Source organism: Episyrphus balteatus, chromosome 3 (assembly GCF_945859705.1).
Source record: "Episyrphus balteatus chromosome 3, idEpiBalt1.1, whole genome shotgun sequence".
NCBI lineage: Eukaryota > Metazoa > Arthropoda > Insecta > Diptera > Syrphidae > Episyrphus > Episyrphus balteatus.
Genome location: NC_079136.1, coordinates 32,885,118 through 32,957,206, shown reverse-complemented (window position 1 = coordinate 32,957,206; position 72,089 = coordinate 32,885,118). Strand labels below are relative to the sequence as shown.

The 72,089-nt window shown below is 29.5% G+C and overlaps 3 protein-coding genes and 1 pseudogene across 3 annotated transcripts; all 4 read left to right on the top strand.

Annotated features, from left to right (window-relative positions):
* Nucleotides 1–6,620: 6,620 nt before the first annotated feature.
* LOC129915245 (serine protease easter-like) lies at nucleotides 6,621–7,805 on the top strand. The gene is made up of 2 exons (XM_055994727.1): nucleotides 6,621–7,002; nucleotides 7,065–7,805. Exons 1-2 carry the CDS (start codon nucleotides 6,846–6,848, stop codon nucleotides 7,790–7,792), a joined length of 885 nt encoding a protein of 294 aa, XP_055850702.1. The 5' UTR covers nucleotides 6,621–6,845; the 3' UTR covers nucleotides 7,793–7,805.
* Nucleotides 7,806–34,065: 26,260 nt separating this feature from the next.
* Nucleotides 34,066–40,010, top strand: LOC129914916 (serine protease easter-like). The gene is made up of 3 exons (XM_055994366.1): nucleotides 34,066–34,144; nucleotides 38,887–39,162; nucleotides 39,283–40,010. The coding sequence occupies exons 1-3, from the start codon at nucleotides 34,066–34,068 to the stop codon at nucleotides 39,957–39,959; spliced, it is 1,032 nt and encodes a 343-aa protein (XP_055850341.1). The 3' UTR covers nucleotides 39,960–40,010.
* A 5,446-nt stretch (nucleotides 40,011–45,456) lies between these two features.
* On the top strand, nucleotides 45,457–52,295 carry LOC129914915 (serine protease easter-like; annotated as a pseudogene).
* Nucleotides 52,296–55,333: 3,038 nt separating this feature from the next.
* LOC129914914 (serine protease easter-like) lies at nucleotides 55,334–56,141 on the top strand. The gene is made up of 2 exons (XM_055994364.1): nucleotides 55,334–55,358; nucleotides 55,414–56,141. The coding sequence occupies exons 1-2, from the start codon at nucleotides 55,334–55,336 to the stop codon at nucleotides 56,139–56,141; spliced, it is 753 nt and encodes a 250-aa protein (XP_055850339.1).
* The last annotated feature ends 15,948 nt before the right edge of the window (nucleotides 56,142–72,089 follow it).

The following is a 72,089-nucleotide window of genomic DNA, read 5'->3' as shown; positions in this document are numbered from 1 at the left end:
TAGTCCATTTCAACCTTGAGAAATAATTTTTGTGGTTGTTTCACATCCGGATTCTAAGCTCGTTATTAATTTTTTTTGCTCAGATCGTCAACATTTGGATCATCCACATTCAAGGCTTGTAGACGGTTCATTTAATAACCGTAAACAAGCTTGGAGTCCTAAAATAACATCAAGGATGTACATCAGTTTAACGTCTTCTTATTAACCAGGGCTTTGAATAGGTCGGAATAGATATTAGGGTGTGTCACTTTTGTATGGCGGAAAAAAAATACTCTAATTTTGCAATGTAATAGTGGTCAAAAGTTGTATTAGGGTCTAAGGTTTAAGAATATGTAAAAAATAATTATAATGTCGTTCGTCTTTGGCTCGCTTAAATCGGTTGAAGTTGTTAAGAAAAAAAAAAAAAAACGATTTTATATGAAAAAATTATTTTTTTTTTCTTCACTCATTATTTCGCACTTTCCTTACTAAGCGTCAGTTTGTTCATAGTCGATTATCTTTTAATCAAGGATTATTCCATAGAAATTTCCTTGATTAAAATATAATCGAGTGTGAACAAACCGGCCCTAAGTTTTCAATTCCAACAAATATAAACTTAAAAGTTTTTTCTTGGAATTATCTTTCACGTGAAAGCCTAAAAATATTTAATATTTTTTCTTTTGTATCCAAACGGCACAATCAAAATAAAAACATATGTTTTAAAAATCTCTAAAAATCCAAATTTTTTCGATTTCTTCCTATATATTGAGCGAGCCAAAGATATTAATAAAAGCCATGTTTTATAAAACAATTTAACAAACATTGTATAAAAATAGTTTTCCGAATAGTTAAAGAGTTTAAGTGACTTATAAAAACGAATTTTTGGACGCCATACCTACATTTTTATTATTGTTTTTTTTTTTTTTTTTTTTTTTTGAAAATTAAAAAAAAAACTGTTTAATTGTTTATTAAAAAGAAATTTTATTCTTTTTCTATTTTTCTAGTTTTTTTACTTGTTGTGTTATTATTATTAGTTTTTTTTTTTCATACGTCATGTGTTTAGCTACAGCAAACTCAACAGCTATCGTCTACCTTCTTTATTTTTATAGTATCGAAAGAATAGGAAAACTTTTCAAACCATCCTTACATACGTTGAAATCTTTTTTAAAGGGGATCATACTCACCCATTGAAATAATTGTAAGCAAATCGTGCCGAACGTATTTTATCCTCAAATATCCTATTTTTAACCATTTTGTTATGAACAAGAAATTTCTATAAATTAAAGAAATAAAAATTATAACACTCAACGTGGCAACCATTTTGTTCTACCCTAATTTCCTTTCAATCCAATGCCTTTTGGTGTGAATATACCAACAAGAAAAACAAAAAAAATAAAGCAAATTGAAACTTTTTTAGCTTGTTTTTCTTCGAACTGTTTGATACAATTTAGACACGTGCCAAAATACCACCTACAGAGCTAGAAAAGAGGGCAAATTAATATGGAAACCTAAGACCAGACGTCTCAATCAACCCAAGCACAGGTGGTTGGTTGGCTAGGTTATACAAGAAGAAACAAAAATAAATAAAGTTTTTTTTTTTTCTTTCCTGCTAAATCAATTAAATCAACCACTGGATTGTAGGTCAATGTACTAGATTAAAAAAAAAACAAAAATAAAGCATTTCTTTGATCTTATAAGAATGTTTTCTTCTTGTTTTTGTACTTGTGTTTTGTTATTTTTGTTTTTCTTGTTTTTCAAATTGAACTTTGACACATTCCAACTTAAGACGTGATTTTGTTTGATAAACACTCTTAACCAAAAGATTGTGGCGCGGCTTTTCTTTTCTTTTCAAAAGGATTCTTTTCTATTATTTGTTAAAGTTGAGTTGAAATGTTGTTTTAATCGAAGTGGACTCAACTCTGTAAAGTATTTTTATCCAAAAGCTAAATGGTTTGACATAGTTAGACAAAAAGTGTGAATAGGTTGTGTTTAATTTGTTGATGTTGATTGTCGTCATCGTCATCATCAATGTGCTTACATGATGTTGAAGGAAACGTATGCATGGGCACTTTGCCATAAGGAACACCATTATTTGTTTCCGATAAGACACGACAAAACTGTGAACAAATATTGTTCATACAATCAACACCACACACGGACATCACGAACAAGAAAATTAAAGCAAAACAAAAAATTCTTTCAGGAAGTTGTTGTTTGAGCAAATACAATATAACGTGTCTGGAAATTTTGTATAGACCACCGACAGGGTCTTCGCTACGGGAGGAAATTTTGAGGTTAGAATAAAAATGAAATGTCGGCGCCAGTATTTGGCTATTTAAAATTTGTAACTTTTATGTTAATGAAGAGCTTTTCCTCTTCTTTCTTTAAAATTGATTTTCGTTTTTTTTAGACTGATGAGAACCGTTGTTAACGGTACCTGCCATAGAACGGTTTTTTTATGTATGAATTTCTGGTAGGTAAATGACTCAGCTGATTTTAACCAAAATTTTAATACAAAAACGTTAAGATGATCGTTATATAAAAATTCTATAAAATTTTCAAAAAACATATTTTTTGTATTTAAAAAAAATAGATATTTAAAAATTTGTTTGAAGAATCATTTTTTTTTTTACGGGTGCATGAATTTTACTGAAATTTCGTTTTTATGTGTTGAATAATATTTAATTTGAAATGGCAAAGGTATTAAATTTTTATTTTTTTGAAAAATGTTCTTTTTATATCCATATACGATTTTTGATACTAGAGGATTTTTCTGAATCTGATTCAAAATTTCACAAGTAGGAACATAACATTTTTGAAAAACTTGAAAATTGACAGATCCAAAACGCATTTTTTGGGTAAGAACTTTTAGCGAAAAATTACATCACCGTTAATTTTTTTTTTTTTTTTTTGAGAACTTATGCAAAATCAAAAAGACATATTTTATTGCCTTATATAACTGTTTTTTTTTTTATTAGTTTTTCTCAAAGATATTGGTTATAGAAATTTATGATATCTCAAATACTTAGGTAAGACTTAATATTCTAACGTCTAAGCTATTGAAATAACACTGCATTTTTAGTTTTTCTAAACAAATTCAGATAGCGTAAGGGGTAAAATGGTTGGCACCCCCGATTTTTGTACCAATTATTGGCACCCTTCATGCAATAAAGCATTTCACAAAAACTACTATGCCAAGAAACAAAAATCATGTTTCCTACATAAATTGTATTAATTCTCTACAATTCTGCATTTTTATTTATGTCTATTTCATTCTCAGTTCCTTTTAATTAGTAAAAAAGTAAAGCCGTTCTAAGTTAATGAAAAAAAGTGCAAAACACACATTGTTCCCGCTAAGGACACTGAATTTGGTAACTGTCCGTTTTTGATTATTTTTTTAAGTTTTTTGATGAAGATTTATTTTTTTAGCTTAACAATATAATAAATTAAATGTTTTTAGCTATTTTTTATATAAAAAATATGTTCAAACTAATTAAAAAGGGGTGTCAATAATTTTTCCCATATAAAGTAGTGGTTTTATTATTGGCAACGGGGTGCCAATAATGCGTGCTTTCGGACATCAATCGTTGGCACTGCCAATAATTGTACCTTTAAGACTGCCAATAATTATACCGTGTATCCGTTATAAGTTTATGTTTGAAAAATGGGCTCAAAAGGATTGAAAGATTTGCCAAAAACTCGTTACAGACGATTTGTAGGTGATTTCCAAGACCCGTTTTTATTTTATTTTAATACCTCCTTCTTAACGGATATCTATCTCCTATATAAAGTTTTCGAGATATTGCAATTTTCTCGAAAACGGCTCCAACGATTTCGATTAAATTTGACGTACGGAATGTTCTAAAAAATTCTAACAAAAAAGCGTATTTAGTTTTTCTCAAAAAAATTGTACAGCAGAAATATGACGTTTCTCTTTTTTGAGAAAATGACATAATTTTTAGTTAAATTTAAACTTAAAAAAAGCTTTAACTTACATTCGTACATTTTATTTACTTATTTTTTTATTGCGTTAAATGAAGATTTTTTGTTATATTTAACTGTTTTTAACTAAACTTATGCTTAGGGGCGCCAACCATTGTACCCGTTACGCTATGTAGCAGAAATATGGCGTTGCCATTTTATGTGAAACATTTTGATTATTTAAGTATACAATTATTGTGAACCAATTTTATATAATTTTAGCAGATAGATATTTTTTATTCTCAAAAAAAAAAAAAAAAAAAATTGAACACAATAAAAAAATATTTTTTTTTAACATAATATAGAGGAAGTGGGGGCAAGACCGCCCACTTAGTGTTTGACTGTCTTAAAAACCAATAAAAATCATCTTTTAAAAAAAATCAAGTTTTTATTCATAAGGTTATAAAAAAAATACTGAACAAAAGATAATAAGTTTTGAAAAAACATCACACACAAAACGGTCTTGCCCCCACATGGGAGTAAGATCGCCTTATCAAATTTTGTTGGTAGAAAGACCGTTTTTTTTTTGTTTTAAAATGCCGCGTATTTGCAATAATAACAAAATTATGCTATATTTTCATTAGTTCTCACTCCAGCTAAAGCTTTTTGGTACCATTTGTACACATTTTGCACTTAATCTTACAATATTTTAGATTGGATCTAGAAAACAGTCGCAGATAAAAGGTACAAATACAATCTACTAAGTCTTCTTCCTCAGAATCATCAATTACAGTATTATTTGCTTAGCTTAGCTTTTTCGAAGATTTAGCGGTGAACTTCTACCAGAGCTTCCAATTTCGCCCAAGGGCGGTGTTGCCCCAGTCATATCATATCTGGTGTTCTGAATATTTTTTTTTTAAATTTATCTTTCTGACTCCTTCTTTCGCAGAAAATACTTTTTAATATTCACTTTCTATTATAAAAAAGGAAAAGTTGAAAATTTTAATTATTTCAGTGTTAAAAATATAACTGACTTTTCACATGAACCATAACAATTTGATGAAAAGTCACAAAATTTACCCTAACTCTTCTGCGTCTCAACTGAATATTCTAAAACTTTCAGACGTGATCGATCATACCAAAAGGCACCTTTTTTAAATTGCAAGTGTTGCCAATTTTACTTTTTTTCATACAACAAAAACGGTCTTGCCCCCATAGGCGGTCTTGCCCCTACTTCCCCTACCTACAATTTTTTTTTCTGATAGGTATCTAAACAAATCGATGAATTTCCAACAGCTAGCTTATATTTATGAACTTTGAACTACACTCAGTCACAAAAGTAAATATACACCCCTAACTTTGTTTAACCAAAACCGTTAAACAAAATGTAATAGATTTTCGAATAAAATTTAAATGTGGTTTTATTTCACTCGATTCTTATAGGAAGAGTGGATAAGATTCGGCCCAAATGTTACAAAAAACCTAGTAAAATCAATGCCTTTAAGAAAGTTTGACCTTGTCAAGTCTAAAGGTTACCCTAAAAAGTATTAAATCCCACACAAAACTTAGAATTCTATTCTTTCAACATCGGTTTTCATAGTTTTTAATGAAATAAACCACAATTAAATTTTTTTCGAAAATCTATTAGATTTTTATTAAAGCGATCTTGGTTAAACATAGTTAGCGGTGTATACTTACTTTGGTGACTGAGTGTATATAAGAACAGGTATGTGCCGTTGAGTCATGTATTTTGTTTTTGAGCAACAAATCTGGTTTTTCCTAATTTTAGCTTTAATTCGGATAGTGACGTTTGTTTTGATTAAATTTTTGAGGTGGTCTATCTAACTTTTAGTATTTTATCTTCATTCAGATAGTCACATCTATAAGTCTTGGTCGATTCGTTGATATTCTTGTTCATTCGTTGTCTTGACAGAATCTTTTTTCACAAGAATTCAAGATGGTAAGAAAATTATACCTTTGTATTGCGGATGTTCTAACAATTGTCAATATATCACTGACAAGTGCAAGTAAGTCAAAGAAAAAATTCAATTTTTTTTTGTTTCAATTTAATTTTAAAATGAATGAACCAGATTTTTGTTTTGCAATTTTTTATGTTTTATTTCCGGGTTGTTGTGTTTTATTTTATTTTTTCCTCAAAAATTAGGACAGCTTTTTAATTTTTGAAGAAGGTAATACCTACTACTTTTCCAGCGTTTGAGAAAAAATTTCCTTTTTGACAAGAAATGTCAAAGGGATTATCGTGCTTACAATTAGTACCATGTTGCCATTTTGAATCAGCGATGACTCAATCGCCATCTCCAAAATTGAAAATTGGGCAGCAAGGCTGTCGTTTCACCTTTAGAGTTGGCATGATTCAGCATGCAGCATGTGGAACTGCAAGTTACATGTGGGAAGTTACTTTGCGGGAAACCAAAATCCCCAAAAAAAGGTGAAACAAAAAGTCCACAAGAGGAAATCCCAAAATGATGTTGATAGTCTATCAAGCAATCAAATCGCGCGCGCGAAAAAAGAAAAGATTTTTTTAGGGGATTTTATCCTTTGAACCCCTTTCCCCATAGAGAATTTTTTTTTTAACTAAAATTTTGTGGGGATTTCATCCTAATCAGATTTTTATTTTTTGAGCTAGAGTATGTCCCCCTAAATAATATTTTTTTTTTTTGCTGGTATTTTCTTTTTTTAACCAATTTGAAATTCATATTGTAAAAAAACCCACAAAAAGGTACGAATATAATAATTATATTGTTCTTAAAAAAATCTTTTAAATATGATTGTTTTATATTATTCTTTGATGCATCGAAATTTTATAGCCCCATTTTTCAGTAGAAATTTTTATTGTTAACAAAATTGGACCGCAACCACCAGCTCTAGAAAACACAGCAAATAATTCTACTAACGTAACAAAAATTGACGAATTTCCATCACGGATGGCATTGATAGATCTAGAAAACACCATTACAAGACTGGGAACAAATCTACCCGAACCTGGTCAGTGTGGTAATTTTATTTCAAATCCAATTAATGGTGCCAATGTAATAAAAATTGACAAATTTCCATGGTTGGCACTGATACAGTATGAAAAAGGTAAGAATTCATGTTTTTTTTTTTTCTTCGACTTTTGAATTTTTTTTTTGTTTTATCCTTAGATGGGAATTCAGTTGGATATAGATGTAGTGGAAGTTTGATCAATAACCGATATGTTTTGACAGCAGCGCAATGCATAAGCGGCCTACCCATAAATTGGAAGCCGTCTCGAGTTCGTTTAGGTGAATGGAACGCTTCAACAGATCAAGACTGTGAGGTAGACACTCGTGGTATTAAGAACTGTGCTGATCCTTATATTGATGTTACAATCGAGAAAGTAATTCCTCATGAAAAATTTGAAAATTCATTAAAGGGTCCACAGAACGATATAGCTTTGATACGTTTATCACGTATTGTTGATTATACCGATTATATTCGACCAATTTGTTTGCCACTTGATGATATCCTCAAGGAATCAACATTTGACGGATACAAAATGTATATTTCCGGTTGGGAAATACCCGATGAAGGAATAAAGGGAATTATTAAACGTTATGCTGAAGTTCCAGTTGTACCGGTAAATGAATGCAAAAGTCTTTACAGCCAAAACAGTTTAGATGTAGGAACCTCACAAATTTGTGCTGGTGGTCAAAAAGGTATTGATTCTTGCCGTGGTGATGCAGGTGGACCTCTTATTGGATTGGATTCTTCTAATAAACAGCGAGTTTACAATTTTATCGCTGGAATAGTTTCATTTGGGGCATCTCCGTGTGGACAGCAAGACTGGCCAAGTGTTTACACAAGAGTCGGTTATTATGTTGATTGGATTAAGCAACATATTGAACCTTAAATTTTGTTTGAATTTGTATCTGATAGATCAGTGTATGGAATAAAATAAAAAAATTATTGAATACTTATTGTACTTAAATTTGTTTTTTTTTTCTCTCTTTTTCGGAACTTTCGTTAGAAATTGAGGTAATTTAAGCTGCAATGTATGTTAGCTCTTGTGGTAAAAGAAGCTCTTATCTTAAGACTTTTGATGAAAAATTAGGGAAAATTATATTTTGATTCTATTAAAGCATTTCTGACAATGCAAAAAAATTCTTTAAATCTGTTTTTATAACCAACGAAACAAATTTTTTAATGGTTTTGATAAAAGAACGAAGTATGCCATCTGAGAAGGAATCGGATAGCAAGATAGTCGATAAAATTGACTATCAAAATCGACAATTTATGGGGCTAAATTGTCGTTGTTTAACTATCAACTATCAGCGTTAGCCGATTCCACCCCTGATTTCTTGTATGAAAAGAAGTTTCAAGAAAATAATTTTTTATTAGGGTAATCCAGGAGGAATGTGCCAAAAAGCTAGAGCGTATAAAATGGGTCGTGATAAAAAAAATCGTATGGGAGAGGGGTTTATTCCCCCTTGTTTAGCGGGGAGGGGTAATTAAAAAAAAACTGACTTAGTTTGAAAAAAAAATGTATTAAAAATCAACTGTTAGACTTAAAATAACTTTTTGTAAAGCCAAAAACCTCGTTTTTGGACTCGTTTTATCTAGGACCATTGAGTAAAAAAAAAAACGAACGTACATCCATAAATAAAATGCGACCACCTACTTGGTAATATTATGGCGAAAGTTTAAGAGCATGTTGAAGCCTTTATAGCAATCATAAAAAAATAATTTTAATTTACTTTTAATAATTTCTAAGGAACAGCAAAAAGTATTAAGAGTGGAAATTACTAAAACACTGTTTATGAGCTTTAGTAATCATTTTAAAATACCAATTTTTTGCGCAAGCGCACGGTTAAAGACTACACGTTCTATAAGTTTGAGATTTTTTGAACGTTACAAAAAATTTAAAAAATAACTCGCCCAAAAATACCCCAAAAAAGTAGGTGTTTTTCAAAAATCCATTCATAATTCAAAAATACCCCAAAAAAGTAGGAATTTTTCAAAAATTCATATTCATATTTTTTCAATACTACTGTTAACCTTGCAATAAATTTATCTATCTATTAAAAAAAAATGAACTTTCTACAACGTCGCGTTTAGAAAATAGCCATATTTTTCAATTTTGTTTTACCCCTATTTACCCTATTAAATGATGGAATTTTTAAAATTCCACACTTAAGTAGCCTTCTGAAAATATTCTGTTCTAAGCCTACTTTTTATTTAAGGAAAATGCGCACTTGTATAGGAATTGTTCTATGTCCAATTATGGGTTTTTTGTTTTTAAAAATATTTAAAAATAGTATTAGTACTAATGAAGTAAGTTTGTACGGTTTATTCAAAAGGAAAGAAAAAAAAAAACATAACTTGAATTAACCACGAGCAAAAAAATATGGCTTTCAATCAATTTAAAACTTAAAAATCGTCCCACGTGCCCTGTTAAATTTGTTTTTTGTGACTTAGAATAATACATATATTTTTTAAAGCAGTAAAGCATGGGTTCTCCTAATTTAAGCTCTTTCATTCGGATTGTTATACTACACATCAAAGACATTCAAATAAATCAAATCATCATGACAAGAGCAAGTTTAATACATAATGAGGTTTTGATAATTCTCATATTCTCAGTCACTTTCATACTCATACCAATTTCTAGAACAAAAGAAAGCTTCTTTCAGTAAATTATAATAAGTTAATCAACGACCAAAAATATTTAAATTTTGGAAGCGGTCTATTTATTTTTTAGTTACTTAGCTACATTCAGATAATCACTTGTATTAGTCTTGTTTACTTGTAGTCTTGACAGAATCTCTTTCCACAAAAATTGCAGAATGATAAGAAAATCATATATTTGTATTGCAGATGTTCTAATTATCAGTTTCATATCACTGACAAGTGCACGTAAGTCAAAGAAAAATACCCAAATTTGTTTTGTTTTTTTATGTTTCAATTTAATTTTAAAATAAATGAACCAGATTTTTTATGTTTTGCAATTTTTTATGTTTAATTTCTTGGTTGTTGAAATATGTTGGATAATTGATGCATGGAGATTTGTATTAATTTTTTTTTCCGTATTGTTAAAATATGTTGTCTTCAAATACTATTTTTTATTTTAAAAACTTGAAAAATACCTCAAAACACATGTGGAGATCTCTTGCCAGTTGGCAATCGCTTTGTTTCATTAAAATCTAGGGGCAATATTTTTTAGTTTTTTTGTATTTGTCTTAACAAAAAAGTTATGGCCAAAAATCTTTTTTTTTGGCCATAACAATAATATTTTTTTTTTATGTTTTTTGCGTTTTTTTGCCATAACTTTTTTGTTAAGACAAATAAAAAATAAAACTAAAAAATATCGCCCCTAGATTTTTAATTCAACGAAGCGATTGGCGTTTAATTTTTCAAAATCAGATGAGTTTTGCGACTTTGGTGGCTGTCCAAACCTCAGCAGACAAATTGTCTGCAAGGTTCAGGATCATTTCGTAATTCATAAATAAGAAAAAAAAGGAAGGTACCAATATAATTATATTATATATTGTTCTTAAAAAAAAAAAACTTTTAAATATGATTGTTTTGTATTATTCTTTGATGCATGGAAATTTTATAGCGCCATTTTTCCGTAGAAATTTTTATTGTTAACAAAGTTGGACGGCAACCACCAGCTCTAGAAAACACCGCAATTAATGGTACCAACGTAAGAAAAATTAACGAATTTCCATCATGGAGGGCATTGATAGATCATCTAGAAAACACCATAACAAGACTGGGAACATATCTGCCCGAACCCGGTCAGTGTGGTAATGTTATTTCAAATCCAGTTAATGGTGACAACGTAACAAAAATTAACGAATTTCCATGGATGGCATTGATAGAGTATGAAAAAGGTAAGAATTTTTGTTTTGTTTTTTTTTTTTCCAGTTTTGAATTTTTTTTGTTTAATCCTAAGATGGAAAATCAATTGGACATCAATGTATTGGAAGTTTGATTAATATCCGATATGTTTTGACATCAGCACAATGCATAAGCGGCATAACCATCAATTGGAAGCCGTTTCGAGTTCGTTTAGGTGAATGGAACACTACAACAGATCCAGACTGTGAGGTAGACACTCGTGGCATTAAGAACTGTGCTGATCCTTATATTGATGTTACATAATCGAGAAATTAATTCCTCACGAAAAATTTCTACGTTCGAACAACGATATTGGCTTGATACGTTTATCACGTAACGTAGATTATACCGATTATATTCGACCAATTTGTTTGCCACTTTAAGATTTCCTCAAGCAATCAACATTTGATGGACAAAAAATGTATATTTCTGGTTGGGGAAGAACCGTAGACGATATACGGAGATTTGTTAAACGTAAAGCTGAAGTTCCAGTTGACCGTTTAATGAATGCAAAAGGCTTTATAGCCAATACAGAGCCGATATAGGAACCTCACAAATATGTGCTGGTGGCGAAAAAGGTATTGATTCTTGCCGTGGTGATGCAGGTGGACCTCTTATTGGATTGGATTCTTCTAATAAACAGCGAGTTTACAATTTCATCGCTGGAATAACAGCATTTGGGGTGGGTCTGTGTGGAAAACAAGAAGGCTGGCCAAGTGTTTACACAAGAGTCGGTTATTATGTTGATTGGATTCAGCAAAATATTGAACCTTATATTTTGTTTGAATTAAAAAATAAATTGCACGACTGGGGTCGCACGTACTTGCTCTTATGGTAAAAGTTACTCTAATGTTGAAGCTTTTCATTGAACAAATTAAGGGAAAATTTAAAATTCGATATTTGCACGGAATTTCATAAGTGGTGGAAAAAAAATAAATAATTAAATACCGCTTTAAATGATCTCTTACAAAAAACTAAGTATGTCATTTTATTAGTTGTATAAAAAGATATTTTTAGAAAAAAAATTTCGAAAATCGTTGGAGCCGTTTTTTAGAAAAATAATTTCTTATATATAAAAAATTTTTGACATTTTTCAAAAAAAAAGTTGGTATGCCATTTTGAAGAAATAATTGATTTACACATAAAAACTAAATTTCAAAATTTTTCATTGAACCGTTTTCTAAAAATTGATTTTTCAAAAAAAAATTTTGAAATATTTTTTAAAAATCCAAAAATGCGTTTTTTGAAAATTTTCTAAAATTTTGATATTACCTATACCTACTTAAACACTTGTGTATAAAAATGTTCATTTAAATCGGGTTAATGTTGTACGAGATATTCAGAAAAGAAAAAAACCGTTCTATGACAGGTACCTACCGTTAATAACGGTACAAAAATTTTTTTTTTACTTAAAAAGTTGGCACACACAAAAATTTTTATTTTTACAAAATAAATACAAAATCAATTACAAATTCAATACAAAATTCAATAACAAACATTTATATCCAGGGTTATTGGTTACATTAGGTAAACAGTCTCTCAGTAGGTAAGGAAAAAGTCGGGTAAGTCCCACGTAAAATCGTTACGTTGAACATTGAAGATCTTTTTTCCCCGAAAGTGGGGCAAATATGCTCCGACAAAGCAAAGGTTTGAACTCTGGTCCTTTTTCAAAAAATTATTTTATATTATTTCTTGTACCTAATAAAAATTAATGATAAAATAATCGAATAATTAAAATTCACTTGAAAAAGCAAAATAATAGTCCAATGAATACAAATAAAAATGAATTTTCACTTGAGGCACAGTTTATGCAAAAAATATATAAGCGAACGGCTCTATAGGTAGGTTTTTTCATGTTGCAACTTTCCCCAGCATGAAATATTTCACACAAAATCACTTTGAATAAAAAGCGAAACTGATATAGACGTAACACATACAATTAATTTGAGCCAAAACACAAATGCATAAAACAAAAAAACCCTTAGCACTCCATCTTTTTCCCCTCTAGGGAATCACCAAAAACTGCTAACTACCAAGTTTGAAGAAAATCACTTCACTCATTTAGGCTGCAGCCACAGATAGAGACAGTCACACAGACAGACAGACAGAACTGCCGGACCCACTTTTTTGGCATTCTCCATCATCGTAATGTCATGTAAAATTGTTATCTCGAGTTCGATTTTTTTTACGAATCCTAAACTTGCCCTATAGACGCTATAGTACCTATATCGCAAGTAAGAAATAGAATATCATTTTGTAAGGAAAACTAATGGACAAAAATAAAAAACATACTTAAATACGTTATATTTTTTAATGCTAGGCTCTTATCTTAAGGCTTTTGATAAAAAATTATTGTAAAGTTTGAAAATCGTTGGAGTCGTTTTTTTAATTAATTTTTTATAATACAGGGTGATTCATTAGGAGAAATGTGCCGAAAAGCTAAATTGGGTCCAGATAAAAAAAATCGCATAGGTGGGGGTCTATTTCCCCTCGTTTCGCGGGGAGGGGATATTTTAAAAAAAATTGACTTAGTTTGGAAAAAATTATATTAAAAATCAACGGTAACACCTAAAATAATTAAGGTTCTACATTTTTGTAAAGCCAAAAACCTCGTGTCTTACAATTTTTCAAAAAATATTTTCAAAATCAAAATTTTGAAAAAAAAAATTGGAAAATTTAGAAGTATGAAAAAAAAAAAAATAGAACTCAAGACGACTTCCAGAATGATGTATTAGTTGAAATCTGTGAACCGTTTAGGGTTAGGTTAGGGTTCTCCGGTAGGTGTCAAGCTGTTTTGCAAATTGTGCCAATGTGGCTAAATACTCAGCACATACATATGTATAAAGTATTAAAAACAGAAACATTCAAAAACTAGTAACAATTTCTATCATTTTCCAATGCACTAAATCAGTGTCCATATAAATTTGACCAGATAAAATTTTGATTTTTTTTATTTTTTTACAATTTGTGTGAATGATGCTGAAGTTTATTTTTAATATCTGATAACCTTTACAATTCGTTTTTGAAAATAGAGTACAAATTTATTTAATTTTAGTACAATTTATTTTTAGAAATTCTAAGACATTTTAAAACCTTCACTGTCCTTAAAAATATGACCACCACTGTATGTATATTTTTTTAAGCATTAAAGCTGGTTTCTCCTTATTAAAGCTCTTTAATTCGGATTGTTATGTTTATAACAACACATCAGAGCATCATGACAAGAGCAAGTTCAATACATAATTAAAATAGCTTTTGATTATTCTCATAATCAGTTTCATACTAAGCTCATACCAATTTCTCAAACAAAAGAAAGCTTCTCTCAGTAAATTATAATAAGTTAATCAACGACCAAAAATATTTAAATTTTGGAAGCGGTCTATTTATTTTTTAGTTACTTAGCTACATTCAGATAATCACTTGTATTAGTCTTGTTTACTTGTAGTCTTGACAGAATCTCTTTCCACAAAAATTACAGAATGATAAGAAAATCATATATTTGTATTGCGGATGTTCTAATTATCAGTTTCATATCACTGACAAGTGCACGTAAGTGAAAGAAAAATACCCAAAATTGTTTTGTTTTTTTATGTTTCAATTTAATTTTAAAATAAATGAACCAGATTTATTATGTTTTGCAATTTTATATGTTTAATATCCGGATAGTTGTTGTAATATGTTGGATAATTGATCCATTGAGGTTTTTATTAATTTTTTTCCGTATTGTTAAAATGTGTTGTCTTCAAATATACTATTTTTACTTGCGATATAGGTACTATAGGGCAAGTTTAGGATTCGTAAAAAAAATCGAACTCGAGATAACAATTTTACATGACATTACGATGATGGAGAATGCCAAAAAAGTAGGTCCGGCAATTCTGTCTGTCTGTCTGTCTGTCTGTGTGTCTGTCTCTATCTGGAGCTGCAGCCTAAACGAGTGAAGTGATTTTCTTCAAACTCGGTAGTTAGCAGTTTTTGGTGATTCCCTAGAGGGGAAATTGAATTTTTTTTTTATGACCAAAACTAACGGTACCTGCCATATAACGGAAATAGAAAAGTTAATTTTTTTCAAAAACGGCTCTAACGATTTTGATTAAAATTTTTGTGTGTAGTACTACACATAAGAGCCAACTTTTTAAATAAAAAAAATATTTTTTGTACCGTTATTAACGGTACCTGTCATAGAACGGTTTTTTTCGTTTCTGAATATCTCGTACAACATTAACCCGATTTAAATGAAAATTTTTATACAAAAGTGTGTAAGTAAAGATAATATTAAAATTTTAGAAAATTTTCAAAAAACGCATTTTTGGTTTTTTAAAAAATATTTCAAAATTTTTTTTTTGAAAAATCAATTTTTTGAAAACGAATCAATGAAAAATTTTGAAATTTAGTTTTTATGTGAAAATTAATTATTTCTTCAAAATGGCATACCAACTTTTTTTTTGAAAAATGTTAAAAAAAATTTTTATATATAAAAAATTATTTTTTTAAAAAACGGCTTCTACAATTTTCGAAAAATTTTTTCTAAAAATACCTTTTTATACAAGAAATAAAATGGCTAATTTTTTTTTTTTTTTAAGATAACTTAAAACGGAGTTTAATTAATTATAAAAACAGATTTTATTTTTTTATACTACTTATGAAATTTCTTCAAAATATCAAATTTTAAATTTCTTGAATAAAAAGCTTTAACATGATAGTTACTTTAAGCATAAGAGCAAGTTCGTGCGACCCCAGTCGTGCAATTTATTTTTTTTTAAACTTGACTAATACCTCAAAACACCTGTGGAGATCTGTTGCCGATGACCAGCCACCAGTGTAGGAAGTACTGTAATCTCATTGTAGAATAGAAATATGTATGAATGGAGCGTCGTATAAAAGGTTAAATAATAAGCTTTTAGATGATTTCAAATTTTTTATAGGTGGCAAGTGATTGATGGCCACAACCGATTGCCAAAATCTCCAAAAAAAAACAAAATGGTATGAAACCCCAAAAAAAAAAAAGATCAAACAAAAAAGTTCCCAATAGAAAATCCCAAAATGATGTTGCGCTAATATTTCAATGATGTAATCGAATTATGTTTTAGTTAGAATTAATTTAGTCTGTTTAAAAGAAATGCTTGGGTATGTGGTGTATTTTTAGAGATTTTATTATGTCTCCCTAATTGTTCTTAAAAAAAAAATCTTTTAAATATGATTGTTTTATATTATTCTTTGCTGCATCGAAATTTTATAGCCCCTTTTTCCGTAGAAATTTTTATTGTTAACAAAGTTGGACGGCAACCACCAGCTCTAAAAAACACCGCAATTAATGGTACCAAGGTAAGAAAATTTAACGAATTTCCATCATGGACGGCATTGATAGATCATCTAGAAAACACCATAACAAGACCGGGAACATATCTGCCCGAACCCGGTCAGTGTGGTAATGTTATTTTAAATCCAATTAATGGTGACAACGTAACAAAAACTAACGAATTTCCATGGATGGCATTGATAGAGTATGAAAAATGTAAGAATTTTTGATTTATTTTTTCTTCCACTTTAGAATATTTTTGTTAATCCTTAGATGGGAAGTCGGTTGGATATAGATGTATTGGAAGTTTAATCAATAACCTATATATTTTGACAGCAGCGCAATGCATAATCGAACTCCCCGGACATTCGAAGCCGTTTCGAGTACGTTTAGGTGAATGGAACACTTCAACAGATAAAGACTGTGAGGTAGACACTCGTGGTATTAAGAACTGTGCTGATTCTTATATTGATGTTACAATAGAGAAATTAATTCGTCACGAAAAATTTAAAATTTTATCATTCGAAGGTCCACGGAATGATATAGCTTTGATACGTTTATCACGTATTGTTGATTATACCGATTATATTCGACCAATCTGTTTGCCACTTGATGATATCCTCAAGGAATCAACATTTGACGGACACAAAATGTATTTTTATGATTGGGAAATTGCAGATTTCGGTCACGGAATAGAGAAAAATGTTAAACGTAAAGCTGAAGTTTCAGTTGTACCGTTAAATGAATGCAAAAGACTTTTTAGCCACAGAGTCGATATAGGGACCTCACAATTGTGTGCTGGTGGTCAAAAAGGTATTGCTCCTTGCCGTGGTGATGCAGGTGGACCTCTTATTGGATTGGATTTTTCTAATAAACAGCGAGTTTACAATTTCATCGCTGGAATAGTTTCATTTGGGGTTGGGGCGTCTCCGTGTGGACAAAGAGGCTGGCCAAGTGTTTACACAAGAGTCGGTTATCATGTTGATTGGATTAAGCAACATATTGAACCTTAAATTTAGTCTGAATTAAAAAAAAATAGAATATAATTTTGTAAGGAAAACTAGTTCACAAAAATAAAAAAATACTTAAATACGTTATATTCTTTAATGCTAGCCCCTTAGGGCTCTTATCTTAAGACTTTTGATGAAAAATTAGGGTTAAGTTTGAAAATCGTTAGAGCCGTCTATTAATTAATTTTTTATAATACAGGGTGATTCATAAAGAGGAATGTGCCGAAAAGCTAAATTGGGTCCAGATAAAAAAAATCGTATAGGTGGGGGTCTATTCCCCCTCGTTTAGCGGGGAGGGGCAATTTAAACAAAATTAACTGAGTTTGGAAAAATATATATTAAAAATCAACGGTAACACCTAAAATAAGGTGCTATACCTTTATGTAAAGCCAAAAACCTCGTGTTTTACAATATTTGAAAAAATATTTACAAAGTCAAAATTTTGAAAAAAAAAAAATTGAAAACTATTTTTTTTTTAATCTTATGTAATTAAGTACTAATTTAGTTTTCAAAATTTGATGCTCTTATTTGTTCTTAAACAGATAACTGGATCCGAAAATATAGAGAAATTACCAAATAAACAAAACTATTTTTTTAAGAAGCCTCTTTTATTTTTTTGTTTTTACGTGTTGATAAATTACTTTATAAAACATTAATCATTCGTCCATTATTTTTGTAACATTCAGACTGAAATGATAACACCTGAAAACTTATCAGAATAAATAATATTTAAAAAAAAATTGTTTCAGTTTAAACATTTTTTTTTATTTATTTTTAATATTTAGTTCCTTAATTTATTATATAATGTAGTATCAACTTTGAAGTAAAAAAAAAAGGTTATCTATAAAACCGGTTAACGGACGATAATTTGGCGTGCTAACGTCGTAATTTTACGTCGACGCGTCGTAAGAAAACAGGTTGTGTGCTTTTGTTTAAAATGAGACAATTGAAGCGTTAATTTATTTCATACAATCATTTATGTAGTTTACAAGAAAAATCTTACAAAAAAAAATGATACCATTAAAAAGCCAAATATTTCTTCTGAAGAATAAAACCATTTTTAAATTTTTACTTTATAAAAACAATCATTTCTAAAGAAAAAAGTGAAAAAATCACTTCCATCACCCAAAAATCCATTTTGTTTATATAACAACCTATAATAAATTTTATACCACCTGAAAGCCTAAAATTTTTGAACCCAATCAGTTTTCATCAAAAAAAGCAAAAATATCATTTTTTTTTTATCTTCTTACGCCATTAAATTAATTTTTTACTTTAACAACCTGTATTAAATTTTTTATCATAAGAAAGCTTATTTCACCTTATGACGCTTCAAACATATTTTTAAGATGCCTACTAAAAAAGTTTTTTAAAGCCAACATGTCGAAATTTCAAACTGAGAATACGGTACTTCCCGTGGCTGGTCATGGGCAACAGATCTCCACAGGTGTTTTGAGGTATTTCTGAATTTTTAAATGTAACATTGTGTAGCTTGTAGTAAATGTACCGTTATGTGTGTAACATCAAATGAAAGGTAATATTATCAGTATTCTCAATAAAGTTAAATTAAATTTTTATGTAGGGGAGAGTGGGGCAGTTTTGAACACGGGGCACATTTGAACACTGCATATACAATTTTAGTATATCAATCTTTTTTAGAAGTATTTCGATATTTGAACACGTCAACACAATATCCATAAATGTCATAGACTTTCCATCGTTATCTCGGCTGACTTTCAGATTTATAGGTGGAAGGTGATTTTTATAGTGGTTTTGCATTATTTCAGTTTTTTAGTTGTAAGAGTTTAAAAAAAAATTGGTACGTGATTTCAAAACGCAATACAGTTTTTGTTAATGGTTAATGAATTTTAAACTAATTGACGGTGAATTTTTGAATAAATATATTAATGTTAAATATTTATTCAACATTTTATGTCGTTGACACAGTGGGGGCAGTTTTGAACAAGTATGGTGGGGCACTTTTGAACATGATCAAAACCGCCCCGAGCAGTTTGTATCAGACATTTTAAGGACACTTGAATGTGTTTTATTTAATAAATCGTAATGTTGTTATACAAAAAATAATGAAACTAGCATTTGTGGGCAAAATTAAAGAAAAAATGGGAATATGTACAACATAATTGAAGATTTAAAAAAATGCCTGAATTCTTCAAGTCTGCTAGACTGTTCTCGATGAGAACTCGATTATATACCGCTTAAGCGTTATAGAAATTAAAGTCAAGCTACCTACACCAATTAATGCTCCTGGTACTTGAAGAACATCCGCTTTGTTAACATTTGGATTTAATGTCTAGAAATATATTTATATGTATATTGAAAATAAATCTATTTTACTCTCAGAAGCATAAATGGTATGAATACCATTTTTCTAAGATATATTTTAAATGAAATTTTCTTGGTTTTTGTTTTTCTTTTGAACTTATAAATGTGATAAACTGATAACTATAGTTTAAATTTTAATGTTATTTTGTCTGAGTTTTTATTATTTGTTGGTTAATTGAATATGATATAATAATCAATTTGGAGTTTTTGTATGTTCTTATTAAAAAACTAATAAAAAGTTAAGTATTATTTATTCATTACAAAGAAATTAATACTGATGTTCAAAACTGCCCCTTTCATGTTCAAAACTGCCCCATACATGGGGCACTTTTGAACATAGGATCTAATATTGGTTAAAAATTAAAATTAAATGTAAAAAATAATATGCTAAAATAACCAGATATAATTTAAAATCGAAGTTCAATATCACTGCTTCATATACATAAACTTAACAGATCAATAAATCGATTAAATATCTTTCTAGCAGTTACGAAAGCAAAAAGTGTTCAAAACTGCCCCACTCTCCCCTACTCTAGATCAACAATAAGAATTTTTTGAAAAATAGAACATTATTTTACCGTTATCTCAAAATTGTGAATACAAAATTGATTCAAAGATTGCACAGATATTGTCCTGTCTATTATATAAAGATAAAAATAAAAAACGGTTAAAAACGGTCAAAAAACTTGGGACAAAAAAAACTGTTTTTCTCATTTTTCAGTCAAAAATCATTTTAAAATAGATTAGATTTTTTGAATGCTCAGAAAAATTAAAAAAAAAAATCAAAACTCACCCAAAAATAGCCCAAAAAAAGTAGGTGTTTTTCAAAAATTCATATTTCGAAATCTGTATCAGAACCCTAACTTTTGTTTTCATTATCTTTCGAATGACGTTTTTTAAATTGTCAAATAAAATTTCCCCTACTTATAAACACTACTTCGTCAAAGGTCTATCTTATGTTTTAGTTTTAAAAAAAACCATTTACATATAACTTAGTTTTGATTTTTTTTGAATTTTTTTTAAATACTTGCTATAAATTTATCTATCTATTAAAAACAATTCAACTTTCTACAACGTCGCGCCACTTTTTTCAATTTTTTTTTACCCCTATTTACATACTTGTAAAGGAATTGTTCTATGTCCAATTTTGGGTTTTTTGTTTTTAAAAATTATTAAAAAATAGTACTAGTACTAATGAAGTTAATTTGTACGGTTTATTCAAAAGGAAAGAAAAAAAAAACATAACTTGAATTAACCACGAGCAAAAAAATATGGCTTTCAATCAATTTAAAACTTAAAAATCGTCCCACGTGCCCTGTTAAATTTGTTTTTTGTGACTTAGAATAATACATATATTTTTTAAAGCAGTAAAGCATGGGTTCTCCTAATTTAAGCTCTTTCATTCGGATTGTTATACTACACATCAAAGACATTCAAATAAATCAAATCATCATGACAAGAGCAAGTTTAATACATAATGAGGTTTTGATAATTCTCATATTCTCAGTCACTTTCATACTCATACCAATTTCTAGAACAAAAGAAAGCTTCTTTCAGTAAATTATAATAAGTTAATCAACGACCAAAAATATTTAAATTTTGGAAGCGGTCTATTTATTTTTTAGTTACTTAGCTACATTCAGATAATCACTTGTATTAGTCTTGTTTACTTGTAGTCTTGACAGAATCTCTTTCCACAAAAATTGCAGAATGATAAGAAAATCATATATTTGTATTGCAGATGTTCTAATTATCAGTTTCATATCACTGACAAGTGCACGTAAGTCAAAGAAAAATACCCAAATTTGTTTTGTTTTTTTATGTTTCAATTTAATTTTAAAATAAATGAACCAGATTTTGTATGTTTTGCAATTTTTTATGTTTAATTTCCGGGTTGTTGAAATATGTTTTAGATTTTTATTAATTTTTTTTTCGTGTTGTTAAAATGTGTTGTCTTCAAATACTATTTTTTATTTTAAACACTTGAAAAATACCTCAAAACACCTGTGGAGATCTGTTGCCCATGACCAGTCACCAGTGTAGGAAGTACCTACCGTAATCTCATAGTGAAATTTTGACATGGTTGGCTTTAAAAAATTCTTACTTTTTTTGTAGACATCGTAGCGTCGTATAAAAGGTGAAATAACAAGCTTTTAGATGATTTTTAAAATTTTTTATAAGTGGCAAGTGTTTGATAGCCACAACCGATTGCCAAAATCTCAAAAAAAAAAAAAAAAATTATATGAAACCTTAGTCCCCCCCAAAAAAAAAGGGTCAAACAAAAAAGTCCCCAAGAGAAAATCCCAAAATGATGTTAAGCTAATATTTCAATGATGTAATAGAATTATGTTTTAGTTAGAATTAATTTAGCCTGTTTAAAAAAAATGCTTGGGCATGTGGAGATTTTTAGAAATTTTATTATGTCTCCCTAAAAAAGAATTTATTTTTTTTGTTGGTATTTTCTTTTTTTAACCAATTCGTAATATGATTCTGAACTTTGAAGACAATTTGTCTGCTGCGGTTTGTACAGCCACCAAAGTCGCAAAACTGGTCTGATTTTACAAAATTAAACACCAACCGCTTCCTTAAATCAAAATCTAGGGGCGATATTTATTAGTTTTTTTTTTTATTTGTCTGAACAAAAAAGTAACGGCCAAAAAACGCAAAAAACACCAACAAATTAATTTAAAAATTTTTGGACTTTCATCACCACTGTAATAATGGACCCATTTTCAAAAAATAAATGGCAATCGCTTCGGTTAGTCAAAATCTAGGGGCGATATTTTTTAGTTTTTTTTATTTGTCTTATGGCCAAAAATCTTTTTATGTCGTTTTTTGGCCACAACTTTTTTGTTAAGACAAATAAAAAAAAAAACTAAAAAATATCGCATCTAGATTTTGATTTTTCAAAATCAGATGAGTTTTGCGACTTTGGTGGCTGTCAGGATCATTTCGTAATTCAAATTGTAAATAAGAAATAACCCAAAGGAAGGTACCAATATAATAATTATATTGTTTTTAAAAAAAAACTTTTAAATATGATTGTTTTATGTTATTCTTTGATGCATCGAAAATTTATAACCGCATTTTGCCGTAGAAATTTTTATTGTTAACAAAGTTGGACGGCAACCACCAGCTCTAGAAAACACCGCAATTAATGGTACTAACGTAACAAAAATTAACGAATTTCCTTGGATGGCATTGATAGAGTTTGAACAATGTAAGAATATATTTCGTTTTTTTGTATTGCTGGATTAAATATTAAGAATTCTTATTTTACAAAAAGGTAAAATAAGAATGTAAGAATTTTTGTTTTGTTTTTTCTTCCAGTTTTGAATTTTTTTGTTTAATCCTTAGATGGAAAATCAATTGGACATGGATGTATTGGAAGTTTAATCAATAACCGATATGTTTTGACAGCAGCACAATGCACAACCTCCATACCCAAAACTTGGGAGCCGTCTCGAGTTCGTTTAGGTGAATGGAACACTACAACAGATCCAGACTGTGAGGTAGACTCGTGGCATTAAGAACTGTGCTGATCCTTATATTGATGTTACAATCGAGAAATTAATTCCTCACGAAAAATTTCTACGTTCAAACAACGATATTGGCTTGATACTTTTATCACGTAACGTAGATTATACCGATTATATTCGACCAATTTGTTTGCCACTTAAAGATTTCCTCAAGCAATCAACATTTGATGGACAAAAAATGTATATTTCTGGTTGGGGAAGAACCGTAGACGATATACGGAGATTTGTTAAACGTAAAGCTGAAGTTCCAGTTGACCGTTTAATGAATGCAAAAGGCTTTATAGCCAATACAGAGCCGATATAGGAACCTCACAAATATGTGCTGGTGGCGAAAAAGGTATTGATTCTTGCCGTGGTGATGCAGGTGGACCTCTTATTGGATTGGATTCTTCTAATAAACAGCGAGTTTACAATTTCATCGCTGGAATAACAGCATTTGGGGTGGGTCTGTGTGGAAAACAAGAAGGCTGGCCAAGTGTTTACACAAGAGTCGGTTATTATGTTGATTGGATTCAGCAAAATATTGAACCTTATATTTTGTTTGAATTAAAAAATAAATTGCACGACTGGGGTCGCACGTACTTGCTCTTATGGTAAAAGTTACTCTAATGTTGAAGCTTTTCATTGAACAAATTAAGGGAAAATTTAAAATTCGATATTTGCACGGAATTTCATAAGTGGTGGAAAAAAAATAAATAATTAAATACCGCTTTAAATGATCTCTTACAAAAAACTAAGTATGTCATTTTATTAGTTGTATAAAAAGATATTTTTAGAAAAAAAATTTCGAAAATCGTTGGAGCCGTTTTTTAGAAAAATAATTTCTTATATATAAAAAATTTTTGACATTTTTCAAAAAAAAAGTTGGTATGCCATTTTGAAGAAATAATTGATTTACACATAAAAACTAAATTTCAAAATTTTTCATTGACCCGTTTTCTAAAAATTGATTTTTCAAAAAAAAATTTTGAAATATTTTTTAAAAATCCAAAAATGCGTTTTTTGAAAATTTTCTAAAATTTTGATATTACCTATACTTAAACACTTTTGTATAAAAATGTTCATTTAAATCGGGTTAATATTGTACGAGATATTCAGAAAAGAAAAAAACCGTTCTATGACAGGTACCTACCGTTAATAACGGTACAAAAATTTTTTTTTTACTTAAAAAGTTGGCTCTTATGTAGTACTACACATACACACACACAAAAATTTTTATTTTTCCAAAATAAATACAAAATCAATTACAAATTCAATACAAAATTCAATAACAAACATTTATATCCAGGGTTATTGGTTACATTAGGTAAACAGTCTCTCAGTAGGTAAGGAAAAAGTCGGGTAAGTCCCACGTAAAATCGTTACGTTGAACATTGAAGATCTTTTTTCCCCGAAAGTGGGACAAATATGCTCCGACAAAGCAAAGGTTTGAACTCTGGTCCTTTTTCAAAAAATTATTTTATATTATTTCTTGTACCTAATAAAAATTAATGATAAAATAATCGAATAATTAAAATTCACTTGTAAAAAGCAAAATAATAGTCCAATGAATACAAATAAAAATGAATTTTCACTTGAGGCACAGTTTATGCAAAAAATATATAAGCGAACGGCTCTATAGGTAGGTTTTTTCATGTTGCAACTTTCCCCAGCATGAAATATTTCACACAAAATCACTTTGAATAAAAAGCGAAACTGATATAGACGTAACACATACAATTAATTTGAGCCAAAACACAAATGCATAAAACAAAAAAACCCTTAGCACTCCATCTTATTCCCCTCTACTGAATCACCAAAAACTGCTAACTACCAAGTTTGAAGAAAATCACTTCACTCATTTAAACTGCAGCCACAGATAGAGACAGTCACACAGACAGACAGACAGAACTGCCGGACCCACTTTTTTGGCATTCTCCATCATCGTAATGTCATGTAAAATTGTTATCTCGAGTTCGATTTTTTTTACGAATCCTAAACTTGCCCTATAGTTACCTATATCTACGGTGACCATCCGTCCCGGTTTACCCGGGACTGTCCCGTATTTCAACAGCTTGTCCCGGGTTTTTATTTAATAAACCCGGGACGTATAATTGTCCCGTATTTAGGAATTTGTCCCGTGATTGTCCCGTATTTGCAGATTTTCTGATTTATTTTACCGACTTCCAAAAAGGAGGAGGTATTCAATTCGTCTGTATTTTTTTTTATTTATTTTTTTATGTTTGTTAACTCATAACTTTGGACGGAGTGAACCAATTTTGATCAGGGGCGGATCCAGGATTTTTTTCTGGGGGGGGGCACAAGGGACGGGTTGGCAAAAAAAACAGCAATAACAGTTAGAAATAAAGTGAAGTACCATACGACTGACTAACAAGCAGAAAATTTTAACGACCCACAGTGGTCTAAAACCTGGCCAAAAATATTTAGGCACATTTCCCACATCAAATAGGTACCAAATGACCAAAAAGTTATTCGGAAGGAAAAATTTTCATTTTCTTGTTACAGTAAAAGCCACTTAAGTGCTAACCCTCTTACTCCTGGATTAGCCGGAAGAAAAAAAATATAAAAAATCAGAAAATGCACGTACAATTCTTTATTTAATTTTTTGACTTAAGTTGTTTCACCAAATAGTTTTTGAGAAATTAAGTTTTAAAGATGAAATTTTGAAAAAAGAATGTTTACGTTTTTTAATTGATTTTGTATACAATTTTGCAATATTATGGACATAATTATACCATTAGTTAATGACCTAGTACTTTTTAGTCAAATACTAAAGACTTCATTCTAATAAATATTAAAGTTCCTAAGAATAACAAAAAACTGAATCATACTTTTTTCGCCGGGAAACCCAGTTTTGTTTTTTTTTTAATTTGCATTAACCTTTTGTAACCCAAGGTCGTAAATTTAAAAATTAATAAGTCAATCGATTGGCTTTTATCTTTAATAAAACACGTATTTTTTAAAAATTCAATAAAGTCATTATTTACTTAGTTATTTCGATATTTTGGGAGTAAAAAAAGTTTAAATAATTTATTTTTATATAAAAATGCAAAAATTCAAGCAAAAAACTATCTAATATTAATTTTTAGGCACTTTCCTAAAATCCAAAAATAAAACCCCGTGGGGTTTACTAACAAAAACTATTTTTTTTTTCTGAATCTCGTAGTTTTTACACAAATTTGCTTATTTTCAAAAAAAAGCCCAACTTTCAACATTAACTGTCAATTAAAAACTATTGGTGCTATTTATTAGAAATTTGAAGTACTATTTCGATAAAGCAATACTTAAAGATTTTAATATTAGAAGCTTCAAAAGAAAAAAAAAATAGTTTGTAGAGCCTTTATGCAAACTTTTTCGGTTTGTTACAGAAATGTCACATGGGGCTACAAGGGGTTAAATTGTTTTGTACCTCAAGAATATTGTGTTCAAATTGAAGGTCTCTTGGAGCCAAATTGACCAAGTTATGAGTATTTTAATACTTCCCTAAGGAACGTTTTAGTCTTTTAGTCCAGAGTTCAAAACTTTAAATCGTTATCCCCACAACTAATGTTTTCAACGCCGGTGCTCCTCATAACTTCAAAACTACTGCACCGATTCTTTTGAAATTTGGAACACTATTTTTTTTACATATTTTTAGAGGTATCCCTGGAGAAATTTTCTCAATAAAATAATATTTATAAAAATCTATAAGTAAGGGTCGCTTTTGAGGAGTTTTTTTTTTCAAGGGGTCTTTATTTTCGGGGTGCAAACTTGGGCAAACTTCTGAAATGCAAGTTTGTTCTACATATCCAGCAGTTCTATAACATATATGTAGTTTATGCAATTTTGTGACGTGTTCCGCTATTTTAAAAACACTAATGTTAAAAAAAAAAAAAACAACGAAAAAAGTGCAAATTTTTTGACCCCTCTGTATGAAAAAATAGAGTTGCATATACAATTATTTTTTTTATATCATTCAATGTCTTTCGATGTCCATATCAAAATTTTTCACCAAAATCACTTTGAAAATTCACTTTTTTTTAAATCGAAAAAAAAATTCGTGTGTACCCAACGAATAGCCGTTTATTTATTTGTGAGGTGGAGCTATTCATGGGAAAGGGATGCAACAATCAACAAAATTCGCATTTTCAGCCAGAAATAGACAAGAGTTTCACTCAAGTTCTTTCTGTTATTATTCATATATTTTTAAAACTCTTATAGTTTGATTTCCTTTAAGTATGAACTTTAAGTTCTGGGGGGGGGGGGGGGGGCACGTGCCCCCCTGCCCCCCCCCCTGGATCCGCCTATGATTTTGATAATTCTTTTTGTATTGGAAAGCTGGTGCTTGCAGTGTGGTCCAGTTCTGGCTATAGAATCTATGAGAAAACCATAAAACCTAGTTTCGGTCCATGGAAGTCGGTTTTATTTTTTTTTTTTTGATAAAAATGATTATTTATTCAAAATTTTGAAACTTTGAACTAGGGATGGCGGTTGTTAGTACAACAACCGGTTTTCCGTTTTTCCGGTTTTTTTCCTTTCGGTTAAAGCGGCCGGTTTTAAACCGGGCCAAAAACCCGGTTTTTGGAAAAACCGGTTTTCGGTTTTTTGCTTGATTTGATAGCCAAAAAAACATTAACTTAATTTGTCAAACAGAAAAAAAAAAACTTTCGAAGAAAATCCCTAAGCAAAGATTTTTTTAGATTGATTTCATTTTTAGTAGGAGTTTTGAGGAATTTTTTTTCGTTGGGTCCTTTTTTTTGTTCGACGTTTTTTTTTTCAGTCGGTTTTTTTATGGTTTTTCGATTGTTTCGCAAAAACCGGGAGAACAAAAAAACCGGTTGACCGAAGCAAAAAAACCGAAACCGGTTTAAACCGGCCGGTTGATCCCATCCCTACTTTGAACGGAAAACAAGAAAAAACTGTCTTTGGTTGATTTAAATTAAGAGTTTTTCTAATAAGTCTCCAAAGTAAAAAAACTCTTTTAGAGTAAGAAAAATTACTTGTCAGTGAAAAACGATTGAAAACTCTCCAAATATTCTAGCACAGTAAAGAATTTCGGTGGTTAAGCTGCGTGAATGTGCATCGAAAAACTAAATTTTCGTATTTCGTCGTGCTGGTTTTATATGAAAATTTTCGTTTCACTTCAAGACTAGGCTTTAATTTTAAAAATTTTTTGTCATTTTTTTAGTTCCAGCTTGTATTTGTCGAGTTGAAAAGCTATATCAGGAAAAGTTTTTTTTTATTGACAAAATATTCTTTTAGAAGTTATTAACAGTAGGTACCTATTATAAATCCGCTTTCTTGATTTCGTAAACGGCTTAAAGGATTTCAATGAAAATGCTCCCATCAAATCGTTTAAGAAATCATTATATCAAAATAAGGAAATTATGAAAACTATTTTTTTAATTTTTTTTGTTGTGAAAAATCAATATTTTAAAAACGAATTTTTTATCTGTCCCGGGTTTCGCTTCTAGAAATATGGTCACCGTACCTATATCGCAAGTAAGAAATAGAATATCATTTTGTAAGGAAAACTAATGGACAAAAATAAAAAACATACTTAAATACGTTATATTTTTTAATGCTAGGCTCTTATCTTAAGGCTTTTGATAAAAAATTATTGTAAAGTTTGAAAATCGTTGGAGTCGTTTTTTTAATTAATTTTTTATAATACAGGGTGATTCATTAGGAGAAATGTGCCGAAAAGCTAAATTGGGTCCAGATAAAAAAAATCGCATAGGTGGGGGTCTATTTCCCCTCGTTTCGCGGGGAGGGGATATTTTAAAAAAAATTGACTTAGTTTGGAAAAAATTATATTAAAAATCAACGGTAACACCTAAAATAATTAACGTTCTACATTTTTGTAAAGCCAAAAACCTCGTGTCTTACAATTTTTCAAAAAATATTTTCAAAATCAAAATTTTGAAAAAAAAAATTGGAAAATTTAGAAGTATGAAAAAAAAAAAAATAGAACTCAAGACGACTTCCAGAATGATGTATTAGTTGAAATCTGTGAACCGTTTAGGGTTAGGTTAGGGTTCTCCGGTAGGTGTCAAGCTGTTTTGCAAATTGTGCCAATGTGGCTAAATACTCAGCACATACATATGTATAAAGTATTAAAAACAGAAACATTCAAAAACTAGTAACAATTTCTATCATTTTCCAATGCACTAAATCAGTGTCCATATAAATTTGACCAGATAAAATTTTGATTTTTTTTATTTTTTTACAATTTGTGTGAATGATGCTGAAGTTTATTTTTAATATCTGATAACCTTTACAATTCGTTTTTGAAAATAGAGTACAAATTTATTTAATTTTAGTACAATTTATTTTTAGAAATTCTAAGACATTTTAAAACCTTCACTGTCCTTAAAAATATGACCACCACTGTATGTATATTTTTTTAAGCATTAAAGCTGGTTTCTCCTTATTAAAGCTCTTTAATTCGGATTGTTATGTTTATAACAACACATCAGAGCATCATGACAAGAGCAAGTTCAATACATAATTAAAATAGCTTTTGATTATTCTCATAATCAGTTTCATACTAAGCTCATACCAATTTCTCAAACAAAAGAAAGCTTCTCTCAGTAAATTATAATAAGTTAATCAACGACCAAAAATATTTAAATTTCGGAAGCGGTCTATTTATTTTTTAGTTACTTAGCTACATTCAGATAATCATTTGTGTTATACTGTTTTAGTTGTAGTCTTGACAGAATCTCTTTCCACAAAAATTACAGAATGATAAGAAAATCATATATTTGTATTGCAGATGTTCTAATTATCAGTTTCATATCACTAACAAGTGCACGTAAGTCAAAGAAAAATACCCAAATTTGTTTTTTTTTTTTTGTTGTTTTAAATTACAATTAAATTTTAAAATGAATGAACTAGATTTTTGTTTTGCTATTTTGTATGCTTAATTTCCGGGTTTTTGAGATATGTTGGAAATTTTTATTAATTTTTTTTTCGTATTGTTAAAATGTGTTGTCTACAAATACTATTTTTTATAAAATGTTCGCACTTTTTTGGGTAGCTATTCTTTTTTTCCTCACAAAACCAATTTATTCTTAATAATTGCTTATATATATAAAAAAAAAACTAGCTGACCCGGCGGACTTCATTCCGCCATTTCTTGTATTTATTTCTAATTTTCGACTCTGTAATTAGTTAATTTTCAAATGAAAAAGAGGATCAAAACTTGAAATATTCATATTTAAACTTTTAGCAAAAGTGGCCTATGCAAAAAACTCATGCATGCACATGATTAAAACCTATATTTCCTATAAGTTTGAGATTTTTTGCAGACTTTTAAAAATTCCAAAAAAATAAAAGACTACTCAAAAATGTCCCTAAAAATTTGTATTTCAAAATACAGGGCCTATGAAAAAAATCCGTATTAGACCCCTAATTTTTTTTTTTAATATATTTCTAATGGTGTAACTCAAATTTCTGTGCAATATTTTGCGTACCTGCAATTAGTCTTTTGTCGAAGGTCTGCAACTGCAAAAAAAACCTTCATAACTTGGTTTTAAAATTTTTTTTTGAATTTTTTCAATGCTTTTTTTAACTAAACAATAAATTTGTTTATCATTTAAAAAAAAAATTCAAGTCTTTACGACTTGACCGTTTAGAAAAAAGCCTCTTTTTTCAATGTCGTGTTACCCCTATTTACCCTATAAAATCTTAAATTTTTTTTTGCCTTAAACCTTATTCTCTTATGCCTCTTTGATTTAAAAAAAAATTAAGAAAATAAGTCATCCGGTGTGGCCGGTTAGCGAACGTACACAAAACCAAACTTTAATATAAATACCTAGATTTCTCAAGAAAATGGCATTAACCTTTTCGAACCCAAGCTATAAAAATCAATAATAAAAAATATTTTTTCAGTATTATCGTGTCAAAAACATCACAACTAAGAAATATAAATACCAAAAAGTTATTTTACAAAATAATAAATAGCAAAACTAATGTGTTACTATCTTGTTACATGTAAGTAACATGCATACTGGGAAAATAATTTTTTATAGAACAATAATGTATGCTACTTCTTCTAAGCCAAAAAAACAAAACACTTTCTGGATTAACATTACCTATATCTTTTTTTCAAAATTATGACCATATATAAAATGATATTAGACTAACTTTTTTTAATAATCCACTAACTACGCATTATTATCTTTCAATTAAGCCATCGAAACATAAACAAAAAATATTTAATGGAATATTTTTTACGAATTTTTAAAAATATGTTACATGAGAGTGACGCTGGGTCCGAAGGGTTTAAAGTGTTCGCAATCGCTAAGTTGCTTGTTCAAATGCCTAGCTCGGTTTTGGAAGTTTTTTTTTTTAAGTGAAAACTTCTTTAGTATTGTTGTGATATTAAACACGATGAAACGAAAAAGCGACAGGAAAAATCAATTGATTATAACTTTTTCGTTTTAATACAAAGATGAATGAAAGTTTTACTGTAGATAAAATAAACTATAGGGGAGAGTGGGGCCAAATGTAACACTTTTTTCTAAAATCGATGGTTCTCCTACAAATTTTGAAGTGGGTCAACCAGACCTTTTTTAAATTAAGGACCCATGTTTTAGCTCCAAGATCCATCATAAAAATTTAGCAAAACATAACGGTAATGTTGAAAAATATAGCTTCCAAAAAAAAAAACGTGTTGTTTCAACTTACCCCACATACGGGCAAAGTGTAACACATACCGGGGTAGGTTGTACCAAGAACTAAAAATAAGAGAAAAATACCTTTATTTGTTTATATTTATTTATTTTAAATTAATAACAATAAAAACAAACCTCAGTCATGAAATTTTGGTGCAAATTTGTAAAAAGTGGAGCAAATCCAAGATTTCCAGAGAAAATTTGACAGTAGTCTTAAATAAAAGTTATTCGAATTCATAAATTGTTTTATAAGCTTTATGAATTCAAGTGGTGGTTCAAAAATGTGTTTCCAATTTCAAAATAAATACAAATTCAATTACAAGCATTCATATTCAGGGTTGTTAATTATATTAGGTAAACAATTTTTCAGTATAGGTAGGTTTTTACATGGTACAATTTGCCCCGGAAAAATGTTACAACTAGCCCCAGCATGAAATTTGGCACATAAAATCAATTTAAAAAAAAAGCGAAACTGATATAGACATAACATATACACGCAATTTGAGCCAAAACACAGTTGCATATAACAAAAAAACACTTAGCACTCTATCTTTTTCGGGTAAAGAAGTAGACCAAAAATAAAATTAAAAAAAAAAGTTACAAACATGCATTTTTTGGGCACCACTAGTGTAACTTCTCACCCTGTCGTCTAATCTTCATCTCAAGAAAATGTGCCGGTAGATATGCAAAAATTGAGCATTTTTCTCCTTTACGCGTTTCTTAATATTGAAAGGAACATCGCTTTTTTTAGCTGTTAATTCTTACCCCTGTTACATTTAGCCCCACTCTCCCCTAATTGATTCAATAATAATTTCATATTAAAAATGTTCTTTTTCTAAACACGTTATATCTTCTAATCCACCTTTCATTTGATATATCAGACGTAACTTCACAAACACCTGTGGAGATCTGTTGCCGATGATCAGCCACCAGTGTAGGAAGTACCGTAATCTCACTGTGAAATATTGACATGGTTGGCTTTAAATAATTCTCACTTTCTTTGTAGACATCGTAGAAATATGATTAAAGCCTCGTATAAAAGGTGAAATAATAAGCTATTAGATGATATAAAATAAATTAGGTTGTCATTTATAAAAAAATGGATTTAATGGTGTTAGAAGAGAAAAAAGATAGATTTTTTTGCTTTTTTAAGGTTTCATTTCTACCACCTATCTACCATAGCAACTCTAAAATGAAATCAGATGATGAGTTGGTACCCGTAAAATAGCTATATACACAAGTTTTTGTTATTGTTGTTTCATCAGAAAAAAAGAATTTAGTTTTTTTTTTTTATCAATTTGTAACTCATAATATTATTACCTACAATGAATTTTATATAATTTTATTGTTATATTGTTAAAGAGTTCTTAAAAAAAAAAACTTATTATTTATGATTGCTTTGCCTATATTTTTCTTTGCTGCATCAAAATTTGATCGCCTAATTTCTCCATAGAAATTATTGTTAACAACTATGGACAATGCATTACACCAAATGCAGAGCGTGCTCTATGCATTGAATGGGAACAATGCACAGAACTTTATAACTGGTTGACTACAAAAAACCCATTATCAGATGCTGATAGGAATTTCCTACAACTAAGCCAATGTGGTTCAAATGATGGAAAAGTTTTGGTAAGAACGTGAAAAATTCTTAAAATACAAATTTATCATAACACAATGCTCTTTAGATTTGTTGTCCAGAACGACAAATTCGATTTCAACCACCAGCTCCAAATAACACCGAAACAGGATTGGGTACAAATCTGCCCGAACCCGGTCAGTGTGGTAATGTTGTTTCAAATCCAATTAATGGTGAAAACGTAACAAAAATTAACGAATTTCCATGGATGGCATTGATAGATCATCTAGAAAACACCATAACAAGACTGGGAACATATCTGCCCGAACCCGGTCAGTGTGGTAATGTTATTTCAAATCCAGTTAATGGTGACAACGTAACAAAAATTAACGAATTTCCATGGATGGCATTGATAGAGTATGAAAAAGGTAAGAATTTTTGTTTTGTTTTTTTTTTTCCAGTTTTGAATTTTTTTTGTTTAATCCTAAGATGGAAAATCAATTGGACATCAATGTATTGGAAGTTTGATTAATATCCGATATGTTTTGACATCAGCACAATGCATAAGCGGCATAACCATCAATTGGAAGCCGTTTCGAGTTCGTTTAGGTGAATGGAACACTACAACAGATCCAGACTGTGAGGTAGACACTCGTGGCATTAAGAACTGTGCTGATCCTTATATTGATGTTACATAATCGAGAAATTAATTCCTCACGAAAAATTTCTACGTTCGAACAACGATATTGGCTTGATACGTTTATCACGTAACGTAGATTATACCGATTATATTCGACCAATTTGTTTGCCACTTTAAGATTTCCTCAAGCAATCAACATTTGATGGACAAAAAATGTATATTTCTGGTTGGGGAAGAACCGTAGACGATATACGGAGATTTGTTAAACGTAAAGCTGAAGTTCCAGTTGACCGTTTAATGAATGCAAAAGGCTTTATAGCCAATACAGAGCCGATATAGGAACCTCACAAATATGTGCTGGTGGCGAAAAAGGTATTGATTCTTGCCGTGGTGATGCAGGTGGACCTCTTATTGGATTGGATTCTTCTAATAAACAGCGAGTTTACAATTTCATCGCTGGAATAACAGCATTTGGGGTGGGTCTGTGTGGAAAACAAGAAGGCTGGCCAAGTGTTTACACAAGAGTCGGTTATTATGTTGATTGGATTCAGCAAAATATTGAACCTTATATTTTGTTTGAATTAAAAAATAAATTGCACGACTGGGGTCGCACGTACTTGCTCTTATGGTAAAAGTTACTCTAATGTTGAAGCTTTTCATTGAACAAATTAAGGGAAAATTTAAAATTCGATATTTGCACGGAATTTCATAAGTGGTGGAAAAAAAATAAATAATTAAATACCGCTTTAAATGATCTCTTACAAAAAACTAAGTATGTCATTTTATTAGTTGTATAAAAAGATATTTTTAGAAAAAAAATTTCGAAAATCGTTGGAGCCGTTTTTTAGAAAAATAATTTCTTATATATAAAAAATTTTTGACATTTTTCAAAAAAAAAGTTGGTATGCCATTTTGAAGAAATAATTGATTTACACATAAAAACTAAATTTCAAAATTTTTCATTGAACCGTTTTCTAAAAATTGATTTTTCAAAAAAAAATTTTGAAATATTTTTTAAAAATCCAAAAATGCGTTTTTTGAAAATTTTCTAAAATTTTGATATTACCTATACTTAAACACTTGTGTATAAAAATGTTCATTTAAATCGGGTTAATGTTGTACGAGATATTCAGAAAAGAAAAAAACCGTTCTATGACAGGTACCTACCGTTAATAACGGTACAAAAATTTTTTTTTTACTTAAAAAGTTGGCACACACAAAAATTTTTATTTTTACAAAATAAATACAAAATCAATTACAAATTCAATACAAAATTCAATAACAAACATTTATATCCAGGGTTATTGGTTACATTAGGTAAACAGTCTCTCAGTAGGTAAGGAAAAAGTCGGGTAAGTCCCACGTAAAATCGTTACGTTGAACATTGAAGATCTTTTTTCCCCGAAAGTGGGGCAAATATGCTCCGACAAAGCAAAGGTTTGAACTCTGGTCCTTTTTCAAAAAATTATTTTATATTATTTCTTGTACCTAATAAAAATTAATGATAAAATAATCGAATAATTAAAATTCACTTGTAAAAAGCAAAATAATAGTCCAATGAATACAAATAAAAATGAATTTTCACTTGAGGCACAGTTTATGCAAAAAATATATAAGCGAACGGCTCTATAGGTAGGTTTTTTCATGTTGCAACTTTCCCCAGCATGAAATATTTCACACAAAATCACTTTGAATAAAAAGCGAAACTGATATAGACGTAACACATACAATTAATTTGAGCCAAAACACAAATGCATAAAACAAAAAAACCCTTAGCACTCCATCTTTTTCCCCTCTAGGGAATCACCAAAAACTGCTAACTACCAAGTTTGAAGAAAATCACTTCACTCATTTAGGCTGCAGCCACAGATAGAGACAGTCACACAGACAGACAGACAGAACTGCCGGACCCACTTTTTTGGCATTCTCCATCATCGTAATGTCATGTAAAATTGTTATCTCGAGTTCGATTTTTTTTACGAATCCTAAACTTGCCCTATAGACGCTATAGTACCTATATCGCAAGTAAGAAATAGAATATCATTTTGTAAGGAAAACTAATGGACAAAAATAAAAAACATACTTAAATACGTTATATTTTTTAATGCTAGGCTCTTATCTTAAGGCTTTTGATAAAAAATTATTGTAAAGTTTGAAAATCGTTGGAGTCGTTTTTTTAATTAATTTTTTATAATACAGGGTGATTCATTAGGAGAAATGTGCCGAAAAGCTAAATTGGGTCCAGATAAAAAAAATCGCATAGGTGGGGGTCTATTTCCCCTCGTTTCGCGGGGAGGGGATATTTTAAAAAAAATTGACTTAGTTTGGAAAAAAATTATATTAAAAATCAACGGTAACACCTAAAATAATTAAGGTTCTACATTTTTGTAAAGCCAAAAACCTCGTGTCTTACAATTTTTCAAAAAATATTTTCAAAATCAAAATTTTGAAAAAAAAAATTGGAAAATTTAGAAGTATGAAAAAAAAAAAAAATAGAACTCAAGACGACTTCCAGAATGATGTATTAGTTGAAATCTGTGAACCGTTTAGGGTTAGGTTAGGGTTCTCCGGTAGGTGTCAAGCTGTTTTGCAAATTGTGCCAATGTGGCTAAATACTCAGCACATACATATGTATAAAGTATTAAAAACAGAAACATTCAAAAACTAGTAACAATTTCTATCATTTTCCAATGCACTAAATCAGTGTCCATATAAATTTGACCAGATAAAATTTTGATTTTTTTTATTTTTTTACAATTTGTGTGAATGATGCTGAAGTTTATTTTTAATATCTGATAACCTTTACAATTCGTTTTTGAAAATAGAGTACAAATTTATTTAATTTTAGTACAATTTATTTTTAGAAATTCTAAGACATTTTAAAACCTTCACTGTCCTTAAAAATATGACCACCACTGTATGTATATTTTTTTAAGCATTAAAGCTGGTTTCTCCTTATTAAAGCTCTTTAATTCGGATTGTTATGTTTATAACAACACATCAGAGCATCATGACAAGAGCAAGTTCAATACATAATTAAAATAGCTTTTGATTATTCTCATAATCAGTTTCATACTAAGCTCATACCAATTTCTCAAACAAAAGAAAGCTTCTCTCAGTAAATTATAATAAGTTAATCAACGACCAAAAATATTTAAATTTTGGAAGCGGTCTATTTATTTTTTAGTTACTTAGCTACATTCAGATAATCACTTGTATTAGTCTTGTTTACTTGTAGTCTTGACAGAATCTCTTTCCACAAAAATTACAGAATGATAAGAAAATCATATATTTGTATTGCGGATGTTCTAATTATCAGTTTCATATCACTGACAAGTGCACGTAAGTGAAAGAAAAATACCCAAAATTGTTTTGTTTTTTTATGTTTCAATTTAATTTTAAAATAAATGAACCAGATTTATTATGTTTTGCAATTTTATATGTTTAATATCCGGATAGTTGTTGTAATATGTTGGATAATTGATCCATTGAGGTTTTTATTAATTTTTTTCCGTATTGTTAAAATGTGTTGTCTTCAAATATACTATTTTTACTTGCGATATAGGTACTATAGGGCAAGTTTAGGATTCGTAAAAAAAATCGAACTCGAGATAACAATTTTACATGACATTACGATGATGGAGAATGCCAAAAAAGTAGGTCCGGCAATTCTGTCTGTCTGTCTGTCTGTCTGTGTGTCTGTCTCTATCTGGAGCTGCAGCCTAAACGAGTGAAGTGATTTTCTTCAAACTCGGTAGTTAGCAGTTTTTGGTGATTCCCTAGAGGGGAAATTGAATTTTTTTTTTATGACCAAAACTAACGGTACCTGCCATATAACGGAAATAGAAAAGTTAATTTTTTTCAAAAACGGCTCTAACGATTTTGATTAAAATTTTTGTGTGTAGTACTACACATAAGAGCCAACTTTTTAAATAAAAAAAATATTTTTTGTACCGTTATTAACGGTACCTGTCATAGAACGGTTTTTTTTCGTTTCTGAATATCTCGTACAACATTAACCCGATTTAAATGAAAATTTGTATACAAAAGTGTGTAAGTAAAGATAATATTAAAATTTTAGAAAATTTTCAAAAAACGCATTTTTGGTTTTTTAAAAAATATTTCAAAATTTTTTTTTTGAAAAATCAATTTTTTGAAAACGAATCAATGAAAAATTTTGAAATTTAGTTTTTATGTGAAAATTAATTATTTCTTCAAAATGGCATACCAACTTTTTTTTTGAAAAATGTTAAAAAAAATTTTTATATATAAAAAATTATTTTTTTAAAAAACGGCTTCTACAATTTTCGAAAAATTTTTTCTAAAAATACCTTTTTATACAAGAAATAAAATGGCTAATTTTTTTTTTTTTTTAAGATAACTTAAAACGGAGTTTAATTAATTATAAAAACAGATTTTATTTTTTTATACTACTTATGAAATTTCTTCAAAATATCAAATTTTAAATTTCTTGAATAAAAAGCTTTAACATGATAGTTACTTTAAGCATAAGAGCAAGTTCGTGCGACCCCAGTCGTGCAATTTATTTTTTTTTAAACTTGACTAATACCTCAAAACACCTGTGGAGATCTGTTGCCGATGACCAGCCACCAGTGTAGGAAGTACTGTAATCTCATTGTAGAATAGAAATATGTATGAATGGAGCGTCGTATAAAAGGTTAAATAATAAGCTTTTAGATGATTTCAAATTTTTTATAGGTGGCAAGTGATTGATGGCCACAACCGATTGCCAAAATCTCCAAAAAAAAACAAAATGGTATGAAACCCCAAAAAAAAAAAAAGATCAAACAAAAAAGTTCCCAATAGAAAATCCCAAAATGATGTTGCGCTAATATTTCAATGATGTAATCGAATTATGTTTTAGTTAGAATTAATTTAGTCTGTTTAAAAGAAATGCTTGGGTATGTGGTGTATTTTTAGAGATTTTATTATGTCTCCCTAATTGTTCTTAAAAAAAAAATCTTTTAAATATGATTGTTTTATATTATTCTTTGCTGCATCGAAATTTTATAGCCCCTTTTTCCGTAGAAATTTTTATTGTTAACAAAGTTGGACGGCAACCACCAGCTCTAAAAAACACCGCAATTAATGGTACCAAGGTAAGAAAATTTAACGAATTTCCATCATGGACGGCATTGATAGATCATCTAGAAAACACCATAACAAGACCGGGAACATATCTGCCCGAACCCGGTCAGTGTGGTAATGTTATTTTAAATCCAATTAATGGTGACAACGTAACAAAAACTAACGAATTTCCATGGATGGCATTGATAGAGTATGAAAAATGTAAGAATTTTTGATTTATTTTTTCTTCCACTTTAGAATATTTTTGTTAATCCTTAGATGGGAAGTCGGTTGGATATAGATGTATTGGAAGTTTAATCAATAACCTATATATTTTGACAGCAGCGCAATGCATAATCGAACTCCCCGGACATTCGAAGCCGTTTCGAGTACGTTTAGGTGAATGGAACACTTCAACAGATAAAGACTGTGAGGTAGACACTCGTGGTATTAAGAACTGTGCTGATTCTTATATTGATGTTACAATAGAGAAATTAATTCGTCACGAAAAATTTAAAATTTTATCATTCGAAGGTCCACGGAATGATATAGCTTTGATACGTTTATCACGTATTGTTGATTATACCGATTATATTCGACCAATCTGTTTGCCACTTGATGATATCCTCAAGGAATCAACATTTGACGGACACAAAATGTATTTTTATGATTGGGAAATTGCAGATTTCGGTCACGGAATAGAGAAAAATGTTAAACGTAAAGCTGAAGTTTCAGTTGTACCGTTAAATGAATGCAAAAGACTTTTTAGCCACAGAGTCGATATAGGGACCTCACAATTGTGTGCTGGTGGTCAAAAAGGTATTGCTCCTTGCCGTGGTGATGCAGGTGGACCTCTTATTGGATTGGATTTTTCTAATAAACAGCGAGTTTACAATTTCATCGCTGGAATAGTTTCATTTGGGGTTGGGGCGTCTCCGTGTGGACAAAGAGGCTGGCCAAGTGTTTACACAAGAGTCGGTTATCATGTTGATTGGATTAAGCAACATATTGAACCTTAAATTTAGTCTGAATTAAAAAAAAATAGAATATAATTTTGTAAGGAAAACTAGTTCACAAAAATAAAAAAATACTTAAATACGTTATATTCTTTAATGCTAGCCCCTTAGGGCTCTTATCTTAAGACTTTTGATGAAAAATTAGGGTTAAGTTTGAAAATCGTTAGAGCCGTCTATTAATTAATTTTTTATAATACAGGGTGATTCATAAAGAGGAATGTGCCGAAAAGCTAAATTGGGTCCAGATAAAAAAAATCGTATAGGTGGGGGTCTATTCCCCCTCGTTTAGCGGGGAGGGGCAATTTAAACAAAATTAACTGAGTTTGGAAAAATATATATTAAAAATCAACGGTAACACCTAAAATAAGGTGCTATACCTTTATGTAAAGCCAAAAACCTCGTGTTTTACAATATTTGAAAAAATATTTACAAAGTCAAAATTTTGAAAAAAAAAAAATTGAAAACTATTTTTTTTTTAATCTTATGTAATTAAGTACTAATTTAGTTTTCAAAATTTGATGCTCTTATTTGTTCTTAAACAGATAACTGGATCCGAAAATATAGAGAAATTACCAAATAAACAAAACTATTTTTTTAAGAAGCCTCTTTTATTTTTTTGTTTTTACGTGTTGATAAATTACTTTATAAAACATTAATCATTCGTCCATTATTTTTGTAACATTCAGACTGAAATGATAACACCTGAAAACTTATCAGAATAAATAATATTTAAAAAAAAATTGTTTCAGTTTAAACATTTTTTTTTATTTATTTTTAATATTTAGTTCCTTAATTTATTATATAATGTAGTATCAACTTTGAAGTAAAAAAAAAAGGTTATCTATAAAACCGGTTAACGGACGATAATTTGGCGTGCTAACGTCGTAATTTTACGTCGACGCGTCGTAAGAAAACAGGTTGTGTGCTTTTGTTTAAAATGAGACAATTGAAGCGTTAATTTATTTCATACAATCATTTATGTAGTTTACAAGAAAAATCTTACAAAAAAAAATGATACCATTAAAAAGCCAAATATTTCTTCTGAAGAATAAAACCATTTTTAAATTTTTACTTTATAAAAACAATCATTTCTAAAGAAAAAAGTGAAAAAATCACTTCCATCACCCAAAAATCCATTTTGTTTATATAACAACCTATAATAAATTTTATACCACCTGAAAGCCTAAAATTTTTGAACCCAATCAGTTTTCATCAAAAAAAGCAAAAATATCATTTTTTTTTTATCTTCTTACGCCATTAAATTAATTTTTTACTTTAACAACCTGTATTAAATTTTTTATCATAAGAAAGCTTATTTCACCTTATGACGCTTCAAACATATTTTTAAGATGCCTACTAAAAAAGTTTTTTAAAGCCAACATGTCGAAATTTCAAACTGAGAATACGGTACTTCCCGTGGCTGGTCATGGGCAACAGATCTCCACAGGTGTTTTGAGGTATTTCTGAATTTTTAAATGTAACATTGTGTAGCTTGTAGTAAATGTACCGTTATGTGTGTAACATCAAATGAAAGGTAATATTATCAGTATTCTCAATAAAGTTAAATTAAATTTTTATGTAGGGGAGAGTGGGGCAGTTTTGAACACGGGGCACATTTGAACACTGCATATACAATTTTAGTATATCAATCTTTTTTAGAAGTATTTCGATATTTGAACACGTCAACACAATATCCATAAATGTCATAGACTTTCCATCGTTATCTCGGCTGACTTTCAGATTTATAGGTGGAAGGTGATTTTTATAGTGGTTTTGCATTATTTCAGTTTTTTAGTTGTAAGAGTTTAAAAAAAAATTGGTACGTGATTTCAAAACGCAATACAGTTTTTGTTAATGGTTAATGAATTTTAAACTAATTGACGGTGAATTTTTGAATAAATATATTAATGTTAAATATTTATTCAACATTTTATGTCGTTGACACAGTGGGGGCAGTTTTGAACAAGTATGGTGGGGCACTTTTGAACATGATCAAAACCGCCCCGAGCAGTTTGTATCAGACATTTTAAGGACACTTGAATGTGTTTTATTTAATAAATCGTAATGTTGTTATACAAAAAATAATGAAACTAGCATTTGTGGGCAAAATTAAAGAAAAAATGGGAATATGTACAACATAATTGAAGATTTAAAAAAATGCCTGAATTCTTCAAGTCTGCTAGACTGTTCTCGATGAGAACTCGATTATATACCGCTTAAGCGTTATAGAAATTAAAGTCAAGCTACCTACACCAATTAATGCTCCTGGTACTTGAAGAACATCCGCTTTGTTAACATTTGGATTTAATGTCTAGAAATATATTTATATGTATATTGAAAATAAATCTATTTTACTCTCAGAAGCATAAATGGTATGAATACCATTTTTCTAAGATATATTTTAAATGAAATTTTCTTGGTTTTTGTTTTTCTTTTGAACTTATAAATGTGATAAACTGATAACTATAGTTTAAATTTTAATGTTATTTTGTCTGAGTTTTTATTATTTGTTGGTTAATTGAATATGATATAATAATCAATTTGGAGTTTTTGTATGTTCTTATTAAAAAACTAATAAAAAGTTAAGTATTATTTATTCATTACAAAGAAATTAATACTGATGTTCAAAACTGCCCCTTTCATGTTCAAAACTGCCCCATACATGGGGCACTTTTGAACATAGGATCTAATATTGGTTAAAAATTAAAATTAAATGTAAAAAATAATATGCTAAAATAACCAGATATAATTTAAAATCGAAGTTCAATATCACTGCTTCATATACATAAACTTAACAGATCAATAAATCGATTAAATATCTTTCTAGCAGTTACGAAAGCAAAAAGTGTTCAAAACTGCCCCACTCTCCCCTACTCTAGATCAACAATAAGAATTTTTTGAAAAATAGAACATTATTTTACCGTTATCTCAAAATTGTGAATACAAAATTGATTCAAAGATTGCACAGATATTGTCCTGTCTATTATATAAAGATAAAAATAAAAAACGGTTAAAAACGGTCAAAAAACTTGGGACAAAAAAAACTGTTTTTCTCATTTTTCAGTCAAAAATCATTTTAAAATAGATTAGATTTTTTGAATGCTCAGAAAAATTAAAAAAAAAAATCAAAACTCACCCAAAAATAGCCCAAAAAAAGTAGGTGTTTTTCAAAAATTCATATTTCGAAATCTGTATCAGAACCCTAACTTTTGTTTTCATTATCTTTCGAATGACGTTTTTTAAATTGTCAAATAAAATTTCCCCTACTTATAAACACTACTTCGTCAAAGGTCTATCTTATGTTTTAGTTTTAAAAAAAACCATTTACATATAACTTAGTTTTGATTTTTTTTGAATTTTTTTTAAATACTTGCTATAAATTTATCTATCTATTAAAAACAATTCAACTTTCTACAACGTCGCGCCACTTTTTTCAATTTTTTTTTACCCCTATTTACATACTTGTAAAGGAATTGTTCTATGTCCAATTTTGGGTTTTTTGTTTTTAAAAATTATTAAAAAATAGTACTAGTACTAATGAAGTTAATTTGTACGGTTTATTCAAAAGGAAAGAAAAAAAAAACATAACTTGAATTAACCACGAGCAAAAAAATATGGCTTTCAATCAATTTAAAACTTAAAAATCGTCCCACGTGCCCTGTTAAATTTGTTTTTTGTGACTTAGAATAATACATATATTTTTTAAAGCAGTAAAGCATGGGTTCTCCTAATTTAAGCTCTTTCATTCGGATTGTTATACTACACATCAAAGACATTCAAATAAATCAAATCATCATGACAAGAGCAAGTTTAATACATAATGAGGTTTTGATAATTCTCATATTCTCAGTCACTTTCATACTCATACCAATTTCTAGAACAAAAGAAAGCTTCTTTCAGTAAATTATAATAAGTTAATCAACGACCAAAAATATTTAAATTTTGGAAGCGGTCTATTTATTTTTTAGTTACTTAGCTACATTCAGATAATCACTTGTATTAGTCTTGTTTACTTGTAGTCTTGACAGAATCTCTTTCCACAAAAATTGCAGAATGATAAGAAAATCATATATTTGTATTGCAGATGTTCTAATTATCAGTTTCATATCACTGACAAGTGCACGTAAGTCAAAGAAAAATACCCAAATTTGTTTTGTTTTTTTATGTTTCAATTTAATTTTAAAATAAATGAACCAGATTTTGTATGTTTTGCAATTTTTTATGTTTAATTTCCGGGTTGTTGAAATATGTTTTAGATTTTTATTAATTTTTTTTTCGTGTTGTTAAAATGTGTTGTCTTCAAATACTATTTTTTATTTTAAACACTTGAAAAATACCTCAAAACACCTGTGGAGATCTGTTGCCCATGACCAGTCACCAGTGTAGGAAGTACCTACCGTAATCTCATAGTGAAATTTTGACATGGTTGGCTTTAAAAAATTCTTACTTTTTTTGTAGACATCGTAGCGTCGTATAAAAGGTGAAATAACAAGCTTTTAGATGATTTTTAAAATTTTTTATAAGTGGCAAGTGTTTGATAGCCACAACCGATTGCCAAAATCTCCAAAAAAAAAAAAAAAATTATATGAAACCTTAGTCCCCCCCAAAAAAAAAGGGTCAAACAAAAAAGTCCCCAAGAGAAAATCCCAAAATGATGTTAAGCTAATATTTCAATGATGTAATAGAATTATGTTTTAGTTAGAATTAATTTAGCCTGTTTAAAAAAAATGCTTGGGCATGTGGAGATTTTTAGAAATTTTATTATGTCTCCCTAAAAAAGAATTTATTTTTTTTGTTGGTATTTTCTTTTTTTAACCAATTCGTAATATGATTCTGAACTTTGAAGACAATTTGTCTGCTGCGGTTTGTACAGCCACCAAAGTCGCAAAACTGGTCTGATTTTACAAAATTAAACACCAACCGCTTCCTTAAATCAAAATCTAGGGGCGATATTTATTAGTTTTTTTTTTTATTTGTCTGAACAAAAAAGTAACGGCCAAAAAACGCAAAAAACACCAACAAATTAATTTAAAAATTTTTGGACTTTCATCACCACTGTAATAATGGACCCATTTTCAAAAAATAAATGGCAATCGCTTCGGTTAGTCAAAATCTAGGGGCGATATTTTTTAGTTTTTTTTATTTGTCTTATGGCCAAAAATCTTTTTATGTCGTTTTTTGGCCACAACTTTTTTGTTAAGACAAATAAAAAAAAAAACTAAAAAATATCGCATCTAGATTTTGATTTTTCAAAATCAGATGAGTTTTGCGACTTTGGTGGCTGTCAGGATCATTTCGTAATTCAAATTGTAAATAAGAAATAACCCAAAGGAAGGTACCAATATAATAATTATATTGTTTTTAAAAAAAAACTTTTAAATATGATTGTTTTATGTTATTCTTTGATGCATCGAAAATTTATAACCGCATTTTGCCGTAGAAATTTTTATTGTTAACAAAGTTGGACGGCAACCACCAGCTCTAGAAAACACCGCAATTAATGGTACCAACGATAGAGTTTGAACAATGTAAGAATATATTTCGTTTTTTTGTATTGCTGGATTAAATATTAAGAATTCTTATTTTACAAAAAGGTAAAATAAGAATGTAAGAATTTTTGTTTTGTTTTTTCTTCCAGTTTTGAATTTTTTTGTTTAATCCTTAGATGGAAAATCAATTGGACATGGATGTATTGGAAGTTTAATCAATAACCGATATGTTTTGACAGCAGCACAATGCACAACCTCCATACCCAAAACTTGGGAGCCGTCTCGAGTTCGTTTAGGTGAATGGAACACTACAACAGATCCAGACTGTGAGGTAGACTCGTGGCATTAAGAACTGTGCTGATCCTTATATTGATGTTACAATCGAGAAATTAATTCCTCACGAAAAATTTCTACGTTCAAACAACGATATTGGCTTGATACTTTTATCACGTAACGTAGATTATACCGATTATATTCGACCAATTTGTTTGCCACTTAAAGATTTCCTCAAGCAATCAACATTTGATGGACAAAAAATGTATATTTCTGGTTGGGGAAGAACCGTAGACGATATACGGAGATTTGTTAAACGTAAAGCTGAAGTTCCAGTTGACCGTTTAATGAATGCAAAAGGCTTTATAGCCAATACAGAGCCGATATAGGAACCTCACAAATATGTGCTGGTGGCGAAAAAGGTATTGATTCTTGCCGTGGTGATGCAGGTGGACCTCTTATTGGATTGGATTCTTCTAATAAACAGCGAGTTTACAATTTCATCGCTGGAATAACAGCATTTGGGGTGGGTCTGTGTGGAAAACAAGAAGGCTGGCCAAGTGTTTACACAAGAGTCGGTTATTATGTTGATTGGATTCAGCAAAATATTGAACCTTATATTTTGTTTGAATTAAAAAATAAATTGCACGACTGGGGTCGCACGTACTTGCTCTTATGGTAAAAGTTACTCTAATGTTGAAGCTTTTCATTGAACAAATTAAGGGAAAATTTAAAATTCGATATTTGCACGGAATTTCATAAGTGGTGGAAAAAAAATAAATAATTAAATACCGCTTTAAATGATCTCTTACAAAAAACTAAGTATGTCATTTTATTAGTTGTATAAAAAGATATTTTTAGAAAAAAAATTTCGAAAATCGTTGGAGCCGTTTTTTAGAAAAATAATTTCTTATATATAAAAAATTTTTGACATTTTTCAAAAAAAAAGTTGGTATGCCATTTTGAAGAAATAATTGATTTACACATAAAAACTAAATTTCAAAATTTTTCATTGACCCGTTTTCTAAAAATTGATTTTTCAAAAAAAAATTTTGAAATATTTTTTAAAAATCCAAAAATGCGTTTTTTGAAAATTTTCTAAAATTTTGATATTACCTATACTTAAACACTTTTGTATAAAAATGTTCATTTAAATCGGGTTAATATTGTACGAGATATTCAGAAAAGAAAAAAACCGTTCTATGACAGGTACCTACCGTTAATAACGGTACAAAAATTTTTTTTTTACTTAAAAAGTTGGCTCTTATGTAGTACTACACATACACACACACAAAAATTTTTATTTTTCCAAAATAAATACAAAATCAATTACAAATTCAATACAAAATTCAATAACAAACATTTATATCCAGGGTTATTGGTTACATTAGGTAAACAGTCTCTCAGTAGGTAAGGAAAAAGTCGGGTAAGTCCCACGTAAAATCGTTACGTTGAACATTGAAGATCTTTTTTCCCCGAAAGTGGGACAAATATGCTCCGACAAAGCAAAGGTTTGAACTCTGGTCCTTTTTCAAAAAATTATTTTATATTATTTCTTGTACCTAATAAAAATTAATGATAAAATAATCGAATAATTAAAATTCACTTGTAAAAAGCAAAATAATAGTCCAATGAATACAAATAAAAATGAATTTTCACTTGAGGCACAGTTTATGCAAAAAATATATAAGCGAACGGCTCTATAGGTAGGTTTTTTCATGTTGCAACTTTCCCCAGCATGAAATATTTCACACAAAATCACTTTGAATAAAAAGCGAAACTGATATAGACGTAACACATACAATTAATTTGAGCCAAAACACAAATGCATAAAACAAAAAAACCCTTAGCACTCCATCTTATTCCCCTCTACTGAATCACCAAAAACTGCTAACTACCAAGTTTGAAGAAAATCACTTCACTCATTTAAACTGCAGCCACAGATAGAGACAGTCACACAGACAGACAGACAGAACTGCCGGACCCACTTTTTTGGCATTCTCCATCATCGTAATGTCATGTAAAATTGTTATCTCGAGTTCGATTTTTTTTACGAATCCTAAACTTGCCCTATAGTTACCTATATCTACGGTGACCATCCGTCCCGGTTTACCCGGGACTGTCCCGTATTTCAACAGCTTGTCCCGGGTTTTTATTTAATAAACCCGGGACGTATAATTGTCCCGTATTTAGGAATTTGTCCCGTGATTGTCCCGTATTTGCAGATTTTCTGATTTATTTTACCGACTTCCAAAAAGGAGGAGGTATTCAATTCGTCTGTATTTTTTTTTATTTATTTTTTTATGTTTGTTAACTCATAACTTTGGACGGAGTGAACCAATTTTGATCAGGGGCGGATCCAGGATTTTTTTCTGGGGGGGGGCACAAGGGACGGGTTGGCAAAAAAAACAGCAATAACAGTTAGAAATAAAGTGAAGTACCATACGACTGACTAACAAGCAGAAAATTTTAACGACCCACAGTGGTCTAAAACCTGGCCAAAAATATTTAGGCACATTTCCCACATCAAATAGGTACCAAATGACCAAAAAGTTATTCGGAAGGAAAAATTTTCATTTTCTTGTTACAGTAAAAGCCACTTAAGTGCTAACCCTCTTACTCCTGGATTAGCCGGAAGAAAAAAAATATAAAAAATCAGAAAATGCACGTACAATTCTTTATTTAATTTTTTGACTTAAGTTGTTTCACCAAATAGTTTTTGAGAAATTAAGTTTTAAAGATGAAATTTTGAAAAAAGAATGTTTACGTTTTTTAATTGATTTTGTATACAATTTTGCAATATTATGGACATAATTATACCATTAGTTAATGACCTAGTACTTTTTAGTCAAATACTAAAGACTTCATTCTAATAAATATTAAAGTTCCTAAGAATAACAAAAAACTGAATCATACTTTTTTCGCCGGGAAACCCAGTTTTGTTTTTTTTTTAATTTGCATTAACCTTTTGTAACCCAAGGTCGTAAATTTAAAAATTAATAAGTCAATCGATTGGCTTTTATCTTTAATAAAACACGTATTTTTTAAAAATTCAATAAAGTCATTATTTACTTAGTTATTTCGATATTTTGGGAGTAAAAAAAGTTTAAATAATTTATTTTTATATAAAAATGCAAAAATTCAAGCAAAAAACTATCTAATATTAATTTTTAGGCACTTTCCTAAAATCCAAAAATAAAACCCCGTGGGGTTTACTAACAAAAACTATTTTTTTTTTCTGAATCTCGTAGTTTTTACACAAATTTGCTTATTTTCAAAAAAAAGCCCAACTTTCAACATTAACTGTCAATTAAAAACTATTGGTGCTATTTATTAGAAATTTGAAGTACTATTTCGATAAAGCAATACTTAAAGATTTTAATATTAGAAGCTTCAAAAGAAAAAAAAAATAGTTTGTAGAGCCTTTATGCAAACTTTTTCGGTTTGTTACAGAAATGTCACATGGGGCTACAAGGGGTTAAATTGTTTTGTACCTCAAGAATATTGTGTTCAAATTGAAGGTCTCTTGGAGCCAAATTGACCAAGTTATGAGTATTTTAATACTTCCCTAAGGAACGTTTTAGTCTTTTAGTCCAGAGTTCAAAACTTTAAATCGTTATCCCCACAACTAATGTTTTCAACGCCGGTGCTCCTCATAACTTCAAAACTACTGCACCGATTCTTTTGAAATTTGGAACACTATTTTTTTTACATATTTTTAGAGGTATCCCTGGAGAAATTTTCTCAATAAAATAATATTTATAAAAATCTATAAGTAAGGGTCGCTTTTGAGGAGTTTTTTTTTTCAAGGGGTCTTTATTTTCGGGGTGCAAACTTGGGCAAACTTCTGAAATGCAAGTTTGTTCTACATATCCAGCAGTTCTATAACATATATGTAGTTTATGCAATTTTGTGACGTGTTCCGCTATTTTAAAAACACTAATGTTAAAAAAAAAAAAAACAACGAAAAAAGTGCAAATTTTTTGACCCCTCTGTATGAAAAAATAGAGTTGCATATACAATTATTTTTTTTATATCATTCAATGTCTTTCGATGTCCATATCAAAATTTTTCACCAAAATCACTTTGAAAATTCACTTTTTTTTAAATCGAAAAAAAAATTCGTGTGTACCCAACGAATAGCCGTTTATTTATTTGTGAGGTGGAGCTATTCATGGGAAAGGGATGCAACAATCAACAAAATTCGCATTTTCAGCCAGAAATAGACAAGAGTTTCACTCAAGTTCTTTCTGTTATTATTCATATATTTTTAAAACTCTTATAGTTTGATTTCCTTTAAGTATGAACTTTAAGTTCTGGGGGGGGGGGGGGGGGGGCACGTGCCCCCATGCCCCCCCCCCTGGATCCGCCTATGATTTTGATAATTCTTTTTGTATTGGAAAGCTGGTGCTTGCAGTGTGGTCCAGTTCTGGCTATAGAATCTATGAGAAAACCATAAAACCTAGTTTCGGTCCATGGAAGTCGGTTTTATTTTTTTTTTTTTTGATAAAAATGATTATTTATTCAAAATTTTGAAACTTTGAACTAGGGATGGCGGTTGTTAGTACAACAACCGGTTTTCCGTTTTTCCGGTTTTTTTCCTTTCGGTTAAAGCGGCCGGTTTTAAACCGGGCCAAAAACCCGGTTTTTGGAAAAACCGGTTTTCGGTTTTTTGCTTGATTTGATAGCCAAAAAAACATTAACTTAATTTGTCAAACAGAAAAAAAAAACTTTCGAAGAAAATCCCTAAGCAAAGATTTTTTTAGATTGATTTCATTTTTAGTAGGAGTTTTGAGGAATTTTTTTTCGTTGGGTCCTTTTTTTTGTTCGACGTTTTTTTTTTCAGTCGGTTTTTTTATGGTTTTTCGATTGTTTCGCAAAAACCGGGAGAACAAAAAAACCGGTTGACCGAAGCAAAAAAACCGAAACCGGTTTAAACCGGCCGGTTGATCCCATCCCTACTTTGAACGGAAAACAAGAAAAAACTGTCTTTGGTTGATTTAAATTAAGAGTTTTTCTAATAAGTCTCCAAAGTAAAAAAACTCTTTTAGAGTAAGAAAAATTACTTGTCAGTGAAAAACGATTGAAAACTCTCCAAATATTCTAGCACAGTAAAGAATTTCGGTGGTTAAGCTGCGTGAATGTGCATCGAAAAACTAAATTTTCGTATTTCGTCGTGCTGGTTTTATATGAAAATTTTCGTTTCACTTCAAGACTAGGCTTTAATTTTAAAAATTTTTTGTCATTTTTTTAGTTCCAGCTTGTATTTGTCGAGTTGAAAAGCTATATCAGGAAAAGTTTTTTTTTATTGACAAAATATTCTTTTAGAAGTTATTAACAGTAGGTACCTATTATAAATCCGCTTTCTTGATTTCGTAAACGGCTTAAAGGATTTCAATGAAAATGCTCCCATCAAATCGTTTAAGAAATCATTATATCAAAATAAGGAAATTATGAAAACTATTTTTTTAATTTTTTTTGTTGTGAAAAATCAATATTTTAAAAACGAATTTTTTATCTGTCCCGGGTTTCGCTTCTAGAAATATGGTCACCGTACCTATATCGCAAGTAAGAAATAGAATATCATTTTGTAAGGAAAACTAATGGACAAAAATAAAAAACATACTTAAATACGTTATATTTTTTAATGCTAGGCTCTTATCTTAAGGCTTTTGATAAAAAATTATTGTAAAGTTTGAAAATCGTTGGAGTCGTTTTTTTAATTAATTTTTTATAATACAGGGTGATTCATTAGGAGAAATGTGCCGAAAAGCTAAATTGGGTCCAGATAAAAAAAATCGCATAGGTGGGGGTCTATTTCCCCTCGTTTCGCGGGGAGGGGATATTTTAAAAAAAATTGACTTAGTTTGGAAAAAATTATATTAAAAATCAACGGTAACACCTAAAATAATTAACGTTCTACATTTTTGTAAAGCCAAAAACCTCGTGTCTTACAATTTTTCAAAAAATATTTTCAAAATCAAAATTTTGAAAAAAAAAATTGGAAAATTTAGAAGTATGAAAAAAAAAAAAATAGAACTCAAGACGACTTCCAGAATGATGTATTAGTTGAAATCTGTGAACCGTTTAGGGTTAGGTTAGGGTTCTCCGGTAGGTGTCAAGCTGTTTTGCAAATTGTGCCAATGTGGCTAAATACTCAGCACATACATATGTATAAAGTATTAAAAACAGAAACATTCAAAAACTAGTAACAATTTCTATCATTTTCCAATGCACTAAATCAGTGTCCATATAAATTTGACCAGATAAAATTTTGATTTTTTTTATTTTTTTACAATTTGTGTGAATGATGCTGAAGTTTATTTTTAATATCTGATAACCTTTACAATTCGTTTTTGAAAATAGAGTACAAATTTATTTAATTTTAGTACAATTTATTTTTAGAAATTCTAAGACATTTTAAAACCTTCACTGTCCTTAAAAATATGACCACCACTGTATGTATATTTTTTTAAGCATTAAAGCTGGTTTCTCCTTATTAAAGCTCTTTAATTCGGATTGTTATGTTTATAACAACACATCAGAGCATCATGACAAGAGCAAGTTCAATACATAATTAAAATAGCTTTTGATTATTCTCATAATCAGTTTCATACTAAGCTCATACCAATTTCTCAAACAAAAGAAAGCTTCTCTCAGTAAATTATAATAAGTTAATCAACGACCAAAAATATTTAAATTTCGGAAGCGGTCTATTTATTTTTTAGTTACTTAGCTACATTCAGATAATCATTTGTGTTATACTGTTTTAGTTGTAGTCTTGACAGAATCTCTTTCCACAAAAATTACAGAATGATAAGAAAATCATATATTTGTATTGCAGATGTTCTAATTATCAGTTTCATATCACTAACAAGTGCACGTAAGTCAAAGAAAAATACCCAAATTTGTTTTTTTTTTTTTTGTTGTTTTAAATTACAATTAAATTTTAAAATGAATGAACTAGATTTTTGTTTTGCTATTTTGTATGCTTAATTTCCGGGTTTTTGAGATATGTTGGAAATTTTTATTAATTTTTTTTTCGTATTGTTAAAATGTGTTGTCTACAAATACTATTTTTTATAAAATGTTCGCACTTTTTTGGGTAGCTATTCTTTTTTTCCTCACAAAACCAATTTATTCTTAATAATTGCTTATATATATAAAAAAAAAACTAGCTGACCCGGCGGACTTCATTCCGCCATTTCTTGTATTTATTTCTAATTTTCGACTCTGTAATTAGTTAATTTTCAAATGAAAAAGAGGATCAAAACTTGAAATATTCATATTTAAACTTTTAGCAAAAGTGGCCTATGCAAAAAACTCATGCATGCACATGATTAAAACCTATATTTCCTATAAGTTTGAGATTTTTTGCAGACTTTTAAAAATTCCAAAAAAATAAAAGACTACTCAAAAATGTCCCTAAAAATTTGTATTTCAAAATACAGGGCCTATGAAAAAAATCCGTATTAGACCCCTAATTTTTTTTTTTAATATATTTCTAATGGTGTAACTCAAATTTCTGTGCAATATTTTGCGTACCTGCAATTAGTCTTTTGTCGAAGGTCTGCAACTGCAAAAAAAACCTTCATAACTTGGTTTTAAAATTTTTTTTTGAATTTTTTCAATGCTTTTTTTAACTAAACAATAAATTTGTTTATCATTTAAAAAAAAAATTCAAGTCTTTACGACTTGACCGTTTAGAAAAAAGCCTCTTTTTTCAATGTCGTGTTACCCCTATTTACCCTATAAAATCTTAAATTTTTTTTTGCCTTAAACCTTATTCTCTTATGCCTCTTTGATTTAAAAAAAAATTAAGAAAATAAGTCATCCGGTGTGGCCGGTTAGCGAACGTACACAAAACCAAACTTTAATATAAATACCTAGATTTCTCAAGAAAATGGCATTAACCTTTTCGAACCCAAGCTATAAAAATCAATAATAAAAAATATTTTTTCAGTATTATCGTGTCAAAAACATCACAACTAAGAAATATAAATACCAAAAAGTTATTTTACAAAATAATAAATAGCAAAACTAATGTGTTACTATCTTGTTACATGTAAGTAACATGCATACTGGGAAAATAATTTTTTATAGAACAATAATGTATGCTACTTCTTCTAAGCCAAAAAAACAAAACACTTTCTGGATTAACATTACCTATATCTTTTTTTCAAAATTATGACCATATATAAAATGATATTAGACTAACTTTTTTTAATAATCCACTAACTACGCATTATTATCTTTCAATTAAGCCATCGAAACATAAACAAAAAATATTTAATGGAATATTTTTTACGAATTTTTAAAAATATGTTACATGAGAGTGACGCTGGGTCCGAAGGGTTTAAAGTGTTCGCAATCGCTAAGTTGCTTGTTCAAATGCCTAGCTCGGTTTTGGAAGTTTTTTTTTTTAAGTGAAAACTTCTTTAGTATTGTTGTGATATTAAACACGATGAAACGAAAAAGCGACAGGAAAAATCAATTGATTATAACTTTTTCGTTTTAATACAAAGATGAATGAAAGTTTTACTGTAGATAAAATAAACTATAATTGATTCAATAATAATTTCATATTAAAAATGTTCTTTTTCTAAACACGTTATATCTTCTAATCCACCTTTCATTTGATATATCAGACGTAACTTCACAAACACCTGTGGAGATCTGTTGCCGATGATCAGCCACCAGTGTAGGAAGTACCGTAATCTCACTGTGAAATATTGACATGGTTGGCTTTAAATAATTCTCACTTTCTTTGTAGACATCGTAGAAATATGATTAAAGCCTCGTATAAAAGGTGAAATAATAAGCTATTAGATGATATAAAATAAATTAGGTTGTCATTTATAAAAAAATGGATTTAATGGTGTTAGAAGAGAAAAAAGATAGATTTTTTTGCTTTTTTAAGGTTTCATTTCTACCACCTATCTACCATAGCAACTCTAAAATGAAATCAGATGATGAGTTGGTACCCGTAAAATAGCTATATACACAAGTTTTTGTTATTGTTGTTTCATCAGAAAAAAAGAATTTAGTTTTTTTTTTTTTATCAATTTGTAACTCATAATATTATTACCTACAATGAATTTTATATAATTTTATTGTTATATTGTTAAAGAGTTCTTAAAAAAAAAAACTTATTATTTATGATTGCTTTGCCTATATTTTTCTTTGCTGCATCAAAATTTGATCGCCTAATTTCTCCATAGAAATTATTGTTAACAACTATGGACAATGCATTACACCAAATGCAGAGCGTGCTCTATGCATTGAATGGGAACAATGCACAGAACTTTATAACTGGTTGACTACAAAAAACCCATTATCAGATGCTGATAGGAATTTCCTACAACTAAGCCAATGTGGTTCAAATGATGGAAAAGTTTTGGTAAGAACGTGAAAAATTCTTAAAATACAAATTTATCATAACACAATGCTCTTTAGATTTGTTGTCCAGAACGACAAATTCGATTTCAACCACCAGCTCCAAATAACACCGAAACAGGATTGGGTACAAATCTGCCCGAACCCGGTCAGTGTGGTAATGTTGTTTCAAATCCAATTAATGGTGAAAACGTAACAAAAATTAACGAATTTCCATGGATGGCATTGATAGAATATGAAAAAGGTAAGAATTTTTGTTTTTTTTCTTCCAGTTTTGAATTTTTATGTTTAATCCTTAGATGGGAATTCAGTTGGATATAGTTGTTTTGGAAGTTTAATCAATAACCGATATGTTTTAACAGCAGCGCAATGCATAGGCGGCCTACCCATAAATTGGAAGCCGTCTCGAGTTCGTTTAGGTGAATGGAACGCTTCAACAGATCCAGACTGTGAGGTAGACACTCGTGGTATTAAGAACTGTGCTGATCCTTATATTGATGTTACAATCGAGAAAGTAATTCCTCATGAAAAATTTGTATATTCATTTAGTAGGCCAGAGAACGATATAGGCTTGATACGTTTATCACGTAACGTAGATTATACCGATTATATTCGACCAATTTGTTTGCCACTTAAAGATATCCTTAAGGAATCAGCATTTGAAGGACACAAAATGTATATTTCTGGTTGGGGAATACCTGCACATGGAATACGGAGAAATGTTAAACGTAAAGCTGAAGTTCCAGTTGTACCGTTAAATGAATGTAAAAGGATTTATAGCCAAAAAAGAGCCGATATAGGAACCTCAGAAATTTGTGCTGGTGGTCAAAAAGGTATTGATTCTTGCCGTGGTGATGCAGGTGGACCTCTTATTGGATTGGATTCTTCTAATAAACAGCGATTTTACAATTTCATAGCTGGAATAGTTTCATTTGGGGCATCTCCGTGTGGACAGCAAGGCTGGCCAAGTGTTTACACAAGAGTCGGTTATTATGTTGATTGGATTCAGCAAAATATTGAACCTTAAATTTTGTATGAATTAAAAAAAAAAACAATAGAATAATTATATGCAGTACAAGCTCTAATGATAAAAGACGCTGTTATCTTTTTAAAGCTATGTATTTATATGAAACAAAAAATTAGGTAAAATTTTATTATGATTTTCTGATAATATAAAATCTTTTTTTATAATTAATAAAACATCGTTGTTCATGGTTTTGATCACAAAACAAAGTATGCTATCTGATTTCTTGTATGAAAACGCGTTTTTAGAAAAAGAAATTTTGAAAATCGTTAAAGCAGTTTTTTAAAACATAATTTTTTTTATATATAAACATTTTCTAACATTTTTCAAAAAAAAAGTGGTATGCCATTTTTAGAAAAACTAAAAACGATATTTTGAAATACTTCACTAACCCGTTTTCGAAAAATTGATTTTTATTTTTTTTTAAATACAATTTTAAATTTTTTTTTTCAAGTTTTTGGGCTTAGGGCCAATTTTTCAATAGTCAGTTAAACAGTCAGTTAGTACTTATTCCTAAGGATAGAGAAAAAATCAATTTTTCAACAAGCAGATATAGCTTATTCCTAAGAATAAAACTATCTGCTTCTTTCAGAGACGAATAAAAATTATTCTAAGGAATAATCCAAACAAAAATATTGTGTCAGTTGTCAAAGCTGTTTTGAAAAAAATTTGAAAAAGTACAGTGGAACACAAGAAAACAAAAACAATCATGAATAAAAATGACGTTTAATTTTAAATATTTTTCAATTTGACAATTTTTTTTTTGTTATTCTGTAGAATAAATTATTCTTGATTGAAAAATTCAATGTTTTTATCTGATTGTTTATGAGCCTAATAACTTTGTTCGTCGAACAGTTAACTGACTGTTTATTAGAAGATTGAAAAATTGGCTCTTAATATAATTATTATAAGCAGAATATATAAACCGATTTTTTTTAAATTTTGCTTAAATTTCATTTATTATATGATACCTACCAAAAGATTATATATAGATATTTTAAGGAGAACAAAATATTAGGGAGTAATGGAAAATCTTCCATCGTTTAAGCGATAGATAAAATATTCTCACAAATTGACTTCAAACACAAAAATAAATATTTGAACACAACGGCAACACCTAAAATATTTTAAAACGCATTTTGAAAAAGCTAGAAGCTTAAAACTATTTGTTAAATTAAAATTAAGTAAATTCAATAAAGAGTTCTTGAAAAACGGGTCCTCAAAGTCAGAGTTTTGAAGACAAAAAATTATTGAAATAATTTTAACATGTCTTTTTCAAATTGTTTTGGCCATATTTCTTGTTATTTGAATTCGTAAAATTAAACATTAATATGCAAAACACTTTATAAAAAATTAAACAGTTTTTTATTTTCAAAGACCTTTTATTTAAAAGAAGTTTTTTTTTTTAAGTCTAACAATTAAATATAAAGTCATTTTTTCCTCATTCAACAACCTTTATTATTGAAGGTGAAATAGGGAAAGTTTACAGGTTTGTCAAAATCTTAAAGAAAATCAATTATTTTGATACAAAAATTCAGTTTTTATAAAAAAAAAAATAATTTATATTACCTTTTCCTCTTCTTTAATTCAACTAACAATAACTTATGGGTTAAAAATATTTAAAGATAAATTCACATTTTAATACAAAAAAATTTTCCTATAATAAAACTATATTTGTTGTAATAGGCGTGTTTTTTCGATTACTCAGTAGCTACTCATTTTTCATTTTATTCGCAAAACAGCAAAACAATAATACAAATTACACAAGTAAGTATTTGTTTTTATTGTTTTTCGAATAAAATAAAAAAAAAATGAGTAGCTACTGAGTTGTAGAAAATACACGCCTAATATACAAATTATTTCTTCGGCTACAACATTAATGTTTTATGATTATGATTGATTTAATTTTTGATTTTTGATTTTTAATTTTTAATTAAGAATCAAATCAAGCAAAAAATTACTGAGTACAAACAAAGTGATTATTTAACAAATTAATATTTATTAAACATGAAGAAATTGTTTGTAATTTTAAAACAGACAAAAAAGACTACAGCAATACTTATCATAATTTAATAGTTAGCTCTTAAATTTAGATAAATCGGAGCTTTTCCACTTGGGTCCCCTAATAATTTCCTTTAGTTACTCCATTATTACTTACAAAACCACAGAAAGACTGCACAGGTGATCTTTTTAAAGGGTTGGGGTCAAAATTCGGTATTTGCCAAAATTCGGATTCCAAAATTCTGTATTCCAAAATTCTGTATTCCAAAATTCAGTATTAAAAAATTCTATAAATTCAAAATTCGGTATTTTTTAAAATTCAGTTAATTCAAATTTCTGTATTCTAAAATTCTGTAATTACAAAATTCTGGATTTCAAAATTCCGTATTTAAAAATTCTGTAAATGATAACATAAAAGTTATTTTGATAGTGAAAAAGGTGCACACTTTTTTTCATTATCACAACAATTTTTCTGTTATCATTTACAGAATTTTAAAATACAAAATTTTGAAATCCACTATTTTGTATTTACAGAATTTTAAATTCACAGAATTTTAAAATATAGAATTTAAGGAATCCGAATTTTGACACTTACAGAATTTTTTTCCCCAACCCATTTTAAACTCAAAAGCACTTTTAAAAAAAATTACCTTTTTATTGAAATTTTTTTGTCAGGAATTTTGTCTTTTGTAAAATTAAATTTTTGGCGTAAGCCCTTCTTTTTTAATATATTTAAGGTTTTTGTTTAAAAAGTACCTCAAGGTTACAATCACTCTGTAGCCAATCAAATGTCTTCACATCGCCATAGTGACATTAACAATTAATTTGTAGTGTGACAAATGCGACATCTTTCTTATTAGTCCTTGATAGTATCTCTAATACTCGTCAATAACAATTTGTCTGTCGTTTTTCTTGCCGTTCGTGAACGTGCTTGTTATCTCCCAATGCTGAAAAAAAAACCTCTTAAGCTCTTTAAGTTTCATGATGCGATTAATATATATGTGCTTGTGCATCTTTGTTTACTCGATAGACGCCTGGATTCCTTAAAGTGTATCGACTACGGTATAATGCATTTCCAAAATATCCCAAAACAAGGCTAACAACATTATTATGGTGAAAGTTTTGATTTCTCGTTCCTCTCTCTCTTGAAACGATCAAGGACGACGAAACGAACAACAACTTCATACACTATATAGACTGAGCTCAGTGCGGCTTGTGTTTGTTCGTATAGAAAGGGGATTCAGTTTAATTTCACCCTAAAGGATAATTTCAAACAACGACCGACATCGTCGTTGTCGTCGTCGTCGATATGATGATGATGATGATGATGATGTCCTTTATCTCGTTGTGGAGCTTTCCACGCACCAGAGATGTTCCACTACTTAATCAAGTTCGAAAATTTAGGCCAGCATTATTAATGTTATCTTGTTTGTTTAAGTTGGCTGATGGTATCCAATCCCTGGTGCAAGAGGACTGAGAGACTGAACTCACTCTCACATCATCATCATTATCACATGCCAATAATCCCCTCGTCCTCTTGAAATTAAAGGATTCAGCACACATTAGCTATGTATCATCTAATTAACATTGATTAAATGCCTTTTATATACTCGAAGCTCGTATCTCCCATATAGAAACAATGATCCATGATGTATGCAGAACGATTGTTGTCGTGATGGGATCATCCACCATCATCGGCATCAGCATCGTCAAAATTTACCCGAAACGCCCTAAAAACACAGCTATTCTCATTGAGGCCATGCCATCAGAATGGCCTAAATATTCAATATTTTATGCAAAAGTTTATACCAAAAGCAAATCCTTGTTGGTCGGTATAAATACATACATAATACGCGCGTACCAGTACACGAAAATGGGAGTGTTTGAGAATTTACCGGATGTTGATGGTTAGGTTTTTGGCCAAAATGATGCCCGACTTGCGCACGTTAGCACGTTTCTCAATTCCTCAAGCTCTAGTATATAAAACGGAGTGGTATAGCTTCATCTTCATATCGTTTTCAAGAGAGAGGGATTTTCTATGATTGCATTTGGTAGGAAAAGCCATCACTTGATTTACATAATTGAAAGACAATCGCAGATTAGTGATTTCGTATTAAATTTTACGTTTTCTATGCCAGGAAACGTGGAAGAATTTTTAAATGAAGCAAAGTCTATGGATGCGGATTTCTTCTACTTCGAGAAAGGTGGAATAAATTTGGCTTAAGGATGAATAATTGATTTGTGGATTGAGGTTAGGCGAGATATTAATCATGATATGAGATATATAAGTGATTAAAAAGATCTTAGACATAGTAAATTGTCTGTCGTAAGGACCTTCTGAGTTATTGGATGTTCAAACTTGAGGTAGGAATATTTGGGTTTCTTATAAAATTTGAGCTTCAGAATAAAGAAAAGCCGAAAAAATTAAGGCGTTGAATAATGTAATGCGAGTACTTTTCTAAACCAATAAGTAGAGTATCAAACTTTTTTGGAGTTATTGAAATTTTTCGCTCAGTTCGTGTGAACTTAGCGAAGCACCCATTCTGGATCGAATCCAACCTAGGTCCATATTTTGTTGCTAACTATTAGTTACAGCAATTTTGATTATTTTGCTCCAGTAGCTTTTGGTTATTTCGCTCAGTTTATATGAACTTAGCGAATTCGAAAATAAGTTTATATTATTTTGTTGCTGGATAGTAATGTCAATTTAGATTTTGTTGATCTCCAATAGGTTTTGTTTTTTTTGAGTATTGGGTGATTCGCTAAGTTCACACAAACTGAGCGAAAAATTTCAATAGCTCCAACATTAAGGGATCAAAAAAAAAAATTAAAATTGCCGTAACTAATTAGCGACAAAATAAGAAAAAAATAATAAACTACTTCCGATTCGATTTGCGAAAAGTTCTTCGCTAAGTTCACACTCATAGACGATCTCGAATAGGAACACGACTATGCCACTTTACTGCTTCAAATTATGTCTTTATATGTGGGGTTCAAGGAATTAAGCTCAGGAACAACTGTCGGCAGGGCTTCCGGTTTTGAATTGTTCCATTTCTATGGCCAACTGGATGCAGTTGTCGTTGCGTTTGTTTTCTCTATAAGAATTTATGAGCCTGCCACTTCGTCGTGTTTGTGTTGGACAGAGAAGTATACTGATATAACCCAAATAGAGCCCGAAGCTAGACACGTCACATGCGGATGTGCATAAGTGGAGAAAACAAAACAGCTGTGTAAATTATTGTGCTTAAAAAAAAACGTATCTTTTTTTTCAATTCTTATCCCCGAAATAGTTTATGATTGACAAGAAGAGAATTCTACTAAAAACTAGGCACTATAGCTTAACTCTTAAGGGTTAATAGGTAGTTTCCTATGCGTTTAACAAAGGAATTTTCGTTTTTTTCATTAAAACTAAAAATATTACATTACTACCTACTATGATTAAAATAAAGTGATTTACATTAAAAATAAAGAAAAATATATTGTTTAAACTCGGTTTCTTAATTGAAAATTAATTTATTTTAGTACAAAATAATTATAATTTTCCATAATAGGTTTACAAATTTTCTAAGATTTTTCAAAAAAATAAAAAAAAAAAAAATGCTATGCCATTTTAAAGAAATAATTATTTAAAAAACAAAATTTCGAAATATTTCACCAACCCCTTTTCAAAAAATTGATTTTTCCAAAAAATATTGAAATTTTTTTAAATTTTAAAATTACTTTTAAAACGCTTTTGTATAAAAATTTTCTTCGAAATCGGGATAGTCATGTAGGAAATATTCATAAATAAAAAAAAAGCGTTCTATGCCAGGTACAACAAATATTTTTTTTGTATATAAAAAGTTGGGTAGGTATTATTTTTAGCAACACAAAAATTTCAACCAAAATCGTTTTTGAAAAAAATTAACTTTTCTGTTTCCGTTATACCGTTAACACTTTATGGGCGATTTCCCAATTTTTGCGTAAAAAACCGTAAAAAATGGTAAATAATGTGTTAAAATGTAAAAAACGTAAAAAAGTTAAAAAATTGTAAAAAAAATGTTAAAGAAAACTTAAAAAACGCATTTATTTTGACAGCTTGCCATTCGAATTACCTTCATAACATTTTGTATAGAACATTTCATTTTGCGGCATTGAATTCTAATAAACGTTTATAAATCATAATTAAAATATTTCTAAAGTCAATAATGGTCTGTTTTTTTTCTAGAGCCCAAATGAGAAAATTTCGTAAATAATCTCATTTGAAAGAAAATTCCTTTACGATTTAACAACCAAAATCAACTTATTTGTGAAAGCATGCTGTAAAGTTCCAGTTCCACAAATAATAAACTTTGATACATTGAATTTTGTGCTCCTCAAATCCAATACAACATTTTTTGCAAACCTTTCTAAAAATAGATTATGCTCTCCATTTATATTATTTTGTATCCAATTTTCTGCAGCAAATTTCTGAAAAATTATCAAATAACTTTAACTTCTAAGAAACTTGTCAGGGGAGAGCATTGAAGAATGTCATAATTTTAAGCGAAAAAGTGAACAAATTGAAAAATGTGATGTCTTAAGAACCACGACTGAAAAAAACGCGGTAAGCTTTCCAAATTAGCTTTGAGGTTATTAAATTTGCCCGTTTCATCAACCCAAATAGCCCAAAATTTAAATTTACTTGCAGCATTAACATTTTTAATGAATTTAATGAAATTTAATAAATAACCATCGTGCAAAAATTTTAGTGTTTTTTCTCTTTTTCAAATAGTTGAAAAAAAAAGCATAAAAAGAACTTTTTGTTTTGGTTTTCTATTTTCTTTTTTACATCAGTGAGTTTTTTACATGTAATTTTGAAGTTTTTTACATCGAGTTTTTTACTTGTAAAAACCCTGTAAAAAACTCGATGTAAAAAACCGGCACAACACTGACCGTTAGTTTTGGTTCTTAATAAAATTTCAATTTCCCCTCTGTTAACTACAATTTTTGATAAAAATCGCTTTACAGATTTAGGCTGTAGATCGGTATGTATAGGCAGACAGAATTGCCGGACAAACTTTTTTGGCATTCTCCATCATCATGCCTGATTGTTATCTTGAGTTTGATTTTTGCTTCGAATCCTAAACTTGCCCTATAGTACCTACCTATATCTCAAGTAAAAAGGTGCTAACCTGACAGAACTTTCCTATAGAAGAAATAGAATACCATTTCCATTTTGTTGCGGTTCTCTACAATTGTTCATGTACGAGACGTTTTCCGATAAATTTCGGGCATTTCATGAACATTTTCCATAATTGTCATGTAAACTACTTTCAACAAATCACTCTAACATAAAAGAAAAACGTAATCTCTTTAAAATAAGGTACCTACTTATCCAAATTGAAATATATATAAACCTCTATTAGGTAGGTACCGTTGTTGATTGAGCAACAACCCAATTAAATACTCACGTTTAACACAAAACATTTTTGACAAATTTGTTCACCGTCGCGTCGTTATAATGTAACTTTAACACCTTTCCATTTTCCACACATCACTTCAATTTCAAATTCAACTGACCATGATGTTTACCCTCAAGAGTCACGATTTCAGCTAAAAACATCACTGATCTCACACAATTCTATTGACTATGTTGTTGTTTTTTTTTTTTCTCGAATAACAACATCACTTTCAACATAAGCTCCCCTCAAAAAGCTAGAAAAAAACATTACAAAAAAAAACGAAAGGGAATTTCCCATAGAAAATAAATCTCATAAAAAATAAAAGCAAGAAAAATATAAAACAATTGAAAATCGGAGATGTTAACAAATAGCGAAACACAAACATCAAATAAAATAGAGAGAAAACTCTCGTGTGTGCATAGTTACGTTACATAGCTTGGATAGCTTATAGCTTGTACCAAGACGACACGATAACTATACGACAACGACTCTCGTAATTAAAGAGTCACCCAAAAACAAAGCAGAAAAAAAAGTAGAAGTATCTTCCTGCAAGAGTCTAGGAGGTAACTAGAAAGAAACTACAATAGATACACTCTTCTTGTTTTGCTAAGTGAAAATAAAAATAAGTTGCCTTTCAAGCTATACACAACAATCACTTCAACCATCCAAGAAGGAAAAAGAAAAACTTCCAGACGAAAAAATAATCTTCAATTGTTAAACTAGTAATTTTTGAACTTTTTCGTGACTACGAGAAAATTATACCCACATGTTTGGGATATATACTACGTACCTACTTTCAACAAACAATCTGCTCACGATAGCTGAATAAAGATTGTTGAAGCTGTTGCTAGGGTTAAACTGCTAATTTACTCCCAAACCCAGCCATCAGCTAGCAGAGATACCTGCTGGTATACATGAATGAACTAAATATAGATGCAAAAAAAAACGCTTACCTAAGCGACAAGACAATGGGGAAACTTTATATTTTTGCTTCTTGGTTTTAACCATTTAAGATGCTTTTTAAAAATGCAAAAATATGTAAGGTGCATCGTAATTTTAATGCGATCTTCAGCTCGGAATGTGCAAAGGGATGGATATAATCAGGTATTCAAGGAAACAGGTTAATCTCAAATTTACTTTGGGTTTATTTTTAACAAAACAAAAAAAAAAAAATAAAACCCGAAAGTAGTTACAAGAAACATTATGTTTTTAAAAGAATTTTTAACGCAAAGTGCAGGAGAATCTCACTGAAAACTAATTGTATAAAATCAGCGAGAGTTGCTATTTCCATAGTTAAATTAAGTTTTAACCTTTATAAGAATTCAGATGAAATTGTTGTAGCGATTAGTGAAATTTTGTGAGATTTCAGAAAAAAAGTGTTGTGATTTAGAATTTTTTTAAGCTCTTACTGACATAAAAACTATATTTTTAGTTAACATAATAATTATATGCTTAAGTATTGAAAATGATTCAAGATGAAACAAAAGATTTGATTCAAACTTTGCAGATATTAGTCTGGTAAAAAATTACAATTTAGCCTGAATAAAACGGACAACTACATTTTTACTTGCGAGATAACAATTTTACATGACATTACGATGATGAAATGCCAAAAAAGGGGGTCCGTCAATTCTTTCTGTCTGTCTGTGTGTACCTACCTCGAGCTACGGCCTAAACTACTGCAGCTATTTTCTTCAAATTTAAAATTTTTGTGCCAACTTTTGATTTATGTATTTCTCGTAGATTAAAAAGCCGATTTCAACTAAATTTTTTATACAAAAATGTTAAGGTAAACGTTATACATTTTTTTTATTTTTTAAAAAAACACATTTTTGGATTAAAAAAAAAATCAAAATTTTTTTGAAAAATCAATTTTCTGAAAACGGGTTGATTTTATCAAAATGTCGTTTTTATGCGTTAAATAATATTTTCTTAAAAGTGGCATACTCACAATTTCTTTTTTTTTTTTTTTTTTGAAAAATGTTAGAAATTTTTTTTACATAAAAAATTATTTAAAAAAAAACGACTGTAAATGGAATAGGCACTTGTTTTTGTTTAAAATATCATTTAAAACGATGTTTAATCAATTAATAAAATAGAATTTATTGTTTTACACTTCTTATGAAATTCCTTAAAAATATCATATTTTCAATTTCTCCTTAATTTGTTATATTAAAGAGCTTTAGCGTTACTTTTGCCATAAAAGCAAGTACGTGCGACCACAGTCGTGCATTTTATTTTGTATTTTGTTGGGAATAAGTTGATACTACAAAAAATAACGCTGCAATATATATTATTTTGTTCAAATTATAGATTTTTCTGACTAAAAGTATACATACTAAATTTTACTTTGAAGAATAATAAAGTCTTTCATAGTTACGCTTTTTACTTTTTGGAAGTCTTATTTTAAATGAAAGTGAATTAAAGTAACGCCTAACTAGGGTAACTTCGGGCATTATGGCGCACCGGGCATTATGGCGCACCTCTCAACTACCATACTTCCAATACTCGCATTTAAATAAAACCAATGCAGAAACTTTGGCCTTAGTTAATCACTAGCCTTGTGACGATCGCAGGTCAGTGCTATTATTTTTGTGCCAAACGAAAAAGAAAACAAAAAAAATATACCGGTTCTGGGTTCCAATATAATATCGCTTTGTTTTTGTTTGTGTGTATCTCGGTAAGTATACAGTGCACGTGTTTGTTGTAAAGAGTGAAACGCAGAGTACAGTTTTGGTTTGGTTATATCACTTGTTATATTTTAACTGAAGTAAGAATTGTGTTTAGTTTTTGGAGTTTTGTGAATACGTGTATATTTTGCAATATGGCGCAGATGTAATAAGGGCATTATGGCGCTATATTATACCCGACTGCGCCATAATGCCCTTATGTAAAACTAATTTCAAAAGTAACTCTGCATTTTTTTAAATTTGAAAATAACCTCAATTTAACGTTAATTTTATGAAACTTATTTACAATTATATTTCAGAAATGCTGAATATACGTAAAAAAAGTAAAGGGTTCCGAAGTAAATGGGGTTCGCCATATTGCCCGTACATAGGGCAATATGGTTTTTTTTTGACTATTTTTAATTTAATTTATTTTTTCTTAAAAAGCTTGAATTTTTATTCTTAAATAATTTATTTATGTTACGTTTTTATGAAATTCAATTAAAAAAAATGATTGAAGTAAAAATTGTAGTCCGTAGTAAAGTTATTTGAGTTTGTGCTTAGGTATGCCATAATGCCCTAATTTACCCTAGACAAAGTTCTAATAATTAATGAAGATTTTTTATTTTATATAGTGTCAACCTATAAGAAGTACATTTTACTCATCAAAGCAACGCTTTTTACTTAGTGAATTTCTTATGATAACTTTTTATTTCGAAAAATATCATTCTTCATAAAGTAACGCTTTTTGCTAAGTGAATTTTTTATAATGAATATGAAGACTTTTTATTTCGAAAAGTCTCATCTTTCTTGAAGTTTTTTTTTTGTTTTGCTCCTCATATTAACGCTTTTTACTTTTTGGAAGTTCTTATTTTAAATGCAGACTTTTTATTTGGTAAAGAAGCACGTTTTGCTCTTTAAAGTAACACTTTTTACAAGACAGTACAAGAATGAAGACTTTTTATATCGAAAAGTCGCATTCTTTATGAAGTACGTTTTGTTCCTCAAAGTAACGCTTTTGACTTCTATAAGTTCCTATACTAATAAAGACTTTTCATTTTGTATATCGTCGGCTTAGAGTGTAAACCTGCTAACTCCCACCTGCTAACTCCACATAAAAATGTTTTCAAAAATTGATTAAAAATACAAAAAGCTTTCAAATCTTATCAATTCTTTTACATTTAATGGAATAAAATCTAAGGAATAGCTTCATGCTGGCTTGAATTAATTCAAAAATTTAGAAATATTTTATTTTTTAACAATTTTGTCACGAGTGTAAAAGTGGAGTTAGCAGGTTTACACTCTAAGCCGACGATATGAACCGTTTTTGTTTTTAAAAGTAACGCATTTTACTTACTTCGTGAAGTTCTTATTCTAAATTAAGACTTTTTATTTTATAAAGTTTCATTTTTCATAAAGTGTTATTCGCTCTTCAAAGTAATGCTTTTTACTTTCGTCAAGTTCTTATATGTAATAAAGACATTTTAATTTGTGAGGTTTCATTCCTCGTGAAGAATGTTTTGTTTCTCAAAGTAACACTTTTTGTGCCGTGAATTTTGTACATATTGATAACTTTTTAGTTTTTCAAGTTCATACAATAGCTGCCTTCCCATTTCGAGATAAATAGAATAGGAGATAAATAGATACCCAAAAAAAAGCAAAAGCTTCCAGATTTGCATGCACGTGTTAGGCTTGTCGCAAGCTAAGCTTAAGCCAATCATTTGCAAGTTTTACCCTTTTGCACTATACCTACAACCTACAGATGATTGAATGATGATTTAATTCGCTGAAAAAATACGAATAAATTATAATTTAAAATCTATTACATTTTTGTTTGCTTGTTATTGCAGTTATACAGATAAGTGGGTTGGTAGGTATCAATCCAGTATTATAAGGTTTACTTTTCCAACCCAACACTATTTTTTCAAAAAAAAAAAAAAAACTATATTATCCCCAAAGTAAAACCAACATGGCTGCATTATTATAAAATTGACCTAATGGTTTCATTACGAGCTTTAGTCATAGTCAGTTTGAGGTTAGACTTTTTTTTACCAAACTTGATGGTTTTATTTCATTCCACGATTTATATATTATGTGGTTTGATGGATGTATTTTCTAATTTTGCAATTCTTTACCTAAATTATTTTATATAGAAATGTGTGTGTGTGTGAGTGTTTGTAAATGTTTAAAAATAAAATCGATTCATTTTATTTAAAACTGATTCATTTACTGTGGCCAACCACATGGGTTTAACTCGGATGAAAATAGAGAACCCGCAATTTATTTTAAGTTTGATATTAATAGTTTTTTTTTCGTTTTTTTTTTTATTTTTTAATATTATGCAGTTAAAAGCCAATATGAGATTAAATGGGTATTAGTGTTATCAATCGTAATTACACTTTTTTATAATTTATGTAAACAGGCTTTATTTGATGCAGGTATAAACTGTTAATGATTTTTTTTAGATTCAATATAATTTAGATAGCTTTGAAAATGTAATTTGTTTGTTTTGTGGACATTTTTAATGGGCCGTGAAATGGGGATTGGTTGTTTAGATTACATTGGATAAACCTTATTTATTTTAGAAACGTATATTTAGTTTAGATCCTCTACATCTATATCAATCTGTTTAATGCTTTAGTTGTATTTAAATTACTTCCGCTGATGGCTGATTAGTTTATGAAATGGATTTGATTAGGTACTTATTTAGAGTGAAACCAAGCTTCAAGGCAAGTAGCAAGTTTGTGTGAGCTTTATTTTAATTATTTCAAACTAAACATTAAAATTTTAAAAAATATTTTTAAAAAAATTTAAAAAACTTTAGGAAATGCGTATCCTTGAAATAAATTTTTTGGAAAAAATAATGAGAAGTTTTCATTGATCCATTTCTTTTTTTCGTTGTTTTTGTCTCTTACCTACACAAAAATGAAACCTCTTCTAATTGCTTTATGAAAGAAAATTAAAGGACAAAGTTTAATTCTTATATTATCATTCCCTGTTGAGGGAAAACTCTTTCTATGAAATGTTTTTTTTGATGAGGACAATATTTTTTTTTTTTTTTTTGTTTCTTAGAAGAATTCAAATTTTTCCCAACAAAACGGAAACAATTAAGCAATAAGTTTAATTGAGCAGTAACATAAAAAAAAAGTTAAAGCAAGAAAAGGAAAGAAATACGAAAAAATGTCGGTAGCAGAAAAAAATAATAGTCCTTTGTAAAAAAAAAAGAACGTAGCAATAAAAATAACATGCAAATTGACTTGAGGCAGGAAGATACCCATTTTTTTTTCATCTCTTGAAAATAAATTCTAAGCAGTCAGGTGTATCTTGTGTTTCTTTGAAAGAAACAAAATACATTAAAAAAAACACGGTAATTGCAGGTAAAGGATACTCCTGGAAGTCATTTTAAACCAACTATAGGTAGTTAAATTATGACAAAAAAAAGGACTTTAATTTTAAAAAGAAATTTGCCAAATATGTTGGGTAATTCTTAAATTTTTTTTTTTTTGATTTCCTGTGTTCAAAGAAATAAAAAAACTGTCACACAAACATTAAAATTTAAACAAATACCAATAAGTACCTACATAATTTTTGCTCTCTTACAGAAAAATATAACCGTTCTTGATAAAAGAATGAAATTCAAAACTGTGAGGTGTAAAAAGTCCTCATTTAAAAGTCTTCATAATGTATGAGAACTTCAGGGAGTGAAAAGAGTGCCTTTATGGTGTTAAAAGTCCTAATTGAAAAGTCTTCATAATGTATGAGAACTTCAGGGAGTGAAAAGAGTGCCTTCATGGTATAAAAAGTCCTCATTTAAAAGTCTTAAAAGAACTTCAGGGAGTGAAAAGAGTGCCTTTATGGTGTAAAAAGTCCTAATTGAAAAGTCTTCATAATGTATGAGAACTTCAGGGTGTGAAAAGAGTGCGTTCATGGTGTAAAAAGTCCTCATTTAAAAGTCTTCATAATGTATGAGAACTTCAGGGAGTGAAAAGAGTGCCTTTATGGTGTAAAAAGTCCTAATTGAAAAGTCTTCATAATGTATGAGAACTTCAGGGTGTGAAAAGAGTGCGTTCATGGTGTAAAAAGTCCTCATTTAAAAGTCTTCATAATGTATGAGAACTTCAGGGTGTGAAAAGAGTGCCTTTATGGTGTAAAAAGTCCTAATTGAAAAGTCTTCATAATGTATGAGAACTTCAGGGAGTGAAAAGAGTGCCTCAGTCCTCATTTAAAAGTCTTCATAATGTATGAGAACTTCAGGAAGTGAAAAGAGTGCCTTCTTGGTGTAAAAAGTCCTCATTGAAAAGTCTTCATAATGTATGAGAACTTCAGGGAGTGAAAAAAGTGCCTTCATGGTGTAAAAAGTCCTCGTTGAAAAGGCTTCGTAATATATGAGAACTTCGGGGAGTGAAAAAAGTGCCTTCTTGGTGTGAAAAGTCCTCATTGAAAAGTCTTCATAATGTATAAGAACTTCAGGGAGTGAAAAGAGTGCCTTCATGGTGTAAAAAGTCCTCATTGAAAAGGCTTCATAATATATGAGATCTTCAGGGAGTGAAAAAAGTGCCTTCTTGGTGTAAAAAGTCCTCATTTAAAAGTCTTCATAATGTATGAGAACTTCAGGTAAAGTATGAGAACTTCAGAAAGTGAAAAGAGTGCCTTCATGGTGTAAAAAGTCCTCATTGAAAAGTCTTCATAATGTATGAGATCTTCAGGGAGTGAAAAGAGTGCGTTCATGGTGTAAAAAGTCCTCATTTAAAAATCTTCATAATGTATGAGAACTTCAGGGAGTAAAAAGAGTGCCTTCATGGTGTAAAAAGTCCTCATTGAAAAGTCTTCATAATGTATGAGAACTTCAGGGAGTTAAAAGAGTGCCTTCTTGGTGTAAAAAGTCCTCATTGAAAAGTCTTCATAATGTATGAGAACTTCAGGGAGTGAAAAGAGTGCCTTCATGGTGTAAAAAGTCCTCATTGAAAAGTCTTCATAATGTATGAGAACTTCAGGGAGTTAAAAGAGTGCCTTCATGGTGTAAAAAGTCCTCATTGAAAAGTCTTCATAATGTATGAGAACTTCAGGAAATGAAAAGAGTGCGTTCATGGTGTAAAAAGTCCTAATTGAAAAGTCTTCATAATGTATGAGAACTTCAGGGAGTTAAAAAAGTGCCTTCTTGGTGTAAAAAGTCCTCATTGAAAAGTCTTCATAATGTTTGAGAACTTCAGGGAGTGAAAAGAGTGCCTTCATGGATTAAAAAGTCCTCATTGAAAAGTCTTCATAATGTATGAGAACTTCAGGGAGTGAAAAGAGTGCCTCAGTCCTCATTTAAAAGTCTTCATAATGTATGAGAACTTCAGGAAGTGAAAAGAGTGCCTTCTTGGTGTAAAAAGTCCTCATTGAAAAGTCTTCATAATGTATGAGAACTTCAGGGAGTGAAAAAAGTGCCTTCATGGTGTAAAAAGTCCTCGTTGAAAAGGCTTCGTAATATATGAGAACTTCGGGGAGTGAAAAAAGTGCCTTCTTGGTGTGAAAAGTCCTCATTGAAAAGTCTTCATAATGTATAAGAACTTCAGGGAGTGAAAAGAGTGCCTTCATGGTGTAAAAAGTCCTCATTGAAAAGGCTTCATAATATATGAGATCTTCAGGGAGTGAAAAAAGTGCCTTCTTGGTGTAAAAAGTCCTCATTTAAAAGTCTTCATAATGTATGAGAACTTCAGGTAAAGTATGAGAACTTCAGAAAGTGAAAAGAGTGCCTTCATGGTGTAAAAAGTCCTCATTGAAAAGTCTTCATAATGTATGAGATCTTCAGGGAGTGAAAAGAGTGCGTTCATGGTGTAAAAAGTCCTCATTTAAAAATCTTCATAATGTATGAG

What these genes read in the sequence shown, in the direction of transcription:
- LOC129915245 (XM_055994727.1), top strand. Translation starts at nt 6,846, where the DNA reads ATGGCATTGATAGATCTAGAAAACACCATTACAAGACTGGGAACAAAT. An exon ending in ACTGATACAGTATGAAAAAG is followed by an intron (nt 7,003 to 7,064) that starts GTAAGAATTCAT and finishes TTTTATCCTTAG; the next exon opens with ATGGGAATTCAGTTGGATAT.
- LOC129914916 (XM_055994366.1), top strand. Translation starts at nt 34,066, where the DNA reads ATGTATATTTCTGGTTGGGGAAGAACCGTAGACGATATACGGAGATTT. An exon ending in AGCTGAAGTTCCAGTTGACC is followed by an intron (nt 34,145 to 38,886) that starts GTTTAATGAATG and finishes GAAATTTTATAG; the next exon opens with CCCCTTTTTCCGTAGAAATT. An exon ending in ATTGATAGAGTATGAAAAAT is followed by an intron (nt 39,163 to 39,282) that starts GTAAGAATTTTT and finishes ATATTTTGACAG; the next exon opens with CAGCGCAATGCATAATCGAA.
- LOC129914914 (XM_055994364.1), top strand. Translation starts at nt 55,334, where the DNA reads ATGGCATTGATAGAATATGAAAAAG. An exon ending in ATTGATAGAATATGAAAAAG is followed by an intron (nt 55,359 to 55,413) that starts GTAAGAATTTTT and finishes TTTAATCCTTAG; the next exon opens with ATGGGAATTCAGTTGGATAT.